Source organism: Pleurodeles waltl, chromosome 1_2 (assembly GCF_031143425.1).
Source record: "Pleurodeles waltl isolate 20211129_DDA chromosome 1_2, aPleWal1.hap1.20221129, whole genome shotgun sequence".
In the NCBI taxonomy this organism is placed as follows: Eukaryota; Metazoa; Chordata; class Amphibia; order Caudata; family Salamandridae; genus Pleurodeles; species Pleurodeles waltl.
The window spans coordinates 1,360,248,252-1,360,320,340 of record NC_090437.1 but is presented as its reverse complement, the minus strand read 5'-3'; positions in this window follow the sequence as shown (position 1 = coordinate 1,360,320,340).

Below are 72,089 nucleotides of genomic sequence, written 5' to 3'. Positions count from 1 at the left end.
TATGCCATCCTGGCATTGTTGGTACAAATCCATGATCACAGTGGTCTGTAGCACAGACCCTGGTACTGCCAAACTGCCCTTCCTGGGGTTTCACTGCAGCTGCTGCTGCTGCCAACCCCTCAGACAGGCATCTGCCCTCCTGGGGTCCAGCCAGGCCTGGCCCAGGATGGCAGAACAAAGAACTTCCTCTGAGAGAGGGTGTGACACCCTCTCCCTTTCGAAAATGGTGTGAAGGCAGGGGAGGAGTAGCCTCCCCCAGCCTCTGGAAATGCTTTGTTGGGCACAGATGTGCCCAATTCTGCATAAGCCAGTCTACACCGGTTCAGGGACCCCTTAGCCCTGCTCTGGCGCGAAACTGGACAAAGGAAAGGGGAGTGACCACTCCCCTGACCTGCACCTCCCCTGGGAGGTGTCCAGAGCTCCTCCAGTGTGCTCCAGACCTCTGACATCTTGGAAACAGAGGTGCTGCTGGCACACTGGACTGCTCTGAGTGGCCAGTGCCACCAGGTGACGTCAGAGACTCCTTGTGATAGGCTCCTTCAGGTGTTGCTAGCCTATCCTCTCTCCTAGGTAGCCAAACCCTCTTTTCTGGCTATTTAGGGTCTCTGTCTCTGGGGAAACTTTAGATAACGAATGCAAGAGCTCATCCGAGTTCCTCTGCATCTCTCTCTTCAACTTCTGCCAAGGAATCGACTGCTGACCGCGCTGGAAGCCTGCAAACCTGCAACATAGTAGCAAAGACGACTACTGCAACTCTGTAACGCTGATCCTGCCGCCTTCTCGACTGTTTTCCTGCTTGTGCATGCTGTGGGGGTAGTCTGCCTCCTCTCTGCACCAGAAGCTCCGAAGAAATCTCCCGTGGGTCGACGGAATCTTCCCCCTGCAACCGCAGGCACCAAAAAGCTGCATTACCGGTCCCTTGGGTCTCCTCTCAGCACGACGAGCGAGGTCCCTCGAATCCAATGACTCTGTCCAAGTGACCGCCACAGTCCAGTGACTCTTCAGTCCAAGTTTGGTGGAGGTAAGTCCTTGCCTCACCTCGCTGGGCTGCATTGCTGGGAACCGCGACTTTGCAGCTACTCCGGCCCCTGTGCCCTTCCGGCGGAAACCCTTTGTGCACAGCCAAGCCTGGGTCCACGGCACTCTAACCTGCATTGCACGACTTTCTAAGTTGGTCTCCGGCGACGTGGGACTCCTTTGTGCAACTTCGGCAAGCACCGTTTCACACATCATCGTAGTGCCTGTTTCTGGCACTTTTCTGGGAGCTACCTGCTTCAGAGAGGGCTTCTTGTCTTGCTCGACGTCCCCTCTCTCTGCTGGTTCAATTTGCGACCTCCTGGTCCCTCCTGGGCCTCAGCAGCGTCCAAAAACGCTAACTGCACGATTTGCAGCTAGCAAGGCTTGTCGGCGTTCTTTCGGCGGGAAAACACTTCTGCACGACTCTCCACGGCGTGTGGGATCCGTCCACCAAAGGGGAAGTCTCTAGACCTTTTCGTTCCTGCAGAAACCTCAGCTTCTCCTGTTCAGTAGAAGCTTCTTTGCACCCGCAGCTGGCATTTCCTGGGCATTTTCCCATCTCCGACTTGCTTGTGGCTTTTGGACTTGGTCCCCTTGTTCCACAGGTACCCTAGATTGGAAATCCACAGTTGTTGCATTGCTGGGTTTTGTCTTTCCTGCATTATTCCTCTAACACGACTTCTTTGTCCTTAGGGGAACTTTAGTGCACTTTGCTCTCACTTTTCAGGGTCTTGGGGAGGGTTATTTTTCTAACTCTCACTATTTTCTAATAGTCCCAGCGACCCTCTACAAGGTCACATAGGTTTGGGGTCCATTCGTGGTTCGCATTCCACTTTTGGAGTATATGGTTTGTGTTGCCCCTATCCCTATGTTTCCCCATTGCATCCTATTGTAACTATACATTGTTTGCACTGTTTTCTAAGACTATACTGCATATTTTTGCTATTGTGTATATATATCTTGTGTATATTTCCTATCCTCTCACTGAGGGTACACTCTAAGATACTTTGGCATATTGTCATAAAAAAAAAGTACCTTTATTTTTAGTATAACTGTGTATTGTGTTTTCTTATGATATTGTGCATATGACACTAAGTGGTACTGTAGTAGCTTCACATGTCTCCTAGTTCAGCCTAAGCTGCTCTGCTAAGCTACCATTATCTATCAGCCTAAGCTGCTAGACACCCTATACACTAATAAGGGATAACTGGGCCTGGTGCAAGGTGCAAGTACCCCTTGGTACTCACTACAAGCCAGTCCAGCCTCCTACATTGGTTGTGCAGCGGTGGGATAAGTGCTTTGAGACTACTTACCACTCTTGTCATTGTACTTTTCATAAGAAAAAAATATACAAAACAAGGTCAGTGTATATACACATAGCCAAAAAGTTTTGCATTTCCTCTTTTCACTCTTTTCTAAGTGCTGAAAAGTACTTCTAAACTTTCTAAAAAGTTCTAAAAAGTTTTAAAAGTTTTTTTCTCTGTCTTTCTAAAAGCTCTGACAAACTTTTTATCTTTTACTATCACTTTAACTCTCTCTAAAAATGTCTGGCACAGGCCAAAATGTTGATCTGTCCAAACTTGCATATGATCACCTTAGCTGGAAAGGAGCAAGGAATCTCTGCATAGAGAGAGGTTTGAGTGTAGGGAAGAATCCTTCCTTAGAAATGTTAATTAACATGCTTAGAGTACAGGATAAGGCCATAAGTGCCCAATCTGTTGAAAAAGTAGCTAATGGTTCTCAATCTGATCCGGGGACTCCCCCAGGAAAAGATTCAGGAAAGAAACTTCCTAGCCTGCCCATTACTAGACAGTCTAGCATTGTTGGTAATGATGATGAGCCACACCATATAAATAGTGTTGTCTCACATCATAGCAAAAGCATTTATTCTCACCATACTGGTAGTGATGTTTCTGTTAGCCAAGCTGTTAGGGTGCCTTCTGTAAGGGACAGGTCTCCTTCTGTCCATTCTCACCATACTTCTGTTTCAAGGCATGTCCCTCCCACCCACCCTGATGACAGATTGTTAGAAAGGGAGCTCAATAGATTGAGAGTGGAACAAACCAGACTGAAGCTCAAGAAGCAACAGCTGGATTTGGATAGACAGACTTTAGAAGTAGAGAAGGAGAGACAGAAACTGGGTTTAGAAACCCATGGTGGCAGCAGCAGTATTCCCCATAGTCATCCTGCAAAAGAGCATGATTCCAGGAATCTGCATAAGATAGTTCCCCCTTATAAGGAGGGGGATGACATTAACAAGTGGTTTGCTGCACTTGAGAGGGCCTGTGTTGTACAGGATGTCCCTCAAAGGCAGTGGGCTGCTATCCTATGGCTATCATTTAGTGGAAAAGGTAGGGATAGGCTCCTTACTGTGAAAGAAAATGATGCTAATAATTTCCAAGTTCTTAAGAATGCACTCCTGGATGGTTATGGCTTAACCACTGAACAGTACAGGATAAAGTTCAGAGAAACCAAAAAGGAGTCTTCACAAGACTGGGTTGATTTCATTGACCATTCAGTGAAGGCCTTGGAGGGGTGGTTACATGGCAGTAAAGTTACTGATTATGAAAGCCTGTATAACACAATCCCGAGAGAGCATATACTTAATAATTGTGTGTCTGATTTGTTGCACCAGTACCTGGTAGACTCTGATCTGACCTCTCCCCAAGAATTGGGAAAGAAGGCAGACAAATGGGTCAGAACAAGGGTGAACAGAAAAGTTCATACAGGGGGTGACAAAGATGGCAATAAGAAGAAAGATGGTGAAAAATCTCAAGATAAGCATGGGGATAAGGGTAAAACCAAAGATCCCACTTCAAATCTTAAACACTCTTCAGAGGGTGGGGATAAAACTAATTCTTCCTCTTCTTCTCAACCCACACACATTAAAAAGCCTTGGTGCTTTGTGTGTAAAAACAGAGGCCATAGGCCAGGGGATAAGTCCTGTCCAGGTAAACCCCCTGAGCCTACCACCACTAATACATCAAGCTCTAGTGCCCCTAGCAGTAGTGGTACTAGTGGTGGGACTGCTGGCAACAGTCAAGTTAAGGGTGTAGTTGGGTTCACTTTTGGGTCCATAGTAGAAACTGGGGTAGTCAGTCCCAAGACAGTTTCTGTCACACCTAGTGGCATTGGCCTTGCCACACTGGCTGCTTGTCCCCTTACAATGGATAAGTACAGGCAGACAGTTTCAATAAATGGTGTTGAGGCCTTGGCCTACAGGGACACAGGTGCCAGTATGACTTTGGTGACTGAAAACCTAGTGCATCCTGATCAACACATCATTGGACAACAGTATAAGATTATTGATGTCCATAACTCCACTAAGTTTCTCCCCTTAGCTATAATTCAGTTTAGTTGGGGTGGAGTTACTGGCCCTAAGCAGGTGGTGGTATCACCTAGCTTACCTGTAGACTGTCTCTTAGGTAATGACCTAGAGGCCTCAGGTTGGGCTGATGTAGAGTTTTATGCCCATGCAGCCATGCTGGGCATCCCTGAGGAATTGTTCCCTCTCATTTCTACTGAAATGAAAAAGCAAAGGAGAGAAGGCCTGAAAACTCAGGATCCCTCTCCATCAACAGGTAAAAAGGATATCACAGTATCCCCTAACCACCCTACCATTCAGGATACCATTCCTGTGGTGGGAGAAACCTCTCCTGGGGTGGCACCTGTTCCAAGGGAATCATCAGCTGGCAAAGCTGGACTCCCTGAGGTAGAAGTATCTCTCTGTGGGATAACTAACATTGGTGACAAAAAGAGCACCATTTTAGTTAACATGGAGCATCCCTCCAACCCTCCCAGAGAAACTTTAGTGCAGAAACCCTGCACTGCCTCACAACACTTAGGACAGCATCCCTGCCCTAGTGTGGAGCTCATAGGACAGCATCCCTGCCCTGCTCCAACTCAAGAGAAACAGCATCCCTGTTCTCTCTTCCAGCCATATGGACAAAGTTTTTGCCCAGCTATGGCTTTTCTGAGACAGCATCCCTGTCTGGCATTTCCATCACTACAAATAGGTTCAGTGGACAATTCCCACTGCTCTAAACTAAAACTTACTGATAGAAACTCTGAAAATACATCTTCACAGCGTTGCTTAGCTAAAAAACTTCAAACAGGGTGGTTTACATCCCCACAGGGAAGTAACCATAGAGTGGATGATAAAGGGATGTAGGAAAGTACCATCTTGCCTGGCATGTTACCCCCATTTTTCACTGTATATATGTTGTTTTAGTTGTATGTGTCACTGGGATCCTGGTAACCCAGGGCCCCAGTGCTCATAAGTGTGCCTGAATGTGTTACCTGTGTAGTGACTAACTGTCTCACTGAGGCTCTGCTAATCAGAACCTATGTGGTTATGCTCTCTCATTTCTTTCCAAATTGTCACTAACAGGCTAGTGACCATTTTTACCAATTTACATTGGCTTACTGGAACACCCTTATAATTCCCTAGTATATGGTACTGAGGTACCCAGGGTATTGGGGTTCCAGGAGATCCCTATGGGCTGCAGCATTTCTTTTGCCACCCATAGGGAGCTCTGACAATTCTTACACAGGCCTGCCACTGCAGCCTGAGTGAAATAACGTCCACGTTATTTCACAGCCATTTTACACTGCACTTAAGTAACTTATAAGTCACCTATATGTCTAACCTTTACCTGGTAAAGGTTAGGTGCAAAGTTACTTAGTGTGAGGGCACCCTGGCATTAGCCAAGGTGCCCCCACATTGTTCAGAGCCAATTCCCTGAACTTTGTGAGTGCGGGGACACCATTACACGCGTGCACTACATATAGGTCACTACCTATATGTAGCTTCACAATGGTAACTCCGAATATGGCCATGTAACATGTCTATGATCATGGAATTGCCCCCTCTATGCCATCCTGGCATAGTTGGCACAATCCCATGATCCCAGTGGTCTGTAGCACAGACCCTGGTACTGCCAAACTGCCCTTCCTGGGGTTTCACTGCAGCTGCTGCTGCTGCCAACCCCTCAGACAGGCATCTGCCCTCCTGGGGTCCAGCCAGGCCTGGCCCAAGATGGCAGAACAAATAACTTCCTCTGAGAGAGGGTGTGACACCCTCTCACTTTGGAAAATGGTGTGAAGGCAGGGGAGGAGTAGCCTCCCCCAGCCTCTGGAAATGCTTTCTTGGGCACAGATGTGCCCAATTCTGCATAAGCCAGTCTACACCGGTTCAGGGACCCCTTAGCCCCTGCTCTGGCGCGAAACTGGACAAAGGAAAGGGGAGTGACCACTCCCCTGACCTGCACCTCCCCTGGGAGGTGTCCAGAGCTCCTCCAGTGTGCGCCAGACCTCTGCCATCTTGGAAACAGAGGTGCTGCTGGCACACTGGACTGCTCTGAGTGGCCAGTGCCACCAGGTGACGTCAGAGACTCCTGCTGATAGGCTCCTTCAGGTGTTAGTAGCCTATCCTCTCTCCTAGGTAGCCAAACCCTCTTTTCTGGCTATTTAGGGTCTCTGTCTCTGGGGAAACTTTAGATAACGAATGCAAGAGCTCATCCGAGTTCCTCTGCATCTCCCTCTTCACCTTCTGATAAGGAATCGACTGCTGACCACGCTGGAAGCCTGCAAACCTGCAACATAGTAGCAAAGACGACTACTGCAACTCTGTAACGCTGATCCTGCCGCCTTCTCGACTGTTTTCCTGCTTGTGCATGCTGTGGGGGTAGCCTGCCTCCTCTCTGCACCAGAAGCTCCGAAGAAATCTCCCGTGGGTCGACGGAATCTTCCCCCTGCAACCGCAGGCACCAAAAAGCTGCATTACCGGTCCCTTGGGTCTCCTCTCAGCACGACGAGCGAGGTCCCTTGAATCCAGCGACTCTGTCCAAGTGATCCCCAAAGTCCAGTGACTCTTCAGTCCAAGTTTGGTGGAGGTAAGTCCTTGCCTCACCTCGCTGGGCTGCATTGCTGGGAACCGCGACTTTGCAGCTACTCTGGCCCCTGTGCACTTCCGGCGGAAATCCTTTGTGCACAGCCAAGCCTGGGTCCACGGCACTCTAACCTGCATTGCACGACTTTCTAATTTGGTCTCCGGCGACGTGGGACTCCTTTGTGCAACTTCGGCAAGCACAGTTTCACGCATCCTTTTAGTGCCTGTTTCTGGCACTTCTCCGGGTGCTACCTGCTTCAGTTAGGGCTCTTTGTCTTGCTCGACGTCTCCTCTCTCTTCAGGTCCAATTTGCAACCTCCTGGTCCCTCCAATGCTCCAGCAGCGTCCAAAAACGCCAAATGCACGATTTGCAGCTAGCAAGGCTTGTTGGCGTTCTTTCGGCGGGAAATCACTTCTGCACGACTCTTCACGGCAAGTAGGATCCGTCCACTAAAGGGGAAGTCTCTAGCCCTTTTCGTTCCTGCAGAAACCTCAGCTTCTTCTGTCCAGTAGAAGCTTCTTTGCACCCGCAGCTGGCATTTCCTGCGCATCTGCCCATCTCCGACTTGCTTGTGACTTTTGGACTTGGTCCCCTTGTTTCACAGGTACCCTAGGTTGGAAATCCACAGTTGTTGCATTGCTGGTTTGTGTCTTTCCTGCATTATTCCTCTAACACGACTTCTTTGTCCTTAGGGGAACTTCAGTGCACTTTGCACGGTCTTGGGGAGGGTTATTTTTCTAACTCTCACTATTTTCTAATAGTCCCAGCGACCCTCTACAAGGTCACATAGGTTTGGGGTCCATTCGTGGTTCACATTCCACTTTTGGAGTATATGGTTTGTGTTGCCCCTATCCCTATGTTTCCCCATTGCATCCTATTGTAACTATACATTGTTTGCACTGTTTTCTAAGACTATACTGCATATTTTTGCTATTGTGTATGTATATCTTGTGTATATTTCCTATCCTCTCACTGAGGGTACACTCTAAGATACTTTGGCATATTGTCATAAAAATAAAGTACCTTTATTTTTAGTATAACTGTGTATTGTGTTTTCTTATGATATTGTGCATATGACACTAAGTGGTACTGTAGTAGCTTCACACGTCTCCTAGTTCAGCCTAAGCTGCTCTGCTAAGCTACCATTATCTATCAGCCTAAGCTGCTAGACACCCTATACACTAATAAGGGATAACTGGGCCTGGTGCAAGGTGCAAGTACCCCTTGGTACTCACTACAAGCCAGTCCAGCCTCCTACATTGGTTGTGCAGTGGTGGGATAAGTGCTTGAGACTACTTACCACTCTTGTCAGTGTACTTTTCATAAGAGAAAAATATACAAAACAAGGTCAGTGTATATACACATAGCCAAAAAGTTTTGCATTTCCTCTTTTCACTCTTTTCTAAGTGCTGAAAAGTACTTCTAAACTTTCAAAAAGTTCTTAAAAGTTTAAAAAGTTTTTTTTCTGTCTTTCCAAAAAGTTCTGAAAACTTTTTTCTCTTTTTCTATCACTTTAACTCTCTCTAAAAAATGTCTGGCACAGGCCAAAATGTTGATCTGTCCAAACTTGCATATGACAACCTTAGCTGGAAAAGAGCAAGAAGTCTCTGTATAGAGAGAGGTTTGAGTGTAGGGAAGAATCCTTCCTTGGAACTGTTACTTAACATGCTTAGAGAACAGGATAAGGCCATAGGTGCCTCATCTGTTGAAAAAGTACCTAATAGTTCTCAATCTGATTCAGGGACTCCCCAAGGAAAAGATTCAGGAAAGAAACTTCCTAGCCTGCCCATTACTAGACAATCTAGCATAGATGGTAATGATGATGAGCCACACCATATAAATAGTGTTGTCTCACATCATAGCAAAAGCATTTATTCTCACCATACTGGTAGTAATGTTTCTCTTAACCAAGCTGTTAGGGTGGCTTCTGTAAGGGACAGGTCTCCTTCTGTTCATTCCCATCATAGCTCTGTTTCTAGGAATGTCCCTCCCACCAACCCTGATGACAGAATGTTAGAGAGGGAACTCAATAAGTTGAGGGTGGAACAAACCAGACTGAAGCTTAAAAAGCAACAGCTGGATTTGGATAGACAGTCTTTTGAATTAGAGAAGGAAAGACAGAAGTTGGGTTTAGATACCCATGGTGGCAGCAGCAGTATTCCCCATAGTCATCCTGCAAAAGAGCATGATTCCAGGAATCTGCACAAGATAGTTCCCCCTTATAAGGAGGGGGATGACATTAACAAGTGGATTGCTGCACTTGAGAGGGCCTGTGTTGTGCAGGATGTCCCTCAAAGGCAGTGGGCTGCTATCCTATGGCTATCATTTAGTGGAAAAGGTAGGGATAGGCTCCTTACTGTGACAGAAAATGATGCTAATAATTTCCAAGTTCTTAAGAATGCACTCCTGGATGGTTATGGCTTAACCACTGAACAGTACAGGATAAAGTTCAGAGAGACCAAAAAGGAGTCTTCACAATACTGGGTTGATTTTATTGACCATTCAGTGAAGGCCTTGGAGGGGTGGTTACATGGCAGTAAAGTTACTGATTATGACAACCTGTATAACTTAATCCTGAGAGAGCATATTCTTAATAATTGTGTGTCTGATTTGTTGCACCAGTACTTGGTGGACTCTGATCTGACCTCTCCCCAAGAATTGGGAAAGAAGGCAGACAAATGGGTCAGAACAAGAGTGAACAGAAAAGTTCATACAGGGGGGTGACAAAGATGGCAACAAAAAGAAGGATGGTAAGTCTTCTGACAAGGGTGGGGACAAATCTAAAAATGAGTCTTCATCAGGCCCACAAAAACACTCTGGTGGGGGTTGTGATTCCAAATCCTCCTTTAATCAGAACAAGGAAAAGAAACCATGGTGCTATTTATGTAAAATAAAAGGCCATTGGACAACAGATCCCAGTTGTCCAAAGAAAGGCACCACTGCTCCTACCACTACAACCCCTACTGCTACACCTAGTGTCCCTACTAATAGCAGTGGTGGTGGGAGCAAACCTACTAATAGCCAATCCAAGGGAGTAGCTGGGCTCACTTTTGGTAATTTAGTTGGGGTTGGTCTGATTAGGGAGACCACAGAGGCTACTTTAGTCTCTGAAGGGGCTATTGATTTAGCCACTTTGGTTGCTTGCCCCCATAACTTGGAGAAGTACAAGCAACTAACCCTAATAAATGGTGTTGAGGTCCAGGCCTACAGGGACACAGGTGCCAGTGTCACAATGGTGATTGAGAAACTGGTGCACCCTGAACAACACATACTTGGACACCAGTACCAAGTAACCGAAGCTCACAACATAACACAAAGCCACCCCATGGCTGTTGTAAATCTCAACTGGGGGGGGTAACTGGTCCAAAGAAAGTTGTGGTAGCTTCAGATTTACCTGTAGACTGTCTATTAGGGAATGATTTGGAGACATCAGCTTGGTCAGATGTGGCGTTGGAGGCCCATGCAGCAATGCTGGGCATCCCAGGGCATATTTTTGCTTTGACAAGGGCTCAGGCCAAAAAGCAAAAAGGACAGGGATGCTTGGATCCTGGAACAATGGACCAAGTGCTCCCTAAAGCTAGGGCTAGTAGAAGCAAACCACTTCCTACTATCCCTCCCTCTACAGTGGATTCAACTTCTGAGGAAGAAGAATTCCCTCTCTGTGCAGAACCTACACCAGAGGAGCTGGAAGCAGACACTGGTGAGCTTTTGGGTGAAGGGGGGCCTGCCAGAGAGGAGCTGAGTGTGGCACAGCAAACCTGTCCCACATTAGAGGGTCTCAGACAGCAAGCTGTCAAACAGGCTAATGGGGATGTCAGTGACTCTCACAGAGTTTACTGGGAGGACAACCTCTTGTACACTGAGCATAGGGATCCTAAACCTGGAGCTGCCAGGAGATTAGTGATTCCTCAGGAGTACAGAAAGTTCCTCCTAACACTGGCACATGACATTCCCTTAGCTGGGCATCTAGGACAAATGAAAACTTGGGACAGGCTTGTTCCCCTGTTTCATTGGCCTAGGATGTCTGAGGACACAAAGGAATTTTGTAAGTCCTGTGAAACCTGTCAAGCCAGTGGCAAGACAGGTGGCACCCCAAAGGCACCCCTTATCCCACTGCCTGTGGTTGGGGTTCCCTTTGAAAGGGTAGGGGTTGACATAGTTGGCCCCCTTGACCCTCCTACTGCTTCAGGCAATAGGTTTATCTTAGTGGTAGTGGACCATGAAACAAGATATCCTGAAGCTATTCCTTTAAGGACCACTACAGCACCTGCAGTGGCAAAGGCCCTCCTGGGAATATTTTCCAGGGTGGGCTTACCAAAGGAAGTAGTATCAGACAGAGGAAGCAATTTCATGTCTGCATACTTAAAGGCCATGTGGAAGGAGTGTGGTGTAACGTACAAGTTCACAACACCCTATCATCCACAAACAAATGGACTGGTGGAGAGATTTAATAAAACTCTCAAAGGCATGATTATGGGTCTCCCTGAAAAACTCCGCAGGAGATGGGATATCCTTCTACCATGCCTCCTTTTTGCCTACAGGGAGGTACCCCAGAAAGGAGTGGGCTTCAGCCCCTTTGAACTTCTTTTTGGACACCCTGTTAGGGGTCCACTCACACCTGTAAAGGAGGGTTGGGAACAACCTTTAAAAGCTCCTAAGCAGGATATTGTGGATTATGTACTTGGCCTCAGATCAAGGATGGCTGAGTACATGAAAAAGGCCAGTAAAAACCTTCAGGCCAGCCAAGAGCTCCAGAAGCAATAGCATGATCAGAAGGCTGTTTTGGTTCAGTACCAACCAGGGCAGAAAGTGTGGGTCTTGGAGCCTGTGGCCCCAAGAGCACTCCAAATTAAATGGAGTGGTCCCCACACAATTGTTGAAAAGAAGGGAGAAGTCACCTATTTAGTTGACTTAGGCACTGCCAGGAGTCCCCTTAGGGTGCTCCATGTCAACCGCCTGAAACCCTACTATGACAGGGCTGATCTCACCCTGCTCATGGCAACTGATGAGGGACAGGAAGAAGACAGTGATCCTCTACCTGATCTCTTCTCTTCCACAGATCAAGATGCTCTTGTGGAAGGTGTAGTTTTGGCTGATTGTCTTACTGCTGAGCAGAAAGATAATTGCATAAATCTCCTAGATCAATTCTCTGAACTCTTCTCTACTGTGCCAGGTACCACTTCTTGGTGTGAGCACACTATAGATACTGGAGACAGTTTACCTGTCAAAAGTAAGATCTATAGGCAGCCTGACCATGTCAGGGACTGCATAAAGCAAGAGGTCCAGAAAATGTTAGAACTAGGAGTGGTTGAGCACTCTGACAGTCCATGGGCTTCTCCTGTGGTACTGGTACCAAAACCCCATTCCAAAGATGGAAAGAAGGAAATGCGGTTTTGTGTAGACTATAGAGGTCTCAACTTGGTAACCAAAACTGATGCTCACCCTATACCCAGGGCAGATGAGCTTATAGATACACTGGCATCTGCCAAGTATCTAAGCACTTTTGATTTGACTGCAGGGTATTGGCAGATCAAATTATCAGAAGATGCTAAACCTAAGACTGCATTTTCTACCATTGGAGGACATTACCAGTTTACTGTAATGCCTTTTGGTTTGAAAAATGCACCTGCCACTTTTCAGAGGTTGGTGAACACAGTCCTGCAAGGGCTGGAAGCTTTCAGTGCAGCATATTTGGACGATATAGCTGTCTTTAGCTCCAGCTGGGATGATCACCTGGTCCACCTATGGAAAGTTTTGGAGGCCCTGCAAAAGGCAGGCCTCACTATCAAGGCTTCAAAGTGCCAGATAGGGCAGGGTAAGGTGGGAAAATCCAAACAATTATTGATTGGGTTCCCCCTACCACTCAGACTCAGGTGAGAGCCTTCCTAGGCCTCACTGGGTATTACTGGAGGTTCATTAAGAACTATGGCTCCATTGCAGCCCCTCTTAATGACCTCACATCCAAGAAAATGCCTAAAAAGGTATTATGGACAGCAAGCTGTCAGAAAGCTTTTGAGGAGCTGAAGCAGGCCATGTGCTCTGCACCTGTCCTGAAAAGCCCTTGTTACTCTAAAAAATTCTATGTCCAAACTGATGCATCTGAATTAGGAGTAGGGGCAGTCCTATCACAACTTAATTCTGAGGGCCAGGATCAACCTGTTGCTTTTATTAGTAGGAGGTTGACCCCTAGAGAAAAGCGTTGGTCTGCCATTGAGAGGGAGGCCTTTGCTGTGGTCTGGGCTCTGAAGAAGTTGAGGTCATACCTGTTTGGCACTCACTTCATTGTTCAGACAGACCACAAACCTCTACTTTGGCGAAAACAAATGAAAGGTGAAAATCCTAAATTGTTGAGGTGGTCCATATCCCTACAGGGAATGGACTATACAGTGGAACATAGACCTGGGAGTAGCCACTCCAATGCAGATGGACGAAACCAAATCCATCATGAACTCTATCCACTCCGGCGCCCCTTCGGACCCCTGCCCGCACTTCATCTTTAACAAAGCCGACGACATCATCGCCCCGCACCTCCAGACCGTCATCAACTCTTCTTTTTCTTCTGCTACCTTCCCCGAATGCTGGAAGCACGCTGAAGTCAACACCCTACTAAAGAAACCTACGGCTGACCCAAGCGACCTGAAAAACTTCCGCCCCATCTCTCTTCTACCTTTCCCAGCCAAGGTAATAGAAAAGACCGTCAACAAACAGCTGACCACCTTCCTGGAAGACAACAACCTGCTCGACCCTTCACAAACCGGATTCCGAACCAACCACAGCACGGAAACCGCCCTCATCTCAGTCACAGACGACATCAGAACCCTGATGGACAACGGTGAAACAGTCGCCCTCATTCTCCTCGACCTCTCGGCTGCCTTTGACACCGTCTGTCACCGCACCCTAATCACCCGCCTACGCTCCACCGGGATCCAAGGCCAGGCCCTGGACTGGATCGCCTCCTTCCTCGCTAACCGCTCCCAAAGAGTTTACCTCCCTCCGTTTCGCTCAGAACCCACCAAGATCATCTGCGGCGTACCTCAAGGCTCATCGCTCAGCCCGACACTCTTCAATGTCTACATGAGCCCCTTCGCCGACATCGTACGCAAGCACGACATCATCATCACCTCCTACGCCGACGACACCCAACTTGTACTCTCCCTCACCAAGGACCCCGCCAGCGCCAAGACCAACCTACAAGAGGGTATGAAGGACGTCGCAGATTGGATGAGGCTCAGCCGCCTAAAGCTGAACTCTGAAAAAACGGAAGTCCTCATCCTCGGCAACACCCCGTCCGCCTGGGACGACTCCTGGTGGCCCACGGCCCTCGGCACCGCACCGACCACGCCCGCAACCTCGGCTTCATCTTGGACCCTCTTCTCACCATGACCAAGCAAGTCAACGCCGTGTCCTCCGCCTGCTTCCTCACTCTCCGCATGCTCCGCAAGATCTTCCGCTGGATCCCCGCCGACACCAGAAAAACCGTGACCCACGCCCTTGTCACGAGTCGCCTGGACTACGGCAACACCCTCTACGCCGGGACCACCGCCAAACTCCAAAACCGCCTGCAACGCATCCAAAACGCCTCGGCCCGCCTCATCCTCGACGTACCCCGCAACAGCCACATATCCGCACACCTGAGACACCTGCATTGGCTCCCAGTCAGCAAAAGGATCACCTTCCGTCTTCTCACCCACGCACACAAAGCCCTCCACAACAAGGGACCGGAATACCTCAACAGACGCCTCAGCTTCTACGTCCCCACCCGCCCCCTCCGCTCCGCTGGCCTCGCACTTGCTGCCGTCCCTCACACCCGCCGCTCCACGGCGGGTGGGAGATCTTTCTCCTTCCTGGCGGCCAAGACCTGGAACTCCCTCCCCACCAGCCTCAGGACCACCCAGGACCACTCCGCTTTCCGGAGACTCCTAAAGACTTGGCTGTTCGAGCAGCGATAACCCCCCCTTTCCCCCCTAGCGCCTTGAGACCCGCACGGGTGAGTAGAGCGCTTTATAAATGTTAATGATTTGATTTGATTTGATTTGACTCTCCAGATATTTCCACTTAGACAATGAAGACTCATCAGGTCATGGCTAGTCTTATTGTCCTTCATTTGGGGGGGGTTGTGTAGGAAAGTACCATCTTGCCTGGCATGTTACCCCCATTTTTCACTGTATATATGTTGTTTTAGTTGTATGTGTCACTGGGACCCTGGTAACCCAGGGCCCCAGTGCTCATAAGTGTGCCTGAATGTGTTACCTGTGTAGTGACTAACTGTCTCACTGAGGCTCTGCTAATCAGAACCTCAGTGGTTATGCACTCTCATTTCTTTCCAAATTGTCACTAACAGGCTAGTGACCATTTTTACCAATTTACATTGGCTTACTGGAACACCCTTATAATTCCCTAGTATATGGTACTGAGGTACCCAGGGTATTGGGGTTCCAGGAGATCCCTATGGGCTGCAGCATTTCTTTTGCCACCCATAGGGAGCTCTGACAATTCTTACACAGGCCTGCCACTGCAGCCTGAGTGAAATAACGTCCACGTTATTTCACAGCCATTTTACACTGCACTTAAGTAACTTATAAGTCACCTATATGTCTAACCTTTACCTGGTAAAGGTTAGGTGCAAAGTTACTTAGTGTGAGGGCACCCTGGCATTAGCCAAGGTGCCCCCACATTGTTCAGAGCCAATTCCCTGAACTTTGTGAGTGCGGGGACACCATTACACGCGTGCACTACATATAGGTCACTACCTATATGTAGCTTCACAATGGTAACTCCGAATATGGCCATGTAACATGTCTATGATCATGGAATTGCCCCCTCTATGCCATCCTGGCATAGTTGGCACAATCCCATGATCCCAGTGGTCTGTAGCACAGACCCTGGTACTGCCAAACTGCCCTTCCTGGGGTTTCACTGCAGCTGCTGCTGCTGCCAACCCCTCAGACAGGCATCTGCCCTCCTGGGGTCCAGCCAGGCCTGGCCCAGGATGGCAGAACAAAGAACTTCCTCTGAGAGAGGGTGTGACACCCTCTCCCTTTGGAAAATGGTGTGAAGGCAGGGGAGGAGTAGCCTCCCCCAGCCTCTGGAAATGCTTTGTTGGGCACAGATGTGCCCAATTCTGCATAAGCCAGTCTACACCGGTTCAGGGGACCCCTTAGCCCTGCTCTGGCGCGAAACTGGACAAAGGAAAGGGGAGTGACCACTCCCCTGACCTGCACCTCCCCTGGGAGGTGTCCAGAGCTCCTCCAGTGTGCTCCAGACCTCTGCCATCTTGGAAACAGAGGTGCTGCTGGCACACTGGACTGCTCTGAGTGGCCAGTGCCACCAGGTGACGTCAGAGACTCCTGCTGATAGGCTCCTTCAGGTGTTAGTAGCCTATCCTCTCTCCTAGGTAGCCAAACCCTCTTTTCTGGCTATTTAGGGTCTCTGTCTCTGGGGAAACTTTAGATAACGACTGCAAGAGCTCATCCGAGTTCCTCTGCATCTCCCTCTTCACCTTCTGATAAGGAATCGACTGCTGACCGCGCTGGAAGCCTGCAAACCTGCAACATAGTAGCAAAGACGACTACTGCAACTCTGTAATGCTGATCCTGCCACCTTCTCGACTGTTTTCCTGCTTGTGCATGCTGTGGGGGTAGCCTGCCTCCTCTCTGCACCAGAAGCTCCGAAGAAATCTCCCGTGGGTCGACGGAATCTTCCCCCTGCAACCGCAGGCACCAAAAAGCTGCATTACCGGTCCCTTGGGTCTCCTCTCAGCACGACGAGCGAGGTCCCTCGAATCCAGCGACTCTGTGCAAGTGACCCACACAGTCCAGTGACTCTTCAGTCCAAGTTTGGTGGAGGTAAGTCCTTGCCTCACCTCGCTGGGCTGCATTGCTGGGAACCGCGACTTTGCAGCTACTCCGGACCCTGTGCACATCCGGCGGAAATCCTTTGTGCACAGCCAAGATTGGGTCCACGGCACTCTAACCTGCATTGCACGACTTTCTAAGTTGGTCTCCGGCGACGTGGGACTCCTTTGTGCAACTTCGGCGAGCACCGTTTCACGCATCCTTGTAGTGCCTGTATCTGGCACTTTTCCGGGTGCTACCTGCTTCAGTGAGGGCTCTGTGTCTTGCTCGAAGTCTCCTCTCTCTTCAGCTCCAATTTGAGACCTCCTGGTCTCTCCTGGGCCCCAGCAGCGTCCAAAAACTTTAAACGCACGATTTGCAGATAGCAAGGCTTGTTGGCGTTCTTTCGGCGGGAAAACACTTCTGCACGACTCTCCATGGCAAGTGGCATCCTTCCACCAAAGGGGAAGTCTCTAGCCCTTTTCGTTCCTGCAGAAATCTCAGCTTCTTCTGTCCAGTAGAAGCTTCTTTGCACCCGCAGCTGGCATTTCCTGGGCATCTGCCCATCTCCGACTTGCTTGTGACTTTTGGACTTGGTCCCCTTGTTTCACAGGTACCCTAGGTTGGAAATCCACAGTTGTTGCATTGCTGGTTTGTGTCTTTCCTGCATTATTCCACTAACACGACTTCTTTGTCCTTAGGGGAACTTCAGTGCACTTTGCACTCACTTTTCAGGGTCTTGGGGAGGGTTATTTTTCTAACTCTCACTATTTTCTAATAGTCCCAGCGACCCTCTACAAGGTCACATAGGTTTGGGGTCCATTTGTGGTTCACATTCCACTTTTGGAGTATATGGTTTGTGTTGCCCCTATCCCTATGTTTCCCCATTGCATCCTATTGTAACTATACATTGTTTGCACTGTTTTCTAAGACTATACTGCATATTTTTGCTATTGTGTATATATATCTTGTGTATATTTCCTATCCTCTCACTGAGGGTACACTCTAAGATACTTTGGCATATTGTCATAAAAATAAAGTACCTTTATTTTTAGTATAACTGTGTATTGTGTTTTCTTATGATATTGTGCATATGACACTAAGTGGTACTGTAGTAGCTTCACACGTCTCCTAGTTCAGCCTAAGCTGCTCTGCTAAGCTACCATTATCTATCAGCCTAAGCTGCTAGACACCCTATACACTAATAAGGGATAACTGGGTCTGGTGCAAGGTGCAAGTACCCCTTGGTAATCACTACAAGCCAGTCCAGCCTCCTACAAGGGAGTAACCAGTCTATTGCAGAGCTACTCTCTACTTATCACCACTTAGACAATAAAGTCTCAACTGTCCAAGGTTAGCCTTATTGTCCTTCGTTTGGGGGGGGGTTGTGTGAGAAAGTAGCCTCTTTCTAGCCTTGTTACCCCCACTTTTGGCCTGTTTGTGAGTGTATGTCAGGGTGTTTTCACTGTCTCACTGGGATCCTGCTAGCCAGGGCCCAGTGCTCATAGTGAAAACCCTATGTTTTCAGTATGTTTGTTATGTGTCACTGGGACCCTGCTAGTCAGGACCCCAGTGCTCATAAGTTTGTGGCCTATATGTATGTGTTCCCTGTGTGGTGCCTAACTGTCTCACTGAGGCTCTGCTAACCAGAACCTCAGTGGTTATGCTCTCTCTTTACAAATTGTCACTAACAGGCTAGTGACCATTTTTACCAATTTACATTGGCTTACTGGAACACCCTTATAATTCCCTAGTATATGGTACTGAGGTACCCAGGGTATTGGGGTTCCAGGAGATCCCTATGGGCTGCAGCATTTCTTTTGCCACCCATAGGGAGCTCTGACAATTCTTACACAGGCCTGCCACTGCAGCCTGAGTGAAATAACGTCCACGTTATTTCACAGCCATTTTACACTGCACTTAAGTAACTTATAAGTCACCTATATGTCTAACCTTTACCTGGTAAAGGTTAGGTGCAAAGTTACTTAGTGTGAGGGCACCCTGGCACTAGCCAAGGTGCCCCCACATTGTTCAGAGCCAATTCCCTGAACTTTGTGAGTGCGGGGACACCATTACACGCGTGCACTACATATAGGTCACTACCTATATGTAGCTTCACAATGGTAACTCCGAATATGGCCATGTAACATGTCTATGATCATGGAATTGCCCCCTCTATGCCATCCTGGCATTGTTGGTACAATTCCATGATCCCAGTGGTCTGTAGCACAGACCCTGGTACTGCCAAACTGCCCTTCCTGGGGTTTCACTGCAGCTGCTGCTGCTGCCAACCCCTCAGACAGGCATCTGCCCTCCTGGGGTCCAGCCAGGCCTGGCCCAGGATGGCAGAACAAAGAACTTCCTCTGAGAGAGGGTGTGACACCCACTCCCTTTGGAAAATGGTGTGAAGGCAGGGGAGGAGTAGCCTCCCCCAGCCTCTGGAAATGCTTTGTTGGGCACAGATGTGCCCAATTCTGCATAAGCCAGTCTACACCGGTTCAGGGACCCCTTAGCCCTGCTCTGGCGTGAAACTGGACAAAGGAAAGGGGACTGACCACTCCCCTGACCTGCACCTCCCCTGGGAGGTGTCCAGAGCTCCTCCAGTGTGCTCCAGACCTCTGCCATCTTGGAAACAGAGGTGCTGCTGGCACACTGGACTGCTCTGAGTGGCCAGTGCCACCAGGTGATGTCAGAGACTCCTTGTGATAGGCTCCTTCAGGTGTTGCTAGCCTATCCTCTCTCCTAGGTAGCCAAACCCTCTTTTCTGGCTATTTAGGGTCTCTGTCTCTGGGGAAACTTTAGATAACGAATGCAAGAGCTCATCCGAGTTCCTCTGCATCTCTCTCTTCACCTTCTGATAAGGAATCGACTGCTGACCGCGCTGGAAGCCTGCAAACCTGCAACATAGTAGCAAAGACGACTACTGCAACTCTGTAACGCTGATCCTGCCGCCTTCTCGACTGTTTTCCTGCTTGTGCATGCTGTGGGGGTAGTCTGCCTCCTCTCTGCACCAGAAGCTCCGAAGAAATCTCCCGTGGGTCGACGGAATCTTCCCCCTGCAACCGCAGGCACCAAAAAGCTGCATTACCGGTCCCTTGGGTCTCCTCTCAGCACAACGAGCGAGGTCCCTCGAATACAGCGACTCTATCCAAGTGACCCCCACAGTCCAGTGACTCTTCAGTCCAAGTTTGGTGGAGGTAAGTCCTTGCCTCACCTCGCTGGGCTGCATTGCTGGGAACCGTGACTTTGCAACTACTCCGGCCCCTGTGCACTTCCAGAGGAAACCCTTTGTGCACAGCCAAGCCTGGATCCACAGCACTCTAACCTGCATTGCACGACTTTCTAAGTTGGTCTCCGGCGACGTGGGACTCCTTTGTGCAACTTCGGCGAGCAACGTTTCACGCATCATCGTAGTGCCTGTTTCTGGCACTTCTCCGGGTGCTACCTGCTTCAGAGAGGGCTCCTTGTCTTGCTCGACGTCCCCTCTCTTTGCTGGTGGAATTTGCGACCTCCTGGGCTTCAGCAGCGTCCAAAAACGCTAACCGCACGATTTGCAGCTAGCAAGGCTTGTTTGCGTTCTTTCGGCGGGAAAACACTTCTGCACGACTCTCCACGGCGAGAGGGATCCGTCCACCAAAGGGGAAGTCTCTAGCCCTTTTCGTTCCTGCAGAAACCTCAGCTTCTTCTGTCCAGTAGAAGCTTCTTTGCACCCACAGCTGGCATTTCCTGGGCATTTGCCCATCTCCGACTTGCTTGTGACTTTTGGACTTGGTCCCCTTGTTCCACAGGTACCCTAGATTGGAATGCCACAGTTGTTGCATTGCTGGGTTGTGTCTTTCCTGCATTATTCCTCTAACACGACTTCTTTGTCCTTAGGGGAACTTTAGTGCACTTTGCACTCACTTTTCAGGGTCTTGGGGAGGGTTATTTTTCTAACTCTCACTATTTTCTAATAGTCCCAGCGACCCTCTACAAGGTCACATAGGTTTGGGGTCCATTCGTGGTTCGCATTCCACTTTTGGAGTATATGGTTTGTGTTGCCCCTATCCCTATGTTTCCCCATTGCATCCTATTGTAACTATACATTGTTTGCACTGTTTTCTAAGACTATACTGCATATTTTTGCTATTGTGTGTATATATCTTGTGTATATTTCCTATCCTCTCACTGAGGGTACACTCTAAGATACTTTGGCATATTGTCATAAAAATAAAGTACCTTTATTTTTAGTATAACTGTGTATTGTGTTTTCTTATGATATTGTGCATATGACACTAAGTGGTACTGTAGTAGCTTCACACGTCTCCTAGTTCAGCCTAAGCTGCTCTGCTAAGCTACCATTATCTATCAGCCTAAGCTGCTAGACACCCTATACACTAATAAGGGATAACTGGGCCTGGTGCAAGGTGCAAGTACCCCTTGGTACTCACTACAAGCCAGTCCAGCCTCCTACAACAAGCAACTTCCCCTAATAAATGGTGTTGAGGTTCAGGCCTAAAGGGACACATGTGCCAGTGTTACAATAGTAATAGAGAAACTGGTCCACCCTGAACAACACCTACTTGGTCACCAGTACCAAGTGACTGATGCTCATAACAACACTCTCAGCCACCCCATGGCTGTTGTAAATCTCAACTGGTGGAGGTTACTGGTCCAAAGAAAGTTGTGGTTGCCTCGGATTTACCTGCAGACTGTCTACTAGAGAACGATTTAGAGACATCAGCTTGGGCAGAAGTGGAGTTGGAGGCTCATGCAGCAATGCTGGGCATTCCAGGGCATATTTTTGCTTTGACCAGGGCTCAGGCCAAAAAGCAAAAAGGAGAGGGTGACTTGGATCCTGGAAAATGGACCAAGTGCTCCCTAAAGCTAGGGTTAGTAAAGGTAAAACACTACCTACTATCCCTCCCTCTACAATGGATTCAAATTCTGAGGAAGAAGAATTTCCATTTCCACCCTGTGCAGAACCTACACCAGAGGAGCTGGAAGCAGACACTGCTGAGCTTTTGGGTGAAGGGGGGCCTGCCAGGGAGGAGCTGAGTGTGGCACAGCATACCTGTCCCACACTAGAGGGTCTAAGGCAGCAAGCTGTCAAACAAGCAAATGGGGATGTCAGTGACTCTCACAGAGTTTACTGGGAGGACAACCTTTTGTATACTGAAGCAAGGGATCCAAAACCTGGAGCTGCCAGGAGATTGGTGATTCCTCAAGAATACAGATAGTTCCTCCTAACTCTAGCCCACGACATTCCCTTGGCTAAACATTTGGGGCAAATGAAAACTTGGGACAGGCTTGTCCCCTTGTTTCATTGGCCTAGAATGTCAGAGGACATAAAGGGATTTTGTAAGTCCTTTGAAACCTGACAAGCCAGTGGCAAGACAGGTGGCACCCAAAGGCACCCCTTATTCCACTGCCTGTGGTTGGGGTTCCCTTTGAAAGGGTAGTGGTTGACATAGTTGCCCTCTTGACCCTCCTACTGTTTCAGGCAATAGGTTTATCTTGGTGGTAGTGGACCATGCTACCAGATATCCTGAAGCAATTCCTCTAAGGACCACTACAGCTCCTACAGTGGCAAAGGCCCTCCTGGGAATGTTTTCCAGGGTGGGCTTCCCAAAAGAGGTGGTATCAGACAGGGGAAGCAATTTCATGTCTGCTTACTTAAAGGCCATGTGGAAGGAATGTGGTGTTACATACAAGTTCACCACACCCTATCATCCACAAACAAATGGACTGGTTGATAGGTTTAATAAAACTCTCAAAGGAATGATAATGGGACTCCCTGACAAACTCCGCAGGAGATGGGATGTCCTATTACCTTGCCTCCTTTTTGCTTACAGGGAGGTACCCCAAAAAGGAGTGGGCTTCAGCCCCTTTGAACTCCTATTTGGGCACCCTGTAAGAGGTCCCCTTACACTTGTGAAGGAGGGTTGGGAACAACCTTTAAAAGCTCCAAAGCAAGACATAGTGGACTATGTACTTGGCCTAAGATCTAGGATGGCTGAATACATGAAAAAGGCCAGTAAAAAACTTCAGGCCAGCCAATAGCTCCAAAAGCAATGGCATGACCAGAAGGCTGGTTTGGTTCAGTACCAACCAGGGCAGAAAGTGTGGGTCTTGGAGCCTGTGGCCCCAAGAGCACTCCAAGACAAATGGAGTGGACCCCACATTATTGTTGAAAAGAAGGGTGAAGTCACCTACTTAGTTGACTTAGGCACTGCCAGGAGTCCCCTTAGGGTGCTCCATGTCAATCGCCTGAAACCCTACTATGACAGGGCTGATCTCACCCTGCTCATGGCAACAGATGAAGGACAGGAAGAAGAGAGTGACCCTCTCCCTGATCTCTTCTCTTCCACAGAACAAGATGCTCTAGTGGAAGGTGTAGTTTTGGCAGATTGTCTTACTGCTGAGCAGAAAGACCACTGCATAACTCTCCTGGGTCAGTTTTCTGAACTCTTCTCTCCTGTGCCAGGCACCACTTCTTGGTGTGAGCACACTATAGATACTGGAGACAGCTTGCCTGTCAAAAGTAAGATCTATAGGCAGCCTGACCATGTCAGAGACTGCATAAAACAAGAGGTGCAAAAAATGCTTGCACTGGGAGTGGTTGAGCACTCTGAAAGTCCATGGGCCTCTCCTGTGGTACTTGTACCAAAACCTTATTCCAAAGATGGTAAAAGGGAAATGAGATTTTGTGTTGACTACAGAGGTCTCAACCAGGTAACCAAAACTGATGCTCACCCTATATCCAGGGCAGATGAGCTAATAGATACACTGGCATCTGCCAAGTATCTAATCACCTTTGATTTGACTGCATGCTATTGGCAGATCAAGTTATCAGAGGATGTGTAGGAGGCTGGACTGGCTTGTAGTGAGTACCAAGGGGTACTTGCACCTTGCAGCAGGCCCAGTTATCCCTTAGTAGTGTATAGGGTGTCTAGCAGCTTAGGCTGATAGATAATGGTAGCTTAGCAGAGCAGCTTAGGCTGAACTAGGAGACGTGTGAAGCTACTACAGTACCACAAGTGTCACTTGCACAATATCATAAGAAAACACAATACACAGTTATTCTAAAAATAAAGGTACTTTATTTTTATGACAATATGCCAAAGTATCTTAGAGTGTACCCTCAGTGAGAGGATAGCAAATATACACAAGTTATATGTACACAATACCAAAAATATGCAGTATAGTCTTAGAAAACAGTGCAAACAATGTATAGTTACAATAGGATGCAATGGGGACACATAGGGATAGGGGCAAAACAAACCATATACTCCAAAAGTGGAATGCGAACCACGAATGGACCCCAAACCTATGTGACCTTGTAGAGGGTCGCTGGGACTATTAGAAAATAGTGAGAGTTAGAAAATTAGCCCTCCCCAAGACCCTGAAAAGTGAGTGCAAAGTGCACTAAAGTTCCCCAAGAGACAAAGAAGTCGTGATAGAGGAATAATGCAGGAAAAACACAAACCAACAATGCAACAATGATGGATTTCCAATCTAGGGTACCTGTGGAACAAGGGGACCAAGTCCAAAAGTCACAAGCAAGTCGGAGATGGGCATATGCCCAGGAAATGCCAGCTGTGGATGCAAAGAAGCTTCTACTGGACAGAAGAAGCTGAGGTTTCTGCAAGAACGAAAAGGGCTAGAGACTTCCCCTTTGGTGGACGGATCCCTCTTGCCGTGGAGAGTTGTGCAGAAGTGTTTTCCCGCCAAAAGAACGCCAACAAGCCATGCTAGCTGCAAATCGTGCGGTTAGCATTTTTGGACGCTGCTGTGGCCCAGGAGGGACCAGGAGGTTGCAAATTGGACCAGGAGGTAGAGGGGACGTCGAGCAAGACAAGGAGCCCTCTCAGCAGCAGGTAGCTCCCCGAGAAATTCCAGAAACAGGCACTACGAGGATGCGTGAAACAGTGCTCACCCGAAGTTACACAAAGGAGTCCCACGTCGCCGGAGACCAACTTAGAAAGTCGTGCAATGCAGGTTTGAGTGCCGTGGACCCAGACTTGGCTGTGCACAAAGGATTTCCGCCGGAAGTGCATAGGGGCCGGAGAAGTTGCAAAAGTCGCAGTTACCAACAATGCAGTCTGGCGTGGGGAGGCAAGGACTTACGTCCACCAAACTTGGACTGAAGAGTCACTGGACTGTGGGAGTCACTTGGACAGAGTTGCTGGATTCAAGGGACCTCGCTCGTCGTGCTGAGAGGAGACCCAAGGGACCGGTAATGCAGCTTTTTGGTGCCTGCGGTTGCAGGGGGAAGATTCCGTCCACCCACGGGAGATTTCTTCGGAGCTTCTAGTGCAGAGAGGAGGCAGACTACCCCCACAGCATGCACCACCAGGAAAACAGTCGAGAAGGCGGCAGGATCAGCGTTACAGAGTTGCAGTAGTCGTCTTTGCTACTATGTTGCAGGTTTGCAGGCTTCCAGCGCGGTCAGCAGTCGATTCCTTGGCAGAAGGTGAAGAGAGAGATGCAGAGGAACTTGGATGAGCTCTTGCATTCGTTATCTAAAGTTTCCCCAGAGACAGAGACCCTAAATAGCCAGAAAAGAGGGTTTGGCTACCTAGGAGAGAGGATAGGCTAGCAACACCTGAAGGAGCCTATCACAAGGAGTCTCTGACGTCACCTGGTGGCACTTGCCACTCAGAGCAGTCCAGTGTGCCAGCAGCACCTCTGTTTCCAAGATGGCAGAGGTCTAGAGCACACTGGAGGAGCTCTGGACACCTCCCAGGGGAGGTGCAGGTCAGGGGAGTGGTCACTCCCCTTTCCTTTGTCCAGTTTCGCGCCAGAGCAGGGGCTAAGGGGTCCCTGAACCGGTGTAGACTGGCTTATGCAGAATTGGGCACATCTGTGCCCAAGAAAGCATTTCCAGAGGCTGGGGGAGGCTACTCCTCCCCTGCCTTCACACCATTTTCCAAAGGGAGAGGGTGTAACACCCTCTCTCAGAGGAAGTCCTTTGTTCTGCCATCCTGGGACAAGCCTGGCTTGACCTCAGGGGAGCAGAAGCCTGTCTGAGGGGTTGGCAGCAGCAGCAGCTGCAGTGAAACCCCAGGAAAGGCAGTTTGGCAGTACCAGGGTCTGTGCTACAGACCACTGGGATCATCGAATTGTGCCAACAATGCCAGGATGGCATAGAGGGGGCAATTCCATGATCTTAGACATGTTACATGGCCATATTCGGAGTTACCATTGTGAAGCTACATATAGGTATTGACCTATATGTAGTGCACGCGTGTAATGGTGTCCCCGCACTCACAAAGTTCAGGGAATTGGCTCTGAACAATGTGGGGGCACCTTGGCTAGTGCCAGGGTGCCCTCACACTAAGTAACTTTGCACCTAACCTTTACCAGGTAAAGGTTAGACATATAGGTGACTTATAAGTTACTTAAGTGCAGTGTAAAATGGCTGTGAAATAACGTGGACATTATTTCACTCAGGCTGCAGTGGCAGGCCTGTGTAATAATTGTCAGAGCTCCCTATGGGTGGCAAAAGAAATGCTGCAGCCCATAGGGATCTCCTGGAACCCCAATACCCTGGGTACCTTAGTACCATATACTAGGGAATTATAAGGGTGTTCCAGTAAGCCAATATAAATTGGTAAAATTGGTCACTAGCCTGTTAGTGACAATTTGAAAGAAATGAGAGAGCATAACCACTGAGGTTCTGATTAGCAGAGCCTCAGTGAGACAGTTAGTCACTACACAGGTAACACATTCAGGCACACTTATGAGCACTGGGGCCCTGGTGAACAGGGTCCCAGTGACACATGCAACTAAAACAACATATATACAGTGAAAAATGGGGGTAACATGCCAGGCAAGATGGTACTTTCCTACACAACCCCCCCCAAACGAAGGACAATAAGACTAGCCATGACCTGATGAGTCTTCATTGTCTAAGTGGAAATATCTGGAGAGTCCATCTGCATTGGAGTGGCTACTCCCAGGTCTATGTTCCACTGTATAGTCCATTCCCTGTAGGGATATGGACCACCTCAACAATTTAGGATTTTCACCTTTCATTTGTTTTAGCCAAAGTAGAGGTTTGTGGTCTGTCTGAACAATGAAGTGAGTGCCAAACAGGTATGGCCTCAACTTCTTCAGAGCCTAGACCACAGCAAAGGCCTCCCTCTCTATGGCAGACCAACGCTTTTCTCTAGGGGTCAACCTCCTACAAATAAAAGCAACAGGTTGATCCTGGCCCTCAGAATTAAGTTGTGATAGGACTGCCCCTACTCCTAATTCAGATGCATCAGTTTGGACATAGAATTTTTTAGAGTAACAAGGGCTTTTCAGGACAGTTGCAGAGCACATGGCCTGCTTCAGCTCCTCAAAAGCTTTCTGACAGTTTGCTGTCCATAATACCTTTTTAGGCATCTTCTTGGAAGTGAGGTCATTAAGAGGGGCTGCAATGGAGCCATAGTTCTTAATGAACCTCCTGTAATACCCAGTGAGGCCTAGGAAGGCTCTCACCTGAGTCTGAGTTTTAGGGGGAAACAATCAATAATTGTTTGGATTTTCCCCTGAAGTGGTGCAATCTGTTCCCCACCAACAAGGTGTCCCAGATACACCACCTTACCCTGCTCTATCTGGCACTTTGAAGCCTTGATAATGAGGCCTGCCTTTTGCAGGGCCTCCAAAACGTTCCATAGGTGGACCAGGTGATCATCCCAACTGGAGCTAAATACAGCTATATCGTCCAAATATGCTGCACTGAAAGCTTCCAGCCCTTGCAGGACTGTGTTCACCAACCTCTGAAAAGTGGCAGGTGCTTTTTTCAAACCAAAAGGCATTACAGTGAACTGGTAATGTCCTCCAATGGTTGAAAATGCAGTTTTAGGTTTAGCATCTTCTGATAATTTGATCTGCCAATACCCTGCAGTCAAATCAAAAATGCTTAGATACTTGGCAGATGCCAGTGTATCTATGAGCTCATCTGCCCTGGGTATAGGGTGAGCATCAGTTTTGGTTACCAGGTTGAGACCTCTATAGTCTACACAAAACCGCATTTCCTTCTTTCCATCTTTGGAATGGGGTTTTGGTACAAGTACCACAGGAGAAGCCCATGGACTTTCAGAGTGCTCAACCACTCCTAGTTCTAACATTTTCTGGACCTCTTGCTTTATGCAGTCCCTGACATGGTCAGGCTGCCTATAGATCTTACTTTTGACAGGCAAACTGTCTCCAGTATTTATAGTGTGCTCACACCAAGAAGTGGTACCTGGCACAGTAGAGAAGAGTTCAGAGAATTGATCTAGGATATTTATGCAATGGTCTTTCTGCTCAGCAGTAAGACAATCAGCCAAAACTACACCTTCCACAAGAGCATCTTGTTCTGTGGAAGAGAAGAGATCAGGTAGAGGATCACTGTCTTCTTCCTGTCCCTCATCAGTTGCCATTAGCAGGGTGAGATCAGCCCTGTCATAGTAGGGTTTCAGGCGGTTTACATGGAGTACCCTAAGGGGACTCCTTGCAGTGCCTAAGTCAACCAAATAGGTGACTTCACCCTTTTTATGAACAATTGTGTGGGGTCCACTCCATTTATCTTGGAATGCTCTTGGTGCCACAGGCTCCAAGACCCACACTTTCTGCCCTGGTTGGTACTGAACCAAAACAGCCTTCTGATCATGCCATTGCTTCTGGAGCTCTTGGCTGGCCTGAAGGTTTTTACTGGCCTTTTTCATGTACTCAGCCATCCTTGATCTGGGGCCAAGTACATAATCCACAATATCTTGCTTAGGAGCTTTTAAAGGTTGTTCCCAACCCTCCTTTACAAGTGTGAGTGGACCCCTAACAGGGTGTCCAAAAAGAAGTTCAAAGGGGCTGAAGCCCACTCCTTTCTGGGGTACCTCCCTGTAGGCAAAAAGGAGGCATGGTAGAAGGATATCCCATCTCCTGCGGAGTTTTTCAGGGAGACCCATAATCATGCCTTTGAGAGTTTTGTTAAATCTCTCCACCAGTCCATTTGTTTGTGGATGATAGGGTGTAGTGAATTTATAAGTTACACCACACTCCTTCCACATGGCCTTTAAGTATGCAGACGTGAAATTGCTTCCCCTGTCTGATACTACTTCCTTTAGGAAGCCCACCCTGGAAAATATTCCCAGGAGGGCCTTTGCCACTGCAGGAGCTGTAGTGGTCCTTAAAGGAATAGCTTCAGGATATCTTGTGGCATGGTCCACTACCACCAAGATGAATCTATTGCCTGAAGCAGTAGGAGGGTCAAGGGGGCCAACTATGTCAACGCCTACCCTTTCAAAGGGAACCCCAACCACAGGCAGTGGAATAAGGGGTGCCTTTGGTGTGCCACCTGTCTTGCCACTGGCTTGACAGGTTTCACAGGATTTACAAAACTCTTTTGTGTCCTCAGACATCCTAGGCCAATGAAACAAGGGAACAAGCCTGTCCCAAGTTTTCATTTGTCCCAGATGCCCAGCTAGGGGAATGTCGTGGGCAAGAGTTAGGAGGAACTTTCTGTACTCCTGAGGAATCACTAATCTCCTGGCAGCTCCAGGTTTAGGATCCCTATGCTCAGTGTACAAGAGGTTGTCCTTCCAGTAAACTCTGTGAGAGTCACTGACATCCCCATTAGCCTGTTTGACCGCTTGCTGTCTTAGACCCTCTAATGTGGGACAGGTTTGCTGTGCCACACTCATCTCCTCCCTGGCAGGCCCCCCTTCACCCAAAAGCTCAGCAGTGTCTGCTTCAAGCTCCTCTGGTGTAGGTTCTGCACAGGGAGGGAATTCTTCTTCCTCAGAAGTTGAATCCACTGTAGAGGGAGGGATAGTAGGAAGTGGTTTGCTTCTACTAGCCCTAGCTTTAGGGAGTACTTGGTCCATTGTTCCAGGATCCAAGCTTCCCTGTCCTTTTTGCTTTTTGGCCTGAGCCCTGGTTAAAGCAAAAATATGCCCTGGGATGCCCAGCATTGATGCATGGGCCTCCAACTCCACATCTGACCAAGCTGATGTCTCCAAATCATTTCCTAGTAGACAGTCTACAGGTAAATCTGTGGCTACCACAACTTTCTTTGGACCAGTAACCCCCCCCAGTTGAGATTAACAACAGCCATGGGGTGGCTAAGTGTGTTGTTGTGAGCATCGGTTACTTGGTACTGGTGACCAAGTAGGTGTTGTTCAGGGTGGACCAGTTTCTCTATGACCATAGTCACACTGGCACCAGTGTCCCTGTAGGCCTGAAATTAGTAGGGACACTAGGTGTAGCAGTAGGGGTTGTAGTGGTAGGAGGCTGGTGCTTTTCTTTGGACAACTGGGATCTGTTGTCCAATGGCCTTTTATTTTACATAAATAGCACCATGGTTTCTTTTCCTTGTTCTGATTAAAGGAGGATTTGGACCCACCACCCCCACCAGAGTGTTTTTGTGGGCCTGATGAAGACTCATTTTTAGATTTGTCCCCACCCTTGTCAGAAGACTTACCATCCTTCTTTTCGTTGCCATCTTTGTCACCCCCTGTATGAACTTTTCTGTTCACCCTTGTTCTGACCCATTTGTCTGCCTTCTTTCCCAATTCTTGGGGAGAGGTCAGATCAGAGTCCACCAAGTACTGGTGCAACAAATCAGACACACAATTATTAAGAATATGCTCTCTCAGGATCAAGTTATACAGGCTTTCAAAGTCAGTAACCTTACTGCCATTTAACCACCCCTCCAAGGCCTTCACTGAATGGTCAATGAAATCAACCCAGTCTTGTGAAGACTCCTTTTTGGTCTCTCTGAACTTTATCGAGTATTGTTCAGTGGTTAAGCCATAACCATCCAGGAGTGCATTCTTAAGAACTGTAAAATTATTGGCATCACTTTCTTTCACAGTAAGGAGCCTATCCCTACCTTTTCCACTAAATGATAGCCATAGGATAGCAGCCCACTGCCTTTGAGGGACATCCTGTACAACACAGGCTCTCTCAAGTGCAGCAAACCACTTGTTAATGTCATCCCCCTCCTTATAAGGGGGAACTATCTTGTGCAGATTCCTGGAATCATGCTCTTTTACAGGATGACTATGGGGAATACTGCTGCTGCCACCATGGGTTTCTAAACCCAACTTCTGTCTTTCCCTCTCTATTTCTAAAGACTGTCTATCCAAATCCAGCTGTTGCTTTTTAAGCTTCAGTCTGGTTTGTTCCACCCTCAACTTATTGAGTTCCCTTTCTAACAATCTGTCATCAGGGCTGGTGGGAGGGACATTTCTAGATACAGAGGTATGATGGGAATGAACAGAAGGAGAACTGTCCCTTACAGAGGGCACCCTAACAGCTTGGCTGACAGTGTAATGTGAGAGCACATCATCTGTATGATGTGACTCCACCTCAGTACCAACTATGCTAGACTGTCTTGTAATGGGAAGGCTAAGAAGTTTCTTTCCTGAACCTTTACCTGGGGGAGTCCCTGGATCAGATTGAGAACCATTAGCTACTTTTTCAACAGATGGGGCACTTTTAGCCTTATCTTGTTCTCTAAGCATATTAAGTAACAGTTCTAAGGAAGGATTCTTCCCTACACTCAAACCTCTCTCTATGCAGAGACTCCTTGCTCCTTTCCAGCTAAGGTGATCATATGCAATCTTAGACAGGTCAACATTTTGGCCTGTGCCAGACATTTTTAGAGAGAGTTAAAGTGATAGAAAAAGAGAAAAAAGTTTTCAGAACTTTTTAGAAAGACAGAAAAACACTTTTTAAACTTTTAAGAACTTTTTGAAAGTTTAGAAGTACTTTTCAGCACTTTAGAAAAGAGTGAAAAGAGGAAATGCAAAACTTTTTAGTTATGTGTACACACACTGAACTTGTTTTGTATATTTTTCTCTTATGAAAAGTACAATTACAAGAGTGGTAAGTAGTCTCAAAGCACTTATCCCACCGCCGCACAACCAATGTAGGAGGCTGGACTGGCTTGTAGTGAGTACCAAGGGGTACTTGCACCTTGCACCAGGCCCAGTTATCCCTTATTAGTGTATAGGGTGTCTAGCAGCTTATGCTGATAGATAATGGTAGCTTAGCAGAGCAGCTTAGGCTGAACTAGGAGACGTGTGAAGCTACTACAGTACTGTGAGAAAGTAGCCTCTTTCTAGCCTTGTTACCCCCACTTTTGGCCTGTTTGTGAGTGTATGTCAGGGTGTTTGTCACTGTTTTCACTGTCTCACTGGGATCCTGATAGCCAGGCCTCAGTGCTCATAGTGAAAACACCATGTTTTCAGTATGTTTGTTATGTGTCACTGGGATCCTGCTGGTCAGGACCCCAGTGCTCATAGGTTTGTGGCCTAGATGTATGTGTCACTGGGACCGTGTCACACAAGGCCCCAGTGCTCATAGGTGTGCATGTATATGTTCCCTGTGTGGTGCCTAACTGTCTCACTGAGGCTCTGCTAACCAGAACCTCAGTGGTTATGCTCTCTCATTACTTCCAAATTGTCACTGACAGGCTAGTGACCATTTGTACCAATTTACATTGGCTTACTGGAACACCATTATAATTCCCTAGTATATGGTACTGAGGTACCCAGGGTATTGGGGTTCCAGGAGATCCCTATGGGCTGCAGCATTTCTTTTGCCACCCATAGGGAGCTCTGACAATTCTTACACAGGCCTGCCACTGCAGCCTGAGTGAAATAACGTCCACGTTATTTCACAGCCATTTTACACTGCACTTAAGTAACTTATAAGTCACCTATATGTCTAACCTTTACCTGGTAAAGGTTAGGTGCAAAGTTACTTAGTGTGAGGGCACCCTGGCACTAGCCAAGGTGCCCCCACATTGTTCAGAGCCAATTCCCTGAACTTTGTGAGTGCGGGGACACCATTACACGCGTGCACTACATATAGGTCACTACCTATATGTAGCTTCACAATGGTAACTCCGAATATGGCCATGTAACATGTCTATGATCATAGAATTGCCCCCTCTATGCCATCCTGGCATAGTTGGCACAATCCCATGATCCCAGTGGTCTGTAGCACAGACCCTGGTACTGCCAAACTGCCCTTCCTGGGGTTTCACTGCAGCTGCTGCTGCTGCCAACCCCTCAGACAGGCATCTGCCCTCCTGGGGTCCAGCCAGGCCTGGCCCAGGATGGCAGAACAAAGAACTTCCTCTGAGAGACGGTGTGACACCCTCTCCCTTTGGAAAATGGTGTGAAGGCAGGGGAGGAGTAGCCTCACCCAGCCTCTGGAAATGCTTTCTTGGGCACAGATGTGCCCAATTCTGCATAAGCCAGTCTACACCGGTTCAGGGACCCCTTAGCCCCTGCTCTGGCGCGAAACTGGACAAAGGAAAGGGGACTGACCACTCCCCTGACCTGCACCTCCCCTGGGAGGTGTCCAGAGCTCCTCCAGTGTGCTCCAGACCTCTGCCATCTTGGAAACAGAGGTGCTGCTGGCACACTGGACTGCTCTGAGTGGCCAGTGCCACCAGGTGACGTCAGAGACTCCTGCTGATAGGCTCCTTCAGATGTTAGTAGCCTATCCTCTCTCCTAGGTAGCCAAACCCTCTTTTCTGGCTATTTAGGGTCTCTGTCTCTGGGGAAACTTTAGATAACGAATGCAAGAGCTCATCCGAGTTCCTCTGCATCTCTCTCTTCACCTTCGTATAAGGAAACGACTGCTGACCGCGCTGGAAGCCTGCAAACCTGCAACATAGTAGCAAAGACGACTACTGCAACTCTGTAACGCTGATCCTGCCGCCTTCTCGACTGTTTTCCTGCTTGTGCATGCTGTGGGGGTAGCCTGCCTCCTCTCTGCACCAGAAGCTCCGAAGAAATCTCCCGTGGGTCGACGGAATCTTCCCCCTGCAACCGCAGGCACCAAAAAGCTGCATTACCGGTCCCTTGGGTCTCCTCTCAGCACGACGAGCGAGGTCCCTCGAATCCAGCGACTCTGTCCAAGTGACCCCCACAGTCCAGTGACTCTTCAGTCCAAGTTTGGTGGAGGTAAGTCCTTGCCTCACCTCGCTGGGCTGCATTGCTGGGAACCGCGACTTTGCAGCTACTCCGGCCCCTGTGCACTTCCGGCGGAAATCCTTTGTCCACAGCCAAGCCTGGGTCCACGGCACTCTAACCTGCATTGCACAACTTTCTAAGTTGGTCTCCGGCGACGTGGGACTCCTTTGTGCAACTTCGGCGAGCACCATTTCACGCATCCTTGTAGTGCCTGTTTCTGGCACTTCTCCGGGAGCTACCTGCTTCAGTGAGGGCTCTTTGTCTTGCTCGACGTCCCCTCTCTTTTCAGGTCCAATTTGCGACCTCCTGGTTCCTCCTGAGCCCCAGCAGCGTCCAAAAACGCCAAACGCACGATTTGTGCCTAGCAAGGCTTGTTGGCGTTCTTCCGGCGGTAAAAGACATCTGCACGACTCTCCAAGGCGAGTTGGATCCGTCCACCAAAGTGGAAGTCTCTAGCCCTTTTCGTTCCTGCAGAAACCTCAGCTTCTTCTGTCCAGTAAAAGCTTCTTTGCACCCGCAGCTGGCATTTCCTGGGCATCTGCCCATCTCCGACTTGCTTGTGACTTTTGGACTTGGTCCCCTTGTTCCACAGGTACCCTAGATTGGAAATCCACAGTTGTTGCATTGCTGGTTTGTGTCTTTCCTGCATTATTCCTCTAACACAACTACTTTGTCCTTAGGGGAACTTTAGTGCACTTTGCACTCACTTTTCAGGGTCTTGGGGAGGGTTATTTTTCTAACTCTCACTATTTTCTAATAGTCCCAGCGACCCTCTACAAGGTCACATAGGTTTGGGGTCCATTCGTGGTTCGCATTCCACTTTTGGAGTATATGGTTTGTGTTGCCCCTATCCCTATGTTTCCCCATTGCATCCTATTGTAACTATACATTGTTTGCACTGTTTTCTAAGACTATACTGCATATTTTTGCTATTGTGTATATATATCTTGTGTATATTTCCTATCCTCTCACTGAGGGTACACTCTAAGATACTTTGGCATATTGTCATAAAAATAAAGTACCTTTATTTTTAGTATAACTGTGTATTGTGTTTTCTTATGATATTGTGCATATGACACTAAGTGGTACTGTAGTAGCTTCACACGTCTCCTAGTTCAGCCTAAGCTGCTCTGCTAAGCTACCATTATCTATCAGCCTAAGCTGCTAGACACCCTATACACTAATAAGGGATAACTGGGCCTGGTGCAAGGTGCAAGTACCCCTTGGTACTCACTACAAGCCAGTCCAGCCTCCTACATTGGTTGTGCAGTGGTGGGATAAGTGCTTGAGACTACTTACCACTCTTGTCATTCTACTTTTCATAAGAGAAAAATATACAAAACAAGGTCAGTGTATATACACATAGCCAAAAAGTTTTGCATTTCCTCTTTTCACTCTTTTCTAAGTGCTGAAAAGTACTCCTAAACTTTCAAAAAGTTCTTAAAAGTTTAAAAAGTTTTTTTCTGTCTTTCCAAAAAGTTCTGAAAACTTTTTTCTCTTTTTCTATCACTTTAACTCTCCCTAAAAATGTCTGGCACAGGCCAAAGTGTTGATCTGTCCAAACTTGCATATGACAACCTTAGCTGGAAAAGAGCAAGGAGTCTCTGTATAGAGAGAGGTTTGAGTGTAGGGAAGAATCCTTCCTTGGAACTGTTACTTAACATGCTTAGAGAACAGGATAAGACCATAGGTGCCCCATCTGTTGAAAAAGTACCTAATAGTTCCCAATCTGATTCAGGGACTCCCCCAGGAAAAGATTCAGGAAAGAAACTTCCTAGCCTGCCCATTACTAGACAGTCTAGCATAGATGGTAATGATGATGAGCCACACCATAGAAATAGTGTTGTCTCACATCATAGCAAAAGCATATATTCTCACCATACTCGTAGTAATGTTTCTGTAAACCAAGCTGTTAGGGTGGCTCCTGTAAGGGACAGGTCTCCTTCTGTTCATTCCCATCATAGCTCTGTTTCTAGAAATGTCCCTCCCACCAACCCTGATGACAGAATGTTAGAGAGGGAACTCAATAAGTTGAGGGTGGAACAAACCAGACTGAAGCTTAAAAAGCAACAGCTGGATTTGGATAGACAGTCTTTTGAATTAGAGAAGGAAAGACAGAAGTTGGGTTTAGATACCCATGGTGGCAGCAGCAGTATTCCCCATAGTCATCCTGCAAAAGAGCATGATTCCAGGAATCTGCACAAGATAGTTCCCCCTTATAAGGAGGGGGATGACATTAACAAGTGGTTTGCTGCACTTGAGAGGGCCTGTGTTGTACAGGATGTCCCTCAAAGGCAGTGGGCTGCTATCCTATGGCTATCATTTAGTGGAAAAGGTAGGGATAGGCTCCTTACTGTGAAAGAAAATGATGCTAATAATTTCCAAGTTCTTAAGAATGCACTCCTGGATGGTTATGGCTTAACCACTGAACAGTACAGGATAAAGTTCAGAGAGACCAAAAAGGAGTCTTCACAAGACTGGGTTGATTTCATTGACCATTCAGTGAAGGCCTTGGAGGGGTGGTTACATGGCAGTAAAGTTACTGATTATGACAGCCTGTATAACTTGATCCTGAGAGAGCATATACTTAATAATTGTGTGTCTGTTTTGTTGCACCAGTACCTGGTAGACTCTGATCTGACCTCTCCCCAAGAATTGGGAAAGAAGGCAGACAAATGGGTCAGAACAAGGGTGAACAGAAAAGTTCATACAGGGGGTGACAAAGATGGCAATAAGAAGAAAGATGGTGAAAAATCTCAAGATAAGCATGGGGATAAGGGTAAAACCAAAGATCCCTCTTCAAATCTTTAACACTCTTCAGAGGGTGGGGATAAAACAAATTCTTCCTCTTCTTCCCAACCTGCACACATTAAAAAGCCTTGGTGCTTTGTGTGTAAAAATAGAGGCCATAGGCCAGGGGATAAGTCCTGTCCAGGTAAACCCCCTGAGCCTACCACCACTAATACATCAAGCTCTAGTGCCCCTAGCAGTAGTGGTACTAGTGGTGGGACTGCTGGCAACAGTCAAGCAAAGGGTGTAGTTGGGTTCACTTATGGGTCCATAGTGGAAACTGATGTAATCAGTCCCAAGACAGTTTCTGTCACACCTAGTGGCATTGGCCTTGCCACACTGGCTGCTTGTCCCCTTACAATGGATAAGTACAGGCAGACAGTTTCAATAAATGGTGTTGAGGCCTTGGCCTACAGGGACACAGGTGCCAGTTTCACTTTGGTGACTGAAAACCTAGTGCCTCCTGAACAACACATCATTGGACAACAGTATAAGATTATTGATGTCCATAACTCCACTAAGTTTCTTCCCTTAGCTATAATTCAGTTTAGTTGGGGTGGAGTTACTGGCCCTAAGCAGGTGGTGGTATCACCTAGCTTACCTGTAGACTGTCTCTTAGGTAATGACCTAGAGGCCTCAGGTTGGGCTGATGTAGAGTTTTATGCCCATGCAGCCATGCTGGGCATCCCTGAGGAATTGTTCCCTCTCATTTCAAGTGAAATGAAAAAGCAAAGGAGAGAAGGCCTGAAAACTCAGGATCCCTCTCCATCAACAGGTAAAAAGGGTATCACAGTATCCCCTAACCACCCTACCATTCAGGATACCATTCCTGTGGTGGGAGAAACCTCTCCTGGGGTGGCACCTGTTCCAAGGGAATCATCAGTTGGCAAAACTGTACTCCCTGAGGTGGAAGTACCTCTCTGTGGGATAACTAACATTGGTGAGAAAAAGAGCACCATTTTAGTTAACATGGAGCATCCCTCCAACCCTCCCAGAGAAACTTTAGTGCAGAAACTCTGCACTGCCTCACAACACTTAGGACAGCATCCCTGCCCTAGTGTGGAGCTCATAGGACAGCATCCCTGCCCTGCTCCAACTCAAGAGAAACAGCATCCCTGTTCTCTCTTCCAGCCATATGGACAAAGTTTTTGCCCAGCCATGGCTTTTCTGAGACAGCATCCCTGTCTGGCATTTCCATCACTACAAATAGGTACAGTGGACAATTCCCACTGCTCTAAACTAAAACTTACTGATAGAAACTCTGAAAATACATCTTCACATTGTTGCTTAGCTAAAAAACTTCAAACAGGGTGGTTTACATCCCCACAGGGAAGTAACCATATAGTGGATGATAAAGTGAGTAACCAGTCTATTGCAGAGCTACTCTCTACTTATCACCACTTAGACAATAAAGTCTCAACTGGCCAAGGTTAGCCTTATTGTCCTTCGTTTGGGGGGGGGTTGTGTGAGAAAGTAGCCTCTTTTTAGCCTTGTTACCCCCACTTTTGGCCTGTTTGTGAGTGTATGTCAGGGTGTTTGTCACTGTTTTCACTGTCTCACTGGGATCCTGATAGCCAGGCCTCAGTGCTCATAGTGAAAACACTATGTTTTCAGTATGTTTGTTATGTGTCACTGGGATCCTGCTGGTCAGGACCCCAGTGCTCATAGGTTTGTGGCCTAGATGTATGTGTCACTGGGACCCTGTCACACAGGGCCCCAGTGCTCATAGGTGTGCATGTATATGTTCCCTGTGTGGGGCCTAACTGTCTCACTGAGGCTCTGCTAACCAGAACCTCAGTGGTTATGCTCTCTCATTACTTCCAAATTGTCACTGACAGGCTAGTGACCATTTTTTGCCAATTTACATTGGCTTACTGGAACACCCTTATAATTCCCTAGTATATGGTACTGAGGTACCCAGGGTATTGGGGTTCCAGGAGATCCCTATGGGCTGCAGCATTTCTTTTGCCACCCATAGGGAGCTCTGACAATTCTTACACAGGCCTGCCACTGCAGCCTGAGTGAAATAACGTCCACGTTATTTCACAGCCATTTTACACTGCACTTAAGTAACTTATAAGTCACCTATATGTCTAGGTGCAAAGTTACTTAGTGTGAGGGCACCCTGGCACTAGCCAAGGTGCCCCCACATTGTTCAGAGCCAATTCCCTGAACTTTGTGAGTGTGGGGACACCATTACAAGCGTGCACTATACATTTGTCACAACATATGTATAGCGTCACAATGGTAACTCCGAACATGGCCATGTAACATGTCTAGGATCATGGAATTGTCACCCCAATGGCATTCTGGCATTGGGGAGACAATTCCATGATCCCCCATCTCTAGCTCAGACCCGGGTACTGCCAAACTACCTTTCCCGGGGTTTCACTGCAGCTGCTGCTGCTGCCAACCCCTCAGACAGGTTTCTGCCCTCCTGGGGTCCAGCCAGGCCTGGCCCAGGAAGGCAGAACAAAGGACTTCCTCAGAGAGAGGGTATTACACCCTCTCCCTTTGGAAAAAGGTGTCAGGGCTGGGGAGGAGTAGCCTCCCCCAGCCTCTGGAAATGCTTTGATGGGCACAGATGGTGCCCATCTCTGCATAAGCCAGTCTGCACTGGTTCAGGGATCCCTCAGCCCTTCTCTGGCGCGAAACTGGACAAAGGAAAGGGGAGTGACCACTCCCCTGACCTGCACCTCCCCTGGGAGTTGCCCAGAGCTTCTCCAGTGTGCTCCAGACCTCTGCCATCTTGGAAACAGAGGTGCTGCTGGCACACTGGACTGCTTTGAGTGGCCAGTGCCAGCAGGTGACGTCAGAGACTCCTTCTGATAGGCTCCTTCAGGTGTTGCTAGCCTATCCTCTCTCCTAGGTAGCCAAACTTCCTTTTCTGGCTATTTAGGGTCTCTGCTTCGGGAATTCCATAGATAACGAATGCAAGAGCTCATCAGAGTTCCTCTGCATCTCTCTCTTCACCTTCTGCCAAGGAATCGACTGCTGACCGCGCTGGAAGCCTGCAAAACTGCAACAAAGTACTAAAGATGACTACTGCGACCTTGTAACGCTGATCCTGCGCCTTCTCGACTGTTTTCCTGGTGGTGCATGCTGTGGGGGTAGTCTGCCTCCTCTCTGCACTAGAAGCTCCAAAGAAATCTCCCGTGGGTCGACGGAATCTTCCCCCTGCAACCGCAGGCACCAAAGAACTGCATCACCCGTCCTCTGGGTCTCCTCTCAGCACGATGAGCGAGGTCCCTTGAACTCAGCAACTCTGTCCAAGTGACTCCCACAGTCCAGTGACTCTTCAGTCCAAGTTTGGTAGAGGTAAGTCCTTGCCTCCCCACGCTAGACTGCATTGCTGGGAACCGCGTGTTTTGCAGCTACTCCGGCTCCTGTGCACTCTTCCAGGATTTCCTTTGTGCACAACCAAGCCTGGGTCCCCGGCACTCGAACCGCATGTTTTGCAGCTACTCCGGCTCCTGTGCACTCTTCCAGGATTTCCTTTGTGCACAGCCAAGCCTGGGTCCCCGGCACTCTAACCTGCAGTGCACGACCTCCTGAGTTGTCCTCCGGCCTCGTGGGACCCTCTTTCATGACTTCGGGTGAGCTCTGGTTCACTTCACTTCATAGTGCCTGTTGCGGCACTTCTGTGGGTGCTCCTTGCTTCTGAGAGGGCTCCTTGTCTTGCTGGGCGCCCCCTCTGTACCCTCACACAATTGGCGACATCCTGGTCCCTCCTGCGCCACAGCAACATCCAAAAACCCTAACTGTGACCCTTGCAGCTAGCAAGGCTTGTTTGTGGTCTTTCTGCACGGAAACACATCTGCATGACTCTTCACGACGTTGGACATCCATCCTCCAAAGGGGAATTTTCTAGCCCTTGTCGTTCTTGCAGAATCCACAGCTTCTACCGTCCAGTAGCAGCTTCTTTGCATCCACAGCTAGCATTTCCTGGGCATCTGCCCACTCCCGACTTGATCGTGACTCTTGGACTTGGTCCCCTTGTTCCACAGGTACTCTCGTCAGGAAATCCATTGTTGTTGCATTGCTGGTGTTGGTCTTCCTTGCAGAAATCCCCTATCACGACTTCTGTGCAGTTTGGGGAACTTAGTTTCACTTTGCACCCACTTTTCAGGGTCTTGGGGTGGGCTATTTTTCTAACCCTCACTGTTTTCTTACAGTCCCAGCGACCCTCTACAAGGTCACATAGGTTTGGGGTCCATCCGTGGTTCGCATTCCACTTCTAGAGTATATGGTTTGTGTTGCCCCTATCCCTATGTGCCCCCATTGCATTCTATTGTGACTATGATTGTTTGCACTGTTTTCTATTGCTATTACTGCATATTTTGGTATTGTGTACATATATCTTGTATATATCTGCTATCCTCATACTGAGGGTACTCACTGAGATACTTTGGTATATTGTCATAAAAATAAAGTACCTTTATTTTTAGTATATCTGTGTATTGTGTTTTCTTATGATATTGTGCAAGTGACACTAGGGGTACTGTAGGAGCTTCACTCGTCTCCTAGTTCAGCCTAAGCTGCTCTGCTAAGCTACCTTCTCTATCAGCCTAAGCTGCTAGACACCCCTCTACACTAATAAGGGATACCTGGGCCTGGTGCAAGGTGTAAGTACCCCTTGGTACTCACTACAAGCCAGTCCAGCCTCCTACACTAGGGCCCTGCACCCAGATGCAACTAGCACTGCCAATGCAGGCTGAGTGTACTGGGGCAAACCTAAAAAGGCAAACTCAACATGGCGCACTCCCTGTGTGCCCTGTCCTCCCTACACTGCATATGATATGGGTAAGTCGCCCCTCTAGCAGGCCTTCCAGCCCTAAAGCAGGGTGAACCATACTATGTATGAGGGCATAGTTGTATGAGCAATATGCCCCCACTGTATCCTTGCCAAACCTGGGACGTAGTGAGTGAACAGAGCAGTCATTTAAAGTGCATGTCTGGACACTGGTCAAACACGAGTTCCCCAGCTACACGATGGCAACTCTGCACCCTGGGTCATTTGGTATCAAACAACTCAGGATGATAAATCCAAACTGGTACCAGTATTGGAATTAACTGCAAAAGTACCCAGGGGTCACCTTAGAGGAGCCCCCTGCAAAAGCTAACCTAACTGGCATAGTTGCTGACTGGTTCCATCCAGCCTGCCTCTTCCAGACAGCCAATATACAAACCTGGGGGAGAGCCATGGTTCTCTGGTTTGTAAAACAATGCCCTTCTGGGTGGAGGAGCTAGCACCCCCCTCCCTCAGGAATGTGCAAAATCCTGGTGGTGAGCTTCAAAAGGCTACTGCCCCTGAAACTTGAGCCCCCAGGCCTGCTGTTAGCAACAGATGGGTTTGCAAACCCCCACTTCTGGCTGGATCAAAGGTGGGAAACCAGACAAAGGGTAGGAGGAGTGGCCTTACTAAGCATGCGCCACTACTAGGGGCTTGCTGGTGAAGTGGACCCTCTATTTCATTTTACACCATGTTGGATGTAGGAAAATAGCCAATGAGTTTAGGGAAGTGACCCTTCCCACAGGACGTGGTCACTGTAATTGGTGCAGCCAACCAAGGGTAAGTTTCCCATTGGACACTACCAGGTCCCCCCTATAAACCACAACTAATTTCAGAATTTAATGGGCTCCCCTAGACCAAGAAATTAGATTCATCTGGAAGAAAAGAAGATGAACCCAAAGAACTCAACAGGATGAGAAGAGAGGACCTGCTACACCAGAAAAGGCTCTAAGACCCCTTCTTGCTGCAAGCGCTGCTGTGAAGGAGCTGCCCACTGGACCAACCTCAAAAGATCTTGAGGACCTCCAAGCTTTGCAATATAGCCTGAGATCTCCCTCCTGAGTGGAGGCACCACTCTAAAAACCAAAGGAACCTGCAAACCGGTGAGGAACACTTCGACCTGATGTCTCCGCAACCAGAAGTTGCAGCTGGACCCGACAATACACCAACAAGAGCCTGGATGAGACCTGCAAGTGTGCCAAGTTTAGTGGCACAGCACCCTCCTGTGGCCGAATTGTGCCTAAACCCCCGGTAATGCCCAGTGCACGTCAAGCATCACCAAAAACAGCTCTTCCAGTGCTGCAACTGGACCAGGAAGAAGCCCCACTCAAGGGACTTCAGTGATACCCTGGACCTCCTGCTAGAGCACCCACGACGTCCCGAAAGACCCCAAGAAGAGTACTTAAATCCATCTTCAAAGGGTCCCTTTGCACTCAACATCTAAGACCTCAAAAACGCCCTGCACCTGGCCCCACTGAGCCTTGCATCATTTGATCTGCGGTGTGCCCAGGGGCCCAAACCCCTTGTGGCCTTAACAGCCCAGGGAGACCCCATGCACCACCTTTAAATCTGCAATCCAGCTCCTTTTCCAAGTGACCCCTCCAGGTGTCCCTGTGCCTGTGTCAAGAAGCATTCCAACGCTGCCTCCCCGGAACCATGAGCTGCCCGAGGCTCTCCAGCTGGCACAAGGTGCCCACCGACTGCTGTGACCATCCTGCAAAAGAAGAGACTGGTGACCCAACTCTACGAATTTTAATGCATTTTTAAATGTGACTGCCTATTGATTCCAATTACCCACAGAAAGACTAACTTTATTAAAACTTTGAAAAGTCATATCTCAAAAAGTACTTAACGTATCTTAAAGATCTTGGTCTCAAAATGTATATAAAAGCCTGAAGTATTGTTATAAATTCTGGTCTCGAGTTATTCATTGAGTGAGTGTGGTGCATGATTGGATTTGTGAGAACAGCAAATACTTAGCACATCTCCTGGATTAGACTAACTGCTCAACCAGCTACCATAAAAATTTGAGCATTAAGTGTTCTAATTCTTACCTCTGAAAACCAACGTGTGGTTGCCAGGACCCCCTGCACAGTGTGCCTACTTTTGCACACTACATAGAGGGCCAGCCTCCTACATTTGGTGTATCAGCAGTGGGATAAAGACTTTGAATTTGCTGATACCACTTTTTCAATTGTGTGAACACATAAATAACTCTCTAAATTGTCTTTAGATAATTATTTTAGATTTTTCTAATTGACTACCAATTTTCACAAATTTCTAAAAGTAATTGTTAGGGCCCTGGTTAGGTCACTGTAACTTAGAAAAGTTTTAAAAGTCTTTGCTTTAGTTGGTTAACCAAAAAGGGGAATTCTAAATTCTAAAAAGGTCCCAACTTTAGTATGATAAAAATTTCTGATTCAGAGTCCAGAACCCAGGAACTCAACCTGGAACCTTATGAGGCATATACCTATGACCAATTAAGGCGACTCTGCAGATTACACAAGATTCAGAATATAAAAAGCCCCAAAACAGAGAAACTTAGGTTTCTGGTGGCCCAGCATGAAAAAGATCATCCCCAGCTGATAATGATGATGCATCTGAGGAGGATGAAGATCCTGTGTAGCTGGAGGCTGAGGGCAGCTCCTCTTCTCACACAAGCTCTATAGCACCCACATATGCCGACCTGGAACTTACAAGGCTGACCAAAAGACTGGCTTTAGAAAGTCAGCATTTGGAGATAGAAAAACAAAGAAAAGACTTGGGCTTGGCACCCATCTGTGGTGGCAGCATACAAGGGTTGAAAGAAAAAGCTTTTAACATCAAACTCCCAAAAGGAGTTGTCCCTCCCTTCACTGAAGTGGATGGTGTGGTTGTGAGAAAGTAGCCTCTTTCTAGCCTTGTTACCCCCACTTTTGGCCTGTTTGTGAGTGTATGCCAGGGTGTTTTCACTGTCTCACTGGGATCCTGCTAGCCAGGGCCCAGTGCTCACAGTGAAAACCCTATGTATTCAGTATGTTTGTTATGTGTCACTGGGACCCTGCTAGTCAGGACACCAGTGCTCATAAGTTTGTGGCCTATATGTATGTGTTCCCTGTGTGGTGCCTAACTGTCTCACTGAGGCTCTGCTATCCAGAACCTCAGTGGTTATGCTCTCTCATTTCTTTCAAATTGTCACTAACAGGCTAGTGACCAATTTTACCAATTTACATTGGCTTACTGGAACACCCTTATAATTCCCTAGTATATGGTACTGAGGTACCCAGGGTATTGGGGTTCCAGGAGATCCCTATGGGCTGCAGCATTTCTTTTGCCACCCATAGGGAGCTCTGACAATTCTTACACAGGCCTGCCACTGCAGCCTGAGTGAAATAACGTCCACGTTATTTCACAGCCATTTTACACTACACTTAAGTAACTTATAAGTCACCTATATGTCTAACCTTTACCTGGTAAAGGTTAGGTGCAAAGTTACTTAGTGTGAGGGCACCCTGGCACTAGCCAAGGTGCCCCCACATTGTTCAGAGCCAATTCCCTGAACTTTGTGAGTGCGGGGACACCATTAAACGTGTGCACTACATATAGGTCACTACCTATATGTAGCTTCACAATGGTAACTCCGAATATGGCCATGTAACATGTCTATGATCATGGAATTGCCCCCTCTATGCCATCCTGGCATAGTTGGCACAATCCCATGATCCCAGTGGTCTGTAGCACAGACCCTGGTACTGCCAAACTGCCCTTCCTGTGGTTTCACTGCAGCTGCTGCTGCTGCCAACCCCTCAGACAGGCATCTGCCCTCCTGGGGTCCAGCCAGGCCTGGCCCAGGATGGCAGAACAAAGAACTTCCTCTGAGAGAGGGTGTGACACCCTCTCCCTTTGGAAAATGGTGTGAAGGCAGGGGAGGAGTAGCCTCCCCCAGCCTCTGGAAATGCTTTGTTGGGCACAGAGGTGCCCAATTCTGCATAAGCCAGTCTACACCGGTTCAGGGGACCCCTTAGCCCTGCTCTGGCGCGAAACTGGACAAAGGAAAGGGGAGTGACCACTCCCCTGACCTGCACCTCCCCTGGGAGGTGTCCAGAGCTCCTCCAGTGTGCTCCAGACCTCTGCCATCTTGGAAACAGAGGTGCTGCTGGCACACTGGACTGCTCTGAGTGGCCAGTGCCACCAGGTGACGTCAGAGACTCCTTGTGATAGGCTCCTTCAGGTGTTGCTAGCCTATCCTCTCTCCTAGGTAGCCAAACCCTCTTTTCTGGCTATTTAGGGTCTCTGTCTCTGGGGAAACTTTAGATAACGAATGCAAGAGCTCATCCGAGTTCCTCTGCATCTCTCTCTTCACCTTCTGCCAAGGAATCGACTGCTGACCGCGCTGGAAGCCTGCAAACCTGCAACATAGTAGCAAAGACGACTACTGCAACTCTGTAACGCTGATCCTGCCGCCTTCTCGACTGTTTTCCTGCTTGTGCATGCTGTGGGGGTAGTCTGCCTCCTCTCTGCACCAGAAGCTCCGAAGAAATCTCCCGTGGGTCGACGGAATCTTCCCCCTGCAACCGCAGGCACCAAAAAGCTGCATTACCGGTCCCTTGGGTCTCCTCTCAGCACGACGAGCGAGGTCCCTCGAATCCAGCGACTCTGTCCAAGTGACCCCCACAGTCCAGTGACTCTTCAGTCCAAGTTTGGTGGAGGTAAGTCCTTGCCTCACCTCGCTGGGCTGCATTGCTGGGAACCGCGACTTTTGCAGCTACTCCGGCCCCATTTGCACTTCTGGCGGAAATCCTTTGTGCACAGCCAAGCCTGGGTCCACGGCACTCTAACCTGCATTGCACGACTTTCTAAGTTGGTCTCCGGCGACGTGGGACTCCTTTGTGCGACTTCGGGTGAGCACCGTTTCACGCATCCCCGTAGTGCCTGTTTCTGGCACTTCTCTGGGTGCTACCTGCTTCAGAGAGGGCTCCTTCTCTCGCTCGACGTCCCCTCTCTCTGCTGGTCCAATTTGCGACCTCCTGGTCCCTCCTGGGCCTCAGCAGCGTCCAAAAATGCTAACCACACGATTTGAAGCTAGCAAGGCTTGTTAGCGTTCTTTCGGCGGGAAAACACTTCTGCACGACTTTCCACGGAGAGAAAAATCCGTCCACCAAAGGGGAAGTCTCTAAACCTTTTCGTTCCTTCAAAAACCGCAGCTTCTTCTGTCCAGTCGAAGCTTCTTTGCACCCGCAGCTGGCATTTCCTGGGCATATGCCCATCTCCGACTTGCTTGTGACTTTTGGACTTGGTCCCCTTGTTCCACAGGTACCCTAGATTGGAAATCCACAGTTGTTGCATTGTTGGTTTGTGTCTTTCCTGCATTATTCCTCTAACACGACTTCTTTGTCCTTAGGGGAACTTTAGTGCACTTTGCACTCACTTTTCAGGGTCTTGGGGAGGGTTATTTTTCTAACTCTCACTATTTTCTAATAGTCCCAGCGACCCTCTACAAGTTCACATAGGTTTGGGGTCCATTCGTGGTTCGCATTCCACTTTTGGAGTATATGGTTTGTGTTGCCCCATCCCTATGTTTCCCCATTGCATCCTATTGTAACTATACATTGTTTGCACTGTTTTCGAAGACTATACTGCATATTTTTGCTATTGTGTATATATATCTTGTGTATATTTCCTATCCTCTCACTGAGGGTACACTCTAAGATACTTTGGCATATTGTCATAAAAATAAAGTACCTTTATTTTTAGTATAACTGTGTATTGTGTTTTCTTATGATATTGTGCATATGACACTAAGTGGTACTGTAGTAGCTTCACACGTCTCCTAGTTCAGCATAAGCTGCTCTGCTAAGCTACCATTATCTATCAGCCTAAGCTGCTAGACACCCTATACACTAATAAGGGATAACTGGGCCTGGTGCAAGGTGCAAGTACCCCTTGGTACTCACTACAAGCCAGTCCAGCCTCCTACATTGGTTGTGCAGCGGTGGGATAAGTGCTTTGAGACTACTTACCACTCTTGTCATTGTACTTTTCATAAGAGAAAAATATACAAAACAAGGTCAGTGTATATACACATAGCCAAAAAGTTTTGCATTTCCTCTTTTCACTCTTTTCTAAGTGCTGAAAAGTACTTCTAACTTTCTAAAAAGTTCTAAAAAGTTTAAAAAGTTTTTTTTCTCTGTCTTTCTAAAAGCTCTGACAAACTTTTTATCTTTTACTATCACTTTAACTCTCTCTAAAAATGTCTGGCACAGGCCAAAATGTTGATCTGTCCAAACGTGCATATGATCACCTTAGCTGGAAAGGAGCAAGGAGTCTCTGCATAGAGAGAGGTTTGAGTGTAGGGAAGAATCCTTCCTTAGAACTGTTAATTAACATGCTTAGAGTACAGGATAAGGCCATAAGTGCCCAATCTGTTGAAAAAGTAGCTAATGGTTCTCAATCTGATCCAGGGACTCCCCCAGGAAAAGATTCAGGAAAGAAACTTCCTAGCCTGCCCATTACTAGACGGTCTAGCATAGTTGGTAATGATGATGAGCCACACCATATAAATAGTGTTGTCTCACATCATAGCAAAAGCATTTATTCTCACCATACTGGTAGTGATGTTTCTGTTAGCCAAGCTGTTAGGGTGGCTTCTGTAAGGGACAGGTCTCCTTCTGTCCATTCTCACCATACTTCTGTTTCAAGGCATGTCCCTCCCACCCACCCTGATGACAGATTGTTAGAAAGGGAGCTCAATAGATTGAGAGTGGAACAAACCAGACTGAAGCTCAAGAAGCAACAGCTGGATTTGGATAGACAGACTTTAGAAGTAGAGAAGGAGAGACAGAAACTGGGTTTAGAAACCCATGGTGGCAGCAGCAGTATTCCCCATAGTCATCCTGCAAAAGAGCATGATTCCAGGAATCTGCACAAGATAGTTCCCCCTTACAAGGAGGGGGATGACATTAACAAGTGGTTTGCTGCACTTGAGAGGGCCTGTGTTGTACAAGATGTCCCTCAAAGGCAGTGGGCTGCTATCCTATGGCTATCATTTAGTGGAAAAGGTAGGGATAGGCTCCTTACTGTGAAAGAAAATGATGCTAATAATTTCCAAGTTCTTAAGAATGCACTCCTGGATGGTTATGGCTTAACCACTGAACAATACAGGATAAAGTTCAGAGACCAAAAAGGAGTCTTCACAAGACTGGGTTGATTTCATTGACCATTCAGTGAAGGCCTTGGAGGGGTGGTTACATGGCAGTAAAGTTACTGATTATGAAAGCCTGTATAACACAATCCTGAGAGAGCATATACTTAATAATTGTGTGTCTGATTTGTTGCACCAGTACCTGGTAGACTCTGATCTGACTTCTGCCCAAGATTTGGGAAAGAAGGCAGACAAATGGGTCAGAACAAGGGTGAACAGAAAAGTTCATACAGGGGGTGACAAAGATGGCAATAAGAAGAAAGATGGTGAAAAATCTCAAGATAAGCATGGGGATAAGGGTAAAACCAAAGATCCCACTTCAAATCTTAAACACTCTTCAGAGGGTGGGGATAAAACAAATTCTTCCTCTTCTTCCCAACCTGCACACATTAAAAAGCCTTGGTGCTTTGTGTGTAAAAATAGAGGCCATAGGCCAGGGGATAAGTCCTGTCAAGGTAAACCCCCTGAGCCTACCACCACTAATACATCAAGCTCTAGTGCCCCTAGCAGTAGTGGTACTAGTGGTGGGACTGCTGGCAACAGTCAAGTTAAGGGTGTAGTTGGGTTCACTTATGGGTCCATCATAGAAACTGGGGTAGTCAGTCCCAAGACAGTTTCTGTCTCACCTAGTTGCATTGGCCTTGCCACACTGGCTGCTTGTCCCCTTACAATGGATAAGTACAGGCAGACAGTTTCAATAAATGGTGTTGAGGCCTTGGCCTACAGGGACACAGGTGCCAGTATCACTTTGGTGACTGAAAACCTAGTGCACCCTGATCAACACATCATTGGACAACAGTATAAGATTATTGATGTCCATAACTCCACTAAATTTCTTCCCTTAGCTATAATTCAGTTTAGTTGGGGTGGAGTTACTGGCCCTAAGCAGGTGGTGGTATCACCTAGCTTACCTGTAGACTGTCTCTTAGGTAATGACCTAGAGGCCTCAGGTTGGGCTAATGTAGAGTTTTATGCCCATGCAGCCATGCTGGGCATTCCAGAGGAATTGTTCCCTCTCATTTCTACTGAAATGAAAAAGCAAAGGAGAGAAGGCCTGAAAACTCAGGATCCCTCTCCATCAACAGGTAAAAAGGGTATCACAGTATCCCCTAACCACCCTACCATTCAGGATACCATTCCTGTGGTGGGAGAAACCTCTCCTGGGGTGGCACCTGTTCCAAGGGAATCAGTAGTTGGCAAAACTGTACTCCCTGAGGTGGAAGTACCTCTCTGTGGGATAACTAACATTGGTGAGAAAAAGAGCACCATTCTAGTTAACATGGAGCATCCCTCCAACCCTCCCAGAGAAACTTTAGTGCAGAAACTCTGCACTGCCTCACAACACTTAGGACAGCATCCCTGCCCTAGTGTGGAGCTCATAGGACAGCATCCCTGCCCTGCTCCAACCCAAGAGAAACAGCATCCCTGTTCTCTCTTCCAGCCATATGGTCAAAGTTTTTGCCCAGCTATGGCTTTTCTGAGACAGCATCCCTGTCTGGCATTTCCATCACTACAAATAGGTTCAGTGGACAATTCCCACTGCTCTAAACTAAAACATACTGATAGAAACTCTGAAAATACATCTTCACATTGTTGCTTAGCTAAAAAACTTCAAACAGGGTGGATTACATCCCCACAGGGAAGTAACCATATAGTGGATGATAAAGGGAGTAACCAGTCTATTGCAGAGCTACTCTCTACTTATCACCACTTAGACAATAAAGTCTCAACTGGCCAAGGTTAGCCTTATTGTCCTTCGTTTGGGGGGGGTGTTGTGTGAGAAAGTAGCCTCTTTCTAGCCTTGTTACCCCCACTTTTGGCCTGTTTGTGAGTGTATGCCAGGGTGTTTTCACTGTCTCACTGGGATCCTGCTAGCCAGGGCCCAGTGCTCACAGTGAAAACCCTATGTATTCAGTATGTTTGTTATGTGTCACTGGGACCCTGCTAGTCAGGACCCCAGTGCTCATAAGTTTGTGGCCTATATGTATGTGTTCCCTGTGTGGTGCCTAACTGTCTCACTGAGGCTCTGCTATCCAGAACCTCAGTGGTTATGCTCTCTCATTTCTTTCAAATTGTCACTAACAGGCTAGTGACCAATTTTACCAATTTACATTGGCTTACTGGAACACCCTTATAATTCCCTAGTATATGGTACTGAGGTACCCAGGGTATTGGGGTTCCAGGAGATCCCTATGGGCTGCAGCATTTCTTTTGCCACCCATAGGGAGCTCTGACAATTCTTACACAGGCCTGCCACTGCAGCCTGAGTGAAATAACGTCCACGTTATTTCACAGCCATTTTACACTGCACTTAAGTAACTTATAAGTCACCTATATGTCTAACCTTTACCTGCTAAAGGTTAGGTGCAAAGTTACTTAGTGTGAGGGCACCCTGGCACTAGCCAAGGTGCCCCCACATTGTTCAGAGCCAATTCCCTGAACTTTGTGAGTGCGGGGACACCATTACACGTGTGCACTACATATAGGTCACTACCTATATGTAGCTTCACAATGGTAACTCCGAATATGGCCATGTAACATGTCTATGATCATGGAATTGCCCCCTCTATGCCATCCTGGCATAGTTGGCACAATCCCATGATCCCAGTGGTCTGTAGCACAGACCCTGGTACTGCCAAACTGCCCTTCCTGTGGTTTCACTGCAGCTGCTGCTGCTGCCAACCCCTCAGACAGGCATCTGCCCTCCTGGGGTCCAGCCAGGCCTGGCCCAGGATGGCAGAACAAAGAACTTCCTCTGAGAGAGGGTGTGACACCCTCTCCCTTTGGAAAATGGTGTGAAGGCAGGGGAGGAGTAGCCTCCCCCAGCCTCTGGAAATGCTTTGTTGGGCACAGAGGTGCCCAATTCTGCATAAGCCAGTCTACACCGGTTCAGGGGACCCCTTAGCCCTGCTCTGGCGCGAAACTGGACAAAGGAAAGGGGAGTGACCACTCCCCTGACCTGCACCTCCCCTGGGAGGTGTCCAGAACTCCTCCAGTGTGCTCCAGACCTCTGCCATCTTGGAAACAGAGGTGCTGCTGGCACACTGGACTGCTCTGAGTGGCCAATGCCACCAGGTGACGTCAGAGACTCCTTGTGATAGGCTCCTTCAGGTGTTGCTAGCCTATCCTCTCTCCTAGGTAGCCAAACCCTCTTTTCTGGCTATTTAGGGTCTCTGTCTCTGGGGAAACTTTAGATAACGAATGCAAGAGCTCATCCGAGTTCCTCTGCATCTCTCTCTTCACCTTCTGCCAAGGAATCGACTGCTGACCGCGCTGGAAGCCTGCAAACCTGCAACATAGTAGCAAAGACGACTACTGCAACTCTGTAACGCTGATCCTGCCGCCTTCTCGACTGTTTTCCTGCTTGTGCATGCTGTGGGGGTAGTCTGCCTCCTCTCTGCACCAGAAGCTCCGAAGAAATCTCCCGTGGGTCGACGGAATCTTCCCCCTGCAACCGCAGGCACCTAAAAGCTGCATTACCGGTCCCTTGGGTCTCCTCTCAGCACGACGAGCGAGGTCCCTCGAATCCAGCGACTCTGTCCAAGTGACCCACACAGTCCAGTGACTCTTCAGTCCAAGTTTGGTGGAGGTAAGTTCTTGCCTCACCTCGCTGGGCTGCATTGCTGGGAACCGTGACTTTTGCAGCTACTCCGGCCCCTGTGCACTTCTGGTGGAAATCCTTTGTGCACAGCCAAGCCTGGGTCCACGGCACTCTAACCTGCATTGCACGACTTTCTAAGTTGGTCTCCGGCGGCGTGGGACTCCTTTGTGCGACTTCAGGTAAGCACCGTTTCACGCATCCCCGTAGTGCCTGTTTCTGGCACTTCTCTGGGTGCTACCTGCTTCAGAGAGGGCTCCTTTTCTTGCTCGACGTCTCCTCTCTCTGCTGGTCCAATTTGCGACCTCCTGGTCCCTCCTGGGCCTCAGCACCGTCCAAAAATGCTAACCGCACGATTTGCAGCTAGCAAGGCTTGTTGGCCTTATTTCGGCGGGAAAATACTTCTGCACGACTCTCCACGGCGAGAGGGATCCGTCCACCAAAGCGGAAGTCTCTAGACCTTTTCGTTCCTGCAAAAACCGCAGCTTCTTCTGTCCAGTCGAAGCTTCTTTGCACCCGCAGCTGGCATTTCCTGGGCATATGCCCACCTCCGACTTGCTTGTGACTTTTGGACTTGGTCCCCTTGTTCCACAGGTACCCTAGATTGGAAATCCACAGTTGTTGCATTGTTGGTTTGTGTCTTTCCTGCATTATTCCTCTAACACGACTTCTTTGTCCTTAGGGGAACTTTAGTGCACTTTGCTCTCACTTTTCAGGGTCTTGGGGAGGGTTATTTTTCTAACTCTCACTATTTTCTAATAGTCCCAGCGACCCTCTACAAGGTCACATAGGTTTGGGGTCCATTCGTGGTTCGCCTTCCACTTTTGGAGTATATGGTTTGTGTTGCCCCATCCCTATGTTTCCCCATTGCATCCTATTGTAACTATACATTGTTTGCACTGTTTTCTAAGACTATACTGCATATTTTTGCTATTGTGTATATATATCTTGTGTATATTTCCTATCCTCTCACTGAGGGTACACTCTAAGATACTTTGGCATATTGTCATAAAAATAAAGTACCTTTATTTTTAGTATAACTGTGTATTGTGTTTTCTTATGATATTGTGCATATGACACTAAGTGGTACTGTAGTAGCTTCACACGTCTCCTAGTTCAGCCTAAGCTGCTCTGCTAAGCTACCATTATCTATCAGCCTAAGCTGCTAGACACCCTATACACTAATAAGGGATAACTGGGCCTGGTGCAAGGTGCAAGTACCCCTTGGTACTCACTACAAGCCAGTCCAGCCTCCTACATTGGTTGTGCAGCGGTGGGATAAGTGCTTTGAGACTACTTACCACTCTTGTCATTGTACTTTTCATAAGAGAAAAATATACAAAACAAGGTCAGTGTATATACACATAGCCAAAAAGTTTTGCATTTCCTCTTTTCACTCTTTTCTAAGTGCTGAAAAGTACTTCTAACTTTCTAAAAAGTTCTAAAAAGTTTTAAAAGTTTTTTTTCTCTGTCTTTCTAAAAGCTCTGACAAACTTTTTATCTTTTACTATCACTTTAACTCTCTCTAAAAATGTCTGGCACAGGCCAAAATGTTGATCTGTCCAAACTTGCATATGATCACCTTAGCTGGAAAGGAGCAAGGAGTCTCTGCATAGAGAGAGGTTTGAGTGTAGGGAAGAATCCTTCCTTAGAACTGTTAATTAACATGCTTAGAGTACAGGATAAGGCCATAAGTGCCCAATCTGTTGAAAAAGTAGCTAATGGTTCTCAATCTGATCCAGGGACTCCCCCAGGAAAAGATTCAGGAAAGAAACTTCCTAGCCTGCCCATTACTAGACAGTCTAGCATAGTTGGTAATGATGATGAGCCACACCATATAAATAGTGTTGTCTCACATCATATCAAAAGCATTTATTCTCACCATACTGGTAGTGATGTTTCTGTTAGCCAAGCTGTTAGGGTGGCTTCTGTAAGGGACAGGTCTCCTTCTGTCCATTCTCACCATACTTCTGTTTCAAGGCATGTCCCTCCCACCCACCCTGATGACAGATTGTTAGAAAGGGAGCTCAATAGATTGAGAGTGGAACAAACCAGACTGAAGCTCAAGAAGCAACAGCTGGATTTGGATAGACAGACTTTAGAAGTAGAGAAGGAGAGACAGAAACTGGGTTTAGAAACCCATGGTGGCAGCAGCAGTATTCCCCATAGTCATCCTGCAAAAGAGCATGATTCCAGGAATCTGCACAAGATAGTTCCCCCTTACAAGGAGGGGGATGACATTAACAAGTGGTTTGCTGCACTTGAGAGGGCCTGTGTTGTACAAGATGTCCCTCAAAGGCAGTGGGCTGCTATCCTATGGCTATCATTTAGTGGAAAAGGTAGGGATAGGCTCCTTACTGGGAAAGAAAATGATGCTAATAATTTCCAAGTTCTTAAGAATGCACTCCTGGATGGTTATGGCTTAACCACTGAACAATACAGGATAAAGTTCAGAGACCAAAAAGGAGTCTTCACAAGACTGGGTTGATTTCATTGACCATTCAGTGAAGGCCTTGGAGGGGTGGTTACATGGCAGTAAAGTTACTGATTATGAAAGCCTGTATAACACAATCCTGAGAGAGCATATACTTAATAATTGTGTGTCTGATTTGTTGCACCAGTACCTGGTAGACTCTGATCTGACCTCTCCCCAAGATTTGGGAAAGAAGGCAGACAAATGGGTCAGAACAAGGGTGAACAGAAAAGTTCATACAGGGGGTGACAAAGATGGCAATAAGAAGAAAATGGTGAAAAATCTCAAGATAAGCATGGGGATAAGGGTAAAACCAAAGATCCCACTTCAAATCTTAAACACTCTTCAGAGGGTGGGGATAAAACAAATTCTTCCTCTTCTTCCCAACCTGCACACATTAAAAAGCCTTGGTGCTTTGTGCGTAAAAATAGAGGCCATAGGCCAGGGGATAAGTCCTGTCAAGGTAAACCCCCTGAGCCTACCACCACTAATACATCAAGCTCTAGTGCCCCTAGCAGTAGTGGTACTAGTGGTGGGACTGCTGGCAACAGTCAAGTTAAGGGTGTAGTTGGGTTCACTTATGGGTCCATCATAGAAACTGGGGTAGTCAGTCACAAGACAGTTTCTGTCTCACCTAGTTGCATTGGCCTTGCCACACTGGCTGCTTGTCCCCTTACAATGGATAAGTACAGGCAGACAGTTTCAATAAATGGTGTTGAGGCCTTGGCCTACAGGGACACAGGTGCCAGTATCACTTTGGTGACTGAAAACCTAGTGCACCCTGATCAACACATCATTGGACAACAGTATAAGATTATTGATGTCCATAACTCCACTAAGTTTCTTCCCTTAGCTATAATTCAGTTTAGTTGGGGTGGAGTTACTGGCCCTAAGCAGGTGGTGGTATCACCTAGCTTACCTGTAGACAGTCTCTTAGGTAATGACCTAGAGGCCTCAGGTTGGGCTGATGTAGAGTTTTATGCCCATGCAGCCATGCTGGGCATCCCAGAGGAATTGTTCCCTCTCATTTCTACTGAAATGAAAAAGCAAAGGAGAGAAGGCCTGAAAACTCAGGATCCCTCTCCATCAACAGGTAAAAAGGGTATCACAGTATCCCCTAACCACCCTACCATTCAGGATACCATTCCTGTGGTGGGAGAAACCTCTCCTGGGGTGGCACCTGTTCCAAGGGAATCAGCAGTTGGCAAAACTGTACTCCCTGAGGTGGAAGTACCTCTCTGTGGGATAACTAACATTGGTGAGAAAAAGAGCACCATTCTAGTTAACATGGAGCATCCCTCCAACCCTCCCAGAGAAACTTTAGTGCAGAAACTCTGCACTGCCTCACAACACTTAGGACAGCATCCCTGCCCTAGTGTGGAGCTCATAGGACAGCATCCCTGCCCTGCTCCAACCCAAGAGAAACAGCATCCCTGTTCTCTCTTCCAGCCATATGGTCAAAGTTTTTGCCCAGCTATGGCTTTTCTGAGACAGCATCCCTGTCTGGCATTTCCATCACTACAAATAGGTTCAGTGGACAATTCCCACTGCTCTAAACTAAAACATACTGATAGAAACTCTGAAAATACATCTTCACATTGTTGCTTAGCTAAAAAACTTCAAACAGGGTGGTTTACATCCCCACAGGGAAGTAACCATATAGTGGATGATAAAGGGAGTAACCAGTCTATTGCAGAGCTACTCTCTACTTATCACCACTTAGACAATAAAGTCTCAACTGGCCAAGGTTAGCCTTATTGTCCTTCGTTTGGGGGGGGGTTGTGTGAGAAAGTAGCCTCTTTCTAGCCTTGTTACCCCCACTTTTGGCCTGTTTGTGAGTGTATGCCAGGGTGTTTTCACTGTCTCACTGGGATCCTGCTAGCCAGGGCCCAGTGCTCACAGTGAAAACCCTATGTATTCAGTATGTTTGTTATGTGTCACTGGGACCCTGCTAGTCAGGACCCCAGTGCTCATAGGTTTGTGGCCTATATGTATGTGTTCCCTGTGTAGTGCCTAACTGTCTCACTGAGGCTCTGCTATCCAGAACCTCAGTGGTTATGCTCTCTCATTTCTTTCAAATTGTCACTAATAGGCTAGTGACCAATTTTACCAATTTACATTGGCTTACTGGAACACCCTTATAATTCCCTAGTATATGGTACTGAGGTACCCAGGGTATTGGGGTTCCAGGAGATCCCTATGGGCTGCAGTATTTCTTTTGCCACCCATAGGGAGCTCTGACAATTCTTACACAGGCCTGCCACTGCAGCCTGAGTGAAATAACTTCCACGTTATTTCACAGCCATTTTACACTGCACTTAAGTAACTTATAAGTCACCTATATGTCTAACCTTTACCTGGTAAAGGTTAGGTGCAAAGTTACTTAGTGTCAGGGCACCCTGGCACTAGCCAAGGTGCCCCCACATTGTTCAGAGCCAATTCCCTGAACTTTGTGAGTGCGGGGACACCATTACACGTGTGCACTACATATAGGTCACTACCTATATGTAGCTTCACAATGGTAACTCCGAATATGGCCATGTAACATGTCTATGATCATGGAATTGCCCCCTCTATGCCATCCTGGCATAGTTGGCACAATCCCATGATCCCAGTGGTCTGTAGCACAGACCCTGGTACTGCCAAACTGCCCTTCCTGGGGTTTCACTGCAGCTGCTGCTGCTGCCAACCCCTCAGACAGGCATCTGCCCTCCTGGGGTCCAGCCAGGCCTGGCCCAGGATGGCAGAACAAAGAACTTCCTCTGAGAGAGGGTGTGACACCCTCTCCCTTTGGAAAATGGTGTGAAGGCAGGGGAGGAGTAGCCTCCCCCAGCCTCTGGAAATGCTTTATTGGGCACAGAGGTGCCCAATTCTGCATAAGCCAGTCTACACCGGTTCAGGGGACCCCTTAGCCCTGCTCTGGCGCGAAACTGGACAAAGAAAGGGGAGTGACCACTCCCCTGACCTGCACCTCCCCTGGGAGGTGTCCAGAGCTCCTCCAGTGTGCTCCAGACCTCTGCCATCTTGGAAACAGAGGTGCTGCTGGCACACTGGACTGCTCTGAGTGGCCAGTGCCACCAGGTGACGTCAGAGACTCCTTCTGATAGGCTCCTTCAGGTGTTAGTAGCCTATCCTCTCCTCTAGGTAGCCAAACCCTCTTTTCTTGCTATTTAGGGTCTCTGTCTCTGGGGAAACTTTAGATAACGAATGCAAGAGCTCATCCGAGTTCCTCTGCATCTCTCTCTTCACCTTCTGCCAAGGAATCGACTGCTGAGCACCGTTTCATGCATCCCTGTAGTGCCTGTTTCTGGCACTTCTCCGGGTGCTACCTGCTTCAGAGAGGGCTCTTTGTCTCGCTCCACGTCCCCTCTCTCTGCTGGTCCAATTTGCGACCTCCTGGTCCCTCCTGGGCCTCAGCAGCATCCAAAAACGCTAACCGCACGATTTGCAGCTAGCAAGGCTTGTTGGCGTTCTTTCGGCGGGAAAACCCTTCTGCACAACTCTCCACGGCGAGTGGAATCCATCCACCAAAGGTGAAGTCTCTAGCCCTTTTCGTTCCTGCAGAAACCATAGCTTCTTCTGTCCAGTCGAAGCTTCTTTGCAACCGCAGCTGGCATTTCCTGGGCATATGCCCATCTCCGACTTGCTTGTGACTTTTGGACTTGGTCCCCTTGTTCCACAGGTACCCTAGATTGGAAATCCACAGTTGTTGCATTGTTGGTTTGTGTCTTTCCTGCATTATTCCTCTAACAAGACTCTTTTGTCCTTAGGGGAACTTTAGTGCACTTTGCACTCACTTTTCAGGGTCTTGGGGAGGGTTATTTTTCTAACTCTCACTATTTTCTAATAGTCCCAGCGACCCTCTACAAGGTCACATAGGTTTGGGGTCCATTCGTGGTTCGCATTCCACTTTTGGAGTATATGGTTTGTGTTGCCCCTATCCCTATGTTTCCCCATTGCATCCTATTGTAACTATACATTGTTTGCACTGTTTTCTAAGACTATACTGCATATTTTTGCTATTGTGTATATATATCTTGTGTATATTTCCTATCCTCTCACTGAGGGTACACTCTAAGATACTTTGGCATATTGTCATAAAAATAAAGTACCTTTATTTTTAGTATAACTGTGTATTGTGTTTTCTTATGATATTGTGCATATGACACTAAGTGGTACTGTAGTAGCTTCACACATCTCCTAGTTCAGCCTAAGCTGCTCTGCTAAGCTACCATTATCTATCAGCCTAAGCTGCTAGACACCCTATACACTAATAAGGGATAACTGGGCCTGGTGCAAGGTGCAAGTACCCCTTGGTACTCACTACACGCCAGTCCAGCCTCCTACAGTAGTGAAATGATTTTCTGCCTTTGAAGCACTTGGGCACAGTGGTGTGGGAGTTATTCTCAGGGAAGTGCAGGGATAGACTCCTGACACTGAAAGAGGTAGATTATAAATCCTATGACCTCATGAAGGGCACCATGATTGAGGGCTTTGGATTTACAAGTAAAGAGTACAGGATTAAGTTCAGGGAGACTAAAAAATCCCAGAGCCAAACCTGGGTTGACTTTGTGGACTTTTCAGTAAAATTGCTGGGTGTTTGGTTTGCTGGGAACAAGGTAGAAGATTATGATTGACTGAACAATTTACTTATGAAAGAGCATCTGGTGAGTAATTGTTCCAATGATAGACTACATCAACATCTGGTAGACGTGGGTCCACTTTCCCCTCAAGAGTTGGGGAGGAAGGCAGGTTTGGGTCAAAACATGGGTGACCAAAACTAACACTGGTGTGGGAGACCAAAAGAAAGAGCCTAAAAAGCACTCCCAAGGGAAAGATGAGAGACAGGGTAAAAACAACAAAGTATCTTCTCAAGGCCCCCAAAAATCTGCACAGGAGGGTGGGCGCAGAGACTACTCACAGTCCAGGGGAGGGTACAAAGGGAAACACTTTGACCCCAGCAAGGCTTGGTGCCAAGACTGTAAGATAAAAGGGCACTAAATTGGAGACTCTTGCTGTAAAAGCAAAAAGAATGCCTCTAGTCAACCTGCAGTAAATGCAGTTGCCAATATCCAGATGTGGTCAGAGGTGTGGCCTGACCATGTCAGTCTCCCCACAGTGGCAATTTTAGTGTGAGGATGTGCAGACAAACCAGCGTTTTACTCCTCAAATAAAGTTTATTCGTAGCATGAATATGCAAACGAAGTTACATGTAAAAATGGGGCACAGAGAAAACCATCAGCGCAATCACCCGTTGGCGTAGTATGAAATCACCGGCATGAAGCTATGTCAGTGGATTCCATATTACCCACTTGCATTCTTTCTCACATCATAACACTTCTCCCCCATTATACAAATATACAATAAGAATGCACAATTTAAATAATCAAAGAGAAACATACCTAAGAGAAACTAGTAAAAATAAGAAAATACCCGGCCAGCCTAAAGACTAACTAACCTAAAAAACTAACAAAACAATTCACTTAAATAATCATCTTAATGTCTTAATTCTATATTATTCATATTTGTTTTTTTTAGGGCAAAACATAGTCCTGAAATTTTGTGGGCCTGTGGCATTTTCTCATACTCCTTCTAATCCCCACATTTAATTGTTCAGCAAGAACTTTATTCCCACTTGTTTAGGTCGAACCAAATATTTGTGCCCATGCTCTTCACTCTCCGCAACACTACGTTGAATACTGGGATCCAAAGCTAGTCTTGTGATACCCCACCAACTACCATCAGTTAGCCTTGCCGCATTCTTGAGCACCTCAAGAATTTGTTGAGATTCTCTGAACTTTGACATGCCTTTCTTGACCACTAAGGGATCCTTCACTCTCACCCAGTCACCCACCTGCAGAGTATTGTTACTCCGGAATCCAATCAGTCTTTTCCTGCCAACAATATCTGAATTGTGTCTTGCGGTATCCAAAATTTCTTTCAAGTTGCTACCTTCAAGAAACAACTCAATCATCCAAAAAGGACATAATTCTGTTGTAGCGACTCTGCCTCTCATTAATTCAAAAGGACTTCTACCGGTGGCAACGTGAGGTGTTGTGCGATGAGACCAAATGAATTCCTTAATTGACTGATCCACCGACAAGTTGCTCCTGAGAGCAGCCTGTATACACTCCACAAGCACACAATTAAAACGTTCCACAATGCCATTGCTTTGAGGATGATACAATGGGGTCCTTATGTGTTTAATTCCACATTTGCCTAAAAATTCACACATTTCCCCAGAAACAAATTGAACACCATTGTCTGTTAATATCTGTTCGGGGAAGCACTCACGACCAAAAACATCTCTCAAGCATCTGATAACGCTTTGTGTAGTTGGAAACCTAACTGGTAAAACTTCCACCCATCTTGAAAGATGATCCACAATTACAATGAAATACCTCATGTCAGGTGGTAACACATAATAGGGCCCTAGAAAATCCAACCCTATTTTCTGCCAAGCTCTTGCTAGAGATGGAACGAAAGAATCCCCCACCTCCTGAGTGATGAGTACCTTGTCACTTGAGCAGCACCTAGTACAATTTCTCACAAATTCCTCAATTCCTCAAAGTCTATCTTAGGCCACCAAAAGCTTGATCTTAATTTCCTTTTGGTGATTGTGGAACCTAAATGACCAGAATGTGCTTTGATTATCAGATCTCTCCTAAAACATTCAGGAGGAACAAGTTTATCACCTCTGATAAGTTTGTCTCCTTCAATGGATAATTCGTCGGACACCTTCCAAAAAGGTTGCAATTCTGATGGCAAACTCTTCTCCTTCGGCCAACCAACCTTAACCATATGCATAACATTACATAGTAAATCATACTTTTTTAATGACTCAATCCAACACCCTTCCTCTGAAATATTATCAAAGTCAGTGATGGATGCTATGAAACACTCCTCAATTTCTGTCTCCCATTATAATTCGTCATCCTCTCTGATGGGCAAACGAGATAGACAGTGTGCCCTACTGTTCTTCCCACCAGGAATATATTCAACCGAGAAATTGAACTCCAACAATTTAGCTGAAAGTCGGGCTATGCATTTAACCTTTTTCCCCGATAAAATATCTACTAGGGGGTGATGATCCATTCTTAGGATGAGATGTCTACCCCAAAGATACTGTCTAAACTTTTCTACACTCCATACGCAAGCTAAAAGTTCTTTTTCAATCACGGAATATTTCCGTTCCACCACTCGCAAAGTTCTTGAAGCAAAGCCGGCAGTATTTTCCTTGCCAATGCCATTACCAGAAACTTGCGTTAAAACTGCTCCCAAACCATACTCACACGCATCTACTGTAACTATGGTTTTACAATTTTCTGAAAAGGGTTGTAATGCTGGAGATTTAACAATGCTTTGTTTAATCTGTTCAAATGCTTCATTACATTCTTTAGACCAAACAAAAGCTTGTATATTCTTGAGTAATAATCTGAGGCAATCTGTGGTTTTGGCAAAATCCTTCAAAAATGTTGCATAAAATTCACACAACCCTAGAAATGATAGTAATTGCTCTTTGGTCTCTGGTGCGGGGGCTTCAAGAATACTTTATACCAAGCCTGGCTTGGGTTTGACCCCCTTTTCAGAAAGAACATGACCCAGGTACTCAATTTCTCTAGTCCTAAAAATGCACTTGTCCTTCCTTAGTGTTACCCCTCTATCCTCCAAAGTCTTTAGGACCTCTTCCAAAACTTTGTCATGTGCACTATCCGTGTCAGCAAAAACCAATATGTCATCTTGGAACACCACCACATTGGAATTATTGGAAAACATATTAGTCATCAATCTTTGAAATACGGCAGCAGCCGATGCTAGACCAAATGGTAATCTGCAAAATTGGAAAGTCCCATCAGGAGTCACAAAGGCAGTGAGGTGTCTCGAATTAACATCTAATTCTACTTGATGATAGGCTGATCTTAGGTCTAATTTCGTGAACCAACTCGCAGAACCTACTTTCGTAATGAGATCATCAATGCGAGGTAACGGAAAACTGTCAACCCAGACATTTCATTCAAACTCCTCAAATCCACACACATTCTCAAATCCCCAGAACTCTTCTTTGCCAGAACTATGGGAGACAACCATAGCGTAGCTTCCACTTTCTCTATTATGCCCTGTTCACACATATCTTTCAGCAATTTGGATAAATCTGATCCCACACTAAATGGAACATTTCTTAATTTATGTTTTATGGGTACCGCAGCCTGTTTTATCTTTATTGAAATTTGTTATTTTACCTAATTTGTCCTGAAATAATTTGTTAAATTTCTGTTGCCAGATATCTGCAGTGTGAGAAACAGTTTGAACGCAGTTAGTATCACTCCTTTCAACAGTGACTAGTTTCACCCTTCCCGGTTTGATGATTAATTTAAACTCAGCCTGGTGAATCAGCCCCAAGACATTGATACCTTTCCTAGCTACATAAACTTTGCCTTGAATGGTTTTACTAAAGACAGATAATGAGGTCCAAAAGTATCCAATCAAATCAATCTTGCTGCCTTCAAAAGCCAGTGTAGCAACATCAGGAGGAGAAAGAGTTTTTTCCCCCCAAAACTCATTGAATTTCTCTAGTGAAACAATTGTGATGCGAGCTCCTGTATCAACCAATAATTTAACCATAATTCCTCCAATCGACACATCAATATCAGGATCCACAACTAACTTATTGACTGTAGGAGTGTCTCTGACTACTAAAACAAATTCGTTGTCGTTCTCTTTGCGTTGATGGATCTCCTTGTCCTTCTCTAATACACAACAAACATTACTCTTTTTGATGCTCCTACAGACCCGTGACGAAGTTTGTTACAGCTCCTGCACTGTTGATTGACCGCAGGACAGTTCTTAAAGGAGGAAATGTGATTCGCAGAACCACATCTAAAACACCTAGGGGGTCATTACGACCCTGGCGGGCGGCAGAGAAACGGCGGTAAGACCGCCAACTGGCTGGCGGTCAAATTTTTGCAATTATGACCGTGGCGGTTACCGCCATGGTCATCCGCTTCTTCTCTGTTCCGTCTGCTGGGCTGGAGACCTGGGTCTCCAGCCCGGCGGTCGTCACTATACCGCCGGCGGTATTTGGACCCGGCTGACCGCCATGGATTTCATGCGGTTTGGAACTGCCATGAAATCCATGGTGATAAGCACTATCAGTGCCAGTGAATTCCTTCCTTGGCACTGATAGGGGTCTCCACCACCCCCCACCCCAACTCCCTCCCCTACAACTCCCACCACCCCTGCCACCCCCCAAAGGTGGCAGGTCCCCCCTCCCCACCCCTACCCCCAACATCACATCACTCATACATACCCGACACGCACGCAGGCACCACCAACACACCTACACGCACACACACTGACATACATGTCAACAGCCACACACACAGTCAGACACGCACATCCACATTCAAACATACATGCACACATCCATACAGACATGCCTACAGACATACACGCACTCATTCCCAAACACACAACACCCCCGCAAACATACACGCACTCACACACCCCCTCTACATACACAAACGCACACCCCCATGCACGCACACAACACACTACACTCCCCCCCCCCTCCCCTAACGGACGATCAACTTACCTGGTCCGTTGATCCTCCGGGAGGGGACGGGATCCATGGGGGCTGCTTCGCCGACACCACACCGTCAACAGAACACCGCCATGCCGAATACCAGTGGGCGGTGTTCAGTTGACGTGGCGGTGGAGGTACTCCGTCTGAAAAAGGACAGAGGGCTGCCAACAGTCATAATACGCCGAGCGGAAAACCGCCACCACTGGCAGTCTTCAGCACGGCGGTCCCTCGGCGGTCTTGACAAAAGACCGCCGAGGTCAAAATGACCCCCATAGTCTTGTAGTTGACCTTGGGAGAGGAAGTATTTCTGGAGAATAAGATAGCCTCTTGTCTCCTTTCCGCACGAGCCGATTTCTTGTTGTCATTGTTCTGTGAGTTTAAAACTGCACCTGAAACAGAAATGTTAGACAACAACATCTCCAATTGCTTTGCGTCCTCCAGCGAACATTCAATGCTCTTTGCTATGTCAATAGCCTTATCTAGGGAGGGGTCTTTGCATGTTAACAACTTTTCCTGAATCTCTTAGAATAACACCTTGAAACTAATTGGTCACATATGAGTTGAGAAGTAAAATTTTCAAATTCACATTTAGCAGTCAAAACTTTTAACGCTGCCATAAATGAATCTATACTTTCATTGGGATTCTGCGATCTTGTGAATTTTTTTTATCTATGTACCACAATAATTTTTGTTTTAATAAAATGCTTATCCAATTGTGCCACAGCCATTTCAAATTCATCTAATTCTTCATCCTCACGTAACTCATAGGCTGGTAAATGATAAAAAAAATTTGACCTTCCACCCCCAGATAATAATACATTAAACTCTTTTTCCTTTCCGGCCTGAATTTATTGCCGTCAATGGCACCCAAAAAGGCTTTAAAGGAACGAAACCACAATTTCCATTACAAAGGGGGTTCACCAGGGTCCTGTAAAAAAGGAGCAGGTGGCATAACATTCTGCATTTTCTTTTTTTTTTTTTAAAGTTCTTCTTTAACTTTTAAAGTGAAGGTAATGAAAAAAAAAAAAAAAATGTTGAGTTTACACAGTGTCCCAATGAAAGATAGCCGAACCAATGTTGTGTCCTTCCTTTGTTTCTTAGGTCTTCTGATGATATACAAACAAAATAAATTCAGCAACCAGGAAAATACAAGGTAAGAAAAATGCGAAGAATTCTCACAACTTCCAGTAATTCAAAAGTGCCTCCCACAGTGTTGAATAAGTATCCAGTTTCCAAAATGTTAGCGCGAGGACACGAGCAAGCAGAGTCCAGAGCAGCACGCATATGTGGCGTGCGCTTACAATCTTGAAATGCCAGCGCGCGAGGACACACGTGAGAAGAGAGCAGCGCTGCACGAGTGTTTGCCTTTAAAAGCGCTCGTGACAGTTGGCGGAGCGAAAAATGAAAAAGAAAGAAAAAAAAAATAGACTTACTCTGTGCCCCCAAAGCACCACCTCCTGTAGATGATCACAACACAGCTCCGGTGCTTCCAAAGCGCCACCTCCTGACAATGGCCGACAAAGCTGGGAACACAGGGATAAGGGAAACAAAAGGCTCCTTAGTTAATCCGTTCACCCTCGTCGTCAACTGTGAGGACGTGTAGACAAACCAGCCTTTTACTCTTCAAATAAAGTGTATTCGTTGCACGAATATGCAAACAAAGTTACATGTAAAAATGGGGCACAGAGAAAACCATCAGCGCAATCACCCGTTGGCGTAGTATGGAATCACCGGCATGAAGCTATGTCAGTGGATTCCATATTATGCACTTGCATTCTTTCTCACATCATAACACTTAGTCACTTAGGGTGGGGTTGAATTATCCTGTGCTGCATGGCCAAGTAACATAAACAAGTACAGGCAGCACCCTGTGATTAATGGAGCTAAAACAGAAGCTTTGATGGATACAGGGGCTAGCATCACTATTGTGTCTCAGCACCTGGTCACTACAACTCAGTTCCTAGCAGCGAGGTGTAGGAGCCTGGACTGGCTTGTAGTGAGTACCAAGGGGTACTTACACCTTGCACCAGGCCCAGGTATCCCTTATTAGTGTACAGGGTGTCTAGCAGCTTAGGCTGATAGATAATGGTAGCTTAGCAGAGCAGCTTAGGCTGAACTAGGAGACGAGTGAAGCTCCTACAGTACCACTAGTGTCACTTGCACAATATCATAAGAAAACACAATACACAGTTATACTAAAAATAAAGGTACTTTATTTTTATGACAATATGCCAAAGTATCTCAGAGTGTACCCTCAGTATGAGGATAGCAAATATACACAAGATATATGTACACAATACCAAAAATATGCAGTATAGTCTTAGAAAACAGTGCAAACAATGTATAGTTACAATAGGATGCAATGGGGACACATAGGAATAGGGGCAACACAAACCATATACTCCAAAAGTGGAATGCGAACCACGAATGGACCCCAAACCTATGTGACCTTGTAGAGGGTCGCTGGGACTATTAGAAAATAGTGAGGGTTAGAAAAGTAGCCCACCCCAAGACCCTGAAAAGTGAGTGCAAAGTGCACTAAAGTTCCCCAAAGGACATATAAGTCGTGATAGGGGAATTCTGCAGGAAAGACACAAACCAGCAATGCAACAATGATGGATTTCCAGTCGAGGGTACCTGTGGAACAAGGGGACCAAGTCCAAAAGTCACAAGCAAGTCGGAGATGGGCAGATGCCCAGGAAATGCCAGCTGTGGGTGCAAAGAAGCTGCTACTGGACAGTAGAAGCTGGGGATTGTGCAGGAACGACAAGGGCTAGAAACTTCCCCTTTGGAGGATGGATCCCACACAGCGTGGAGAGTCGTGCAGAAGTGTATTCTCGTCAAAAGACTGCCAACAAGCCTTGCTAGCTGAAAATCGTACAGTTAGGGTTTTTGGATGCTGCTGTGGCCCAGGAGGGACCAAGATGTCACCAATAGTGTCTGGGGACAGAGGGGGCATCGAGCAAGACAAGGAGCCCTCTCAGAAGCAGGCAGCACCCGCATAAGTGCCAGAACAGGCACTACGAAGAGGAGTGAAACGGTGCTCACCCGAAGTTGCACAAAGGAGTCCCACGTCGCCGGAGGGCCACTTAGAAAGTCGTGCAATGCAGGTTAGAGTGCCGTGGTCCCAGGCTTGGCTGTGCACAAAGGATTTCCGCCGGAAGTCCACAGAGGCCGGATTAGCTGCAAAAGTTGCTGTTCCCAGCAATGCAGTCTGGCGTGGGGAGGCAAGGACTTACCACCCCACCAAACTTGGACTGAAGAGTCACTGGGCTGTGGGAGTCACTTGGACACAGTTGCTGGATTCAAGGGACCTCGCTCGTCGTGCTGAGAGGAGACCCAGGGGACCGGTGATGCAGTTCTTTGGTGCCTGCGGTAGCAGGGGGAAGATTCCGTCGACCCACGGGAGATTTCTTCGGAGCTTCTAGTGCAGAGAGGAGGCAGACTACCCCCACAGCATGCACCACCAGGAAAACAGTCGAGAAGGCGGCAGGATCAGCGTTACAGAGTTGCAGTAGTCGTCTTAGCTACTTTGTTGCAGTTTTGCAGGCTTCCAGCGCGGTCAGCAGTCGATTCCTTGGCAGAAGGTGAAGAGAGAGATGCAGAGGAACTCTGATGAGCTCTTGCATTCGTTATCTAAGGAATTCCCCAAAGCAGAGACCCTAAATAGCCAGAAAAAAGGGTTTGGCTACTTAGGAGAGAGCATAGGCTAGCAACACCTGAAGGAGCCTATCAGGAGGAGTCTCTGACGCCACCTGCTGGCCCTGGCCACTCAGAGCAGTCCAGTGTGCCAGCAGCACCTCTGTTTCCAAGATGGCAGAGGTCTGGAGCACACTGGAGGAGCTCTGGGCACCTCCCAGGGGAGGTGCAGGTCAGGGGAGTGGTCACTCCCCTTTCCTTTGTCCAGTTTCGTGCCAGAGCAGGGCTGAGGGGTCCCTGAACTGGTGTAGACTGGCTTATGCAGAAATGGGCACCATCTGTGCCCATGAAAGCATTTCCAGAGGCTGGGGGAAGCTACTCCTCCCCTGCCTTCACACCATTTTCCAAAGGGAGAGGGTGTAACATCCTCTCTCTGAGGAAGTCCTTTGTTCTGCCATCCTGGGCCAGGCCTGGCTGGACCCCAGGAGGGCAGAAACCTGTCTGAGGCGTTGGCATTAGCAGCAGCTGCAGTGAAACCCCTGAAAAGGCAGTTTGGCAGTACCAGGGTCTGTGCTACAGACCCGTGGGATCATGGGATTGTGCCAACAATGCCAGGATGGCGTAGAGGGGGCAATTCCATGATCTTAGACATGTTACATGGCCATATTCGGAGTTACCATTGTGAAGCTACACATAGGTATTGACCTATGTGTAGTGCACGCGTGTAATGGTGTCCCTGCACTCACAAAGTCCGGGGAATTTGCCCTGAACTATGTGGGAGCACCTTGGCTAGTGCCAGGGTGCCCTCACACTAAGTAACTTTGCTCCTAACCTTTACCAGGTAAAGGTTAGACATATAGGTGACTTATAAGTTACTTAAGTGCAGTGAAAATGGCTGTGAAATAATGTGTGCATTATTTCACTCAGGCTGCAGTGGCAGGCCTGTGTAGGATTTGTCAGAGCTATCTATGGGTGGCAAAAGAAATGCTGCAGCCCATAGGGATCTCCTGGAACCCCAATACCCTGGGTACCTCAGTACCATATACTAGGGAATTATAAGGGTGTTCCAGTATGCCAATGTGAATTGGTGAAATTGGTCACTAGCCTGTTAGTGAGAATTTGGAAAGAAATGAGAGAGCATAACCACTGAGGTTCTGGATAGCAGAGCCTCAGTGAGACAGTTAGTCATAAGACAGGTAACACATTCAGGCACACTTATGAGCACTAGGGCCCTGGCTGGCAGGGTCCCAGTGACACATAGAACTAAAACAACATATATACAGTGAAAAATGGGGGTAACATGCCAGGCAAGATGGTACTTTCCTACAGGAGGTCTTATCCTGTCACCAATGCTGCCAATGAGACCAAGTTCCACCCCATGGCCATGGTAAACTTTGAATGGGGAGGTGTAGCAGGTCAGAAAGAAGTGGCTGTGTCCTCATCCATCCCTGTAGATTGCCCACTTGGTAATGACCTGGAGCATTCCTCACTGGGCTGAGGTAGAGCTAAAGACCCATGCAGCAATGCTTGGGATCCCTGAGTGGGCTTGTGTCAAGACTAGGGCACAAAGCAAACTTCAGGGAGAAAAAGGAGAGCTGGATACTGAAATAGTGGACCCGCCTCCCAAGAGAAAAGGCAAGAAGACTGGGGGACCAGCTTTAAAACAGATCCCAAGACAGGACCCCTCTTCTCAGGAGGAGGATTCATCCAACTAAGAGGGAAGTGAGCCTGAAGAGCCTGGGCCTTACTGTAGGAGGCTGGACTGGCTTGTAGTGAGTACCAAGGGGTACTTGCACCTTGCACCAGGCCCAGTTATCCCTTATTAGTGTATAGGGTGTCTAGCAGCTTAGGCTGATAGATAATGGTAGCTTAGCAGAGCAGCTTAGGCTGAACTAGGAGACGTGTGAAGCTACTACAGTACCACCTAGTGTCATATGCACAATATCATAAGAAAACACAATACACAGTTATACTAAAAATAAAGGTACTTTATTTTTATGACAATATGCCAAAGTATCTTAGAGTGTACCCTCAGTGAGAGGATAGGAAATATACACAAGATATATATACACAATAGCAAAAATATGCAGTATAGTCTTAGAAAACAGTGCAAACAATGTATAGTTACAATAGGATGCAATGGGGAAACATAGGGATAGGGGCAACACAAACCATATACTCCAAAAGTGGAATGCGAACCACGAATGGACCCCAAACCTATGTGACCTTGTAGAGGGTCGCTGGGACTATTAGAAAATAGTGAGAGTTAGAAAAATAACTCTCCCCAAGACCCTGAAAAGTGAGTGCAAAAGGCACTAAAGTTCCCCTAAGGACAAAGAAGTCGTGTTAGAGGAATAATGCAGGAAAGACACAAACCAGCAATGCAACAACTGTGGATTTCCAATCTAGGATACCTGTGGAACAAGGGGACCAAGTCCAAAAGTCACAAGCAAGTCGGAGATGGGCAAATGCCCAGAAAATGCCAGCTGCGGGTGCAAAGAAGCTTCTACTGGACAGAAGAAGCTGAGGTTTCTGCAGGAACGAAAAGGGCTAGAGACTTCCCTTTTGGTGGAAGGATTCCGTTTGCCGTGGAGAGTTGTGTAGAAGTGTTTTACCACCGAAAGAACGCCAACAAGCCTTGCTAGCTGCAAATCATTTGGTTAGCGTTTTTGACGCTGCTGAGGCCCAGGAGGGACCAGGAGGTCGCAAATTGGACCAGCAGAGAGAGGAGACGTCGAGCAAGACAAGGAGCCCTCTCTGAAGCCGGTAGCACCCGGAGAAGTGCCAGAAACAGGCACTACGAGGATGTGTGAAACAGTGCTCACCGAAGTTGCACAAAGGGGTCCCACGTCGCCGGAGACCAACTTAGAAAGTCGTGCAATGTAGGTTAGAGTGCCGTGGACCCAGGCTTGGCTGTGCACAAAGGATTTCCGCCGGAAGTGCACAGGGGCCGGAGTAGCTGCAAAAGTCACGGTTCCCAGCAATGCAGCCCAGCGAGGTGAGGCAAGGACTTACCTCCACCAAACTTGGACTGAAGAGTCACTGGACAGTGGCGGTCACTTGGACAGAGTCGCTGGATTCGAGGGACCTCGCTCGTCGTGCTGAGAGGAGACCCAAGGGACCGGTAATGCAGCTTTTTGGTGCCTGCGGTTGCAGGGGGAAGATTCCGTCGACCCACGGGAGATTTCTTCGGAGCTTCTGGTGCAGAGAGGAGTCAGGCTACCCCCACAGCATGCACAAGCAGGAAAACAGTCGAGAAGGCGGCAGGATCAGCGTTACAGAGTTGCAGTAGTCGTCTTTGCTACTATGTTGCAGGTTTGCAGGCTTCCAGCGCGGTCAGCAGTCGATTCCTTATCAGAAGGTGAAGAGAGAGATGCAGAGGAACTCGGCTGAGCTCATGCATTCGTTATCTCAAGTTTCCCCAGAGACAGAGACCCTAAATAGCCAGAAAAGAGGGTTTGGCTACCTAGGAGAGAGGATAGGCTAGCAACACCTGAAGGAGCCTATCACAAGGAGTCTCTGACGTCACCTGGTGGCACTGGCCACTCAGAGCATTCCAGTGTGCCAGCAGCACCTCTGTTTCCAAGATGGCAGAGGTCTGGAGCACACTGGAGGAGCTCTGGACACCTCCCAGGGGAGCTGCAGGTCAGGGGAGTGGTCACTCCCCTTTCCTTTGTCCAGTTTCGTGCCAGAGCAGGGCTAAGGGGTCCCCTGAACCGGTGTAGACTGGCTTATGCAGAATTGGACACATCTGTGCCCAACAAAGCATTTCCAGAGGCTGGGGGAGGCTACTCCTCCCCTGCCTTCACACCATTTTCCAAAGGGAGAGGGTGTCACACCCTCTCTCAGAGGAAGTTCTTTGTTCTGCCATCCTGGGCCAGGCCTGGCTGGACCCCAGGAGGGCAGATGCCTGTCTGAGGGGTTGGCAGCAGCAGCAGCTGCAGTGAAACCCCAGGAAGGGCAGTTTGGTAGTCCCAGGGTCTGTGCTACAGACCACTGGGATCATGGGATTGTGCCAACTATGCCAGGGTGGCATAGAGGGGGCAATTCCATGATCATAGACATGTTACATGGCAATATTCGGAGTTACCATTGTGAAGCTACATATAGGTAGTGACATATATGTAGTGCACACGTGTAATGGTGTCCCCGCACTCACAAAGTTCAGGGAATTGTCTCTGAACAATGTGGGGGCACCTTGGCTAGTGCCAGGGTGCCCTCACACTAAGTAACTTTGCACCTAACCTTTACCAGGTAAAGGTTAGACATATAGGTGACTTATAAGTTACTTAAGTGCAGTGTAAAATGGCTGTGAAATAACGTGGACGTTATTTCACTCAGGCTGCAGTG